Here is a 72,089-nt window from a genome sequence, read left to right as displayed (position 1 = left end):
TGTTTTTGCTCACTGTATAGAACTTCTCCATCTTTGGCTGCAAACAATATAATCAATCTGATTTCGGTATTGACCATCTGGTGATGTCCATGTGTAGTCTTCTCTTGTGTTGTTGGAAGAGAGTGTTTTATGACCAGGTCATTAGAGTCAGAGAAACCTATTGTAAATCTTTCCTCTACCACATATTTAACTGTGTGAGCTTGGGCAACTTTCTTAGCCAATCTGATCCTCAATATCCTGATCCTCAGGAATAACAATTGTACCTGTCTCTTAGAGTTGTGTGGAGAATTAAGTAAGTAAATAACTTTAATGCCTAGAACCATGCCTGGTATATTCTAAGTACTATATATTTTATCATCAAAAAAGTCTTGTGAGGATTAAATGTGATAATAACTTCAAAGTTCTTGACATAGTGTCTGACATATACTTAGTGCTCAGTAAATGATAGTTTGTATTAGATAGTTTGTGTCAGAAATAGTAGAAGCATTAAAGTTGGAATTTAATAATATTGGAATTGGTGTTGGCACCAGCATTAATAAAATATTAGGATTAGTAAGGGTATTTGTATTGGTTTGGATATCAATATTGGTATCAGTATATGATGTTATCCCAAAACAAACACCTACCAGGTTGTGGAGCCCCTCCTTAAGATGCTATTGTTCTGAGGAACTCCTTTCCTGTCTTGCATCAAAGAAGATGAGGGCTGGGACCAACCATCTTTCTTTGGGCATATTTTAGATATGGATTCCAAACCAACAATTCCACGGCTACATACAGCCATGGCCACAGACTCAGTGCCATTGCCTTTGGGTTCAGACAGTAGGGCCATGTAACACTAACAATACATCTCTCTCAATGAATCTTGCTGACAAAGAACTAAACATACCTGAGTCAGTCACTGCCTTTGGTCCCTACAGCCACAAGACCAGCTCCGAAAAGACTAGCTGTTTTTGTGCTCAAGCTGGGCTCATTAAGGAATGGTTCAACAGTTCAATGTTTTATTAATTTGTTAGTGGTGAAAAAAATTTTTCCATAAAATCCCATTATCTGGAATGACTTAGAAATAAGATCTTAAAGTTAGCTACATTTCCTGGACACAGAGATGATCCTAGACTCCATCCATAAATCATCAATCAACCATAACAAGGTACTGAGGAGTGTCCTAGTCTCCATGCCCACTTCAGGAACCCTGAGCTCTCTCTGTCATATTGGCCAAAAGAACTATGCCCATTTGAACACCAATCTCAGTCACCATTGACTAAATACTACATCCAGGGATTTTTCATAAAGTGCTCCTGCTTCTCAACAATCCTGTGTAGAGGCATTAATGTCTCCAACTTATGAGTAAAGAAAGTTCCAAATTTTGAATGATTTGCCCAAGGTCACAGGATTACCCAAAGCTAAGATCAAACCTAGGTCTTCCCAGTTCCCAAACCTACATTTACATCCCTCATTTAAAAGACTAGCCCAGGTCAACAAGATAAGCCATCACCTTCTTGGGCAAATCTCTCTTCTGATTCCAGGGTCAGCCAAGCTGAGCCAGTGCCTTCACACTGACAGCATTGCTAGTGGTGGCAGGAAAAGGGAGAATAAAGCAAGAACAGTAAAAATGACAGCCTGTGCAACAGGAGTCACAGCAAGTGGCCAGGATAGTAACATTAGCTGTGGGAAGCTAGAGTTGCCACCAGGCCCAAGTCTTGAAGTTCAGAGGGGACCCAGAGTGCAGAGCTAAAGTGAATACTCACCTCGGCTCTCCCCACGGCCCACTTAGTTACCTAAACACTGTCTGAGTGACCTGAATCAGGAAGCTAGGTCGATGCCTATGAATGAGCATAAGCGCCAACTCCACCCAAATAGCAAGGTACTGAAGAAGTGTCATTAGTGAGAGTCAGCTGCACTGCACCCAGGCACAGACAGAGAACATCCTCATTCGCTTTTGTAAGACATAGACTCACCCACTGCCCAAGAGCCATCCTGGGCTTGTCTCTGCAAAGATCTTTATACAAATCATCCCTGAGTGAGCAACTTGTATACCCCTCCAGGAATGATGTGTGTCAGGGACTCAACCAGATTTAAATATCAGATTTTTTAAATTTTTCCTTAGGAAGAGCAGAAAGAGGCAGAAGGGAGGGAAAGGAAGGTCGTAGAAAGAATCTTGTCTTTAGACTCTCCCTTCCTTCTCTGCACGTCAGCACGTCCCTGTTTCTCCGCACACTTTCTCTTTCATCCCTGCTGTCTGGTGCCCAAATTTTCCCTCGAGGGCCCCCAGTAAAGTCTTCTTTTCCCCTGAAACTCCCACTACTCAAAATGTACTTCTTGCTCATTCTCCCTCATTTCCCCCACTTTCCTCAGAAGTCCCTTCCCCTGGTTCAAGAATTCGAAAAGCATTTTAATTACACTCATGTATCCCAAGTGTAAATAATAGACATCCTGCTTCAGGGACTCCTCCAGATGAATGTCTGATAGCAAGCAGGGAAGCACTGTGGAGAAAAGAGCTTTGAGCCGAGGGCCTTTCCCTCGAGCACATCTGTGCGTGAGTCCTGACGGAGAGTAGAGACAGGGCGGTCTCACCCACACCTGGTGAGAGTAAGAGAAGAAGGAATTGGAGCACCTAGGGTTTTCTTCAAGAACCACGGGGGTAATTATGCAGCCAAGTCTCCCCACGTGGCCGAGGTGGGGGAGCGCTCCGTGGCCCACGTGTTCTTGGAGGTCCTCAGTATATCAGGGCAATGACTATGAAGTATTGGGAGTCCAGACACAGCGATAATAGAAAACAGGTTTTGCTAAAACAAAGCTTGTCCATCACTCCATGCTGAGTGTTGACTGACTCTACCAGGATTGGTTCTGGTAGTTGAACCTTTCAGATTCCAGCAAGAAACTGATGAGGAAAGAGGAGGAGCACACTGGCTGATTCCTCCATTGATACGGAAGTAGATGAGTGCTTATCATTCCTCCCAAGGGAAGAAGAAGTCAAGAGAGCTTCCTGTCCCTTCTCCTTCCAAAACCACCTCTCAGCCCTCTGCCTTTTGTCGGAAAACCACAGCTACCTAAGCCTCAGATTCACAAGTCTTCAAAAAGGCCCTCAGAGCAGTTTCCTGCTCTTCATTTTATTTTTCACTCTCTTGGCTTGGTGTACAAAATAAATACAATACTCTAAAATGAACTACTTACGATTTATGCTGTGTTATCATGTAGCACAATAATAATTATAGCTATCATTAAATATATGCCTAACTTTATTATAAATGTCCTTTGATTGGAATCCTAAACTGTTCAGAGATATTCATATTTGGTAATTTATTGCTCAAGTGGTATGATCATTCACTCAGAACTTTAAAAATATTAGGAGAACCATTAATTAAGAGGCCAGGTTCTAGTTCCAACTCTGATTATAATTAGCTGTGTGATTTGGGGCAATTCCCTTAGTCTCTTTGGGTCTTTATTTCCTCAAACATAAAACAACGTAATTGAACTATTAGTTGCTCAGTCGTGTCTGATTTTTTTCGACCCCATAGACTGTAGCCCGCCAGGCTCCTCTGTCCATGGGATTTTCTAGGCAAAAATACTGGAGTGGGTTGCCATTTCCTCCTCCAGGGGACCTTCCCAACTGTACATAAAGGAGACTTCATTAATGTGCATTAGAGGATACTCCAGGTTAACTGTTATAGAAAGCTGTCTCTTGAGCCTTTAAATTCTATACCAATTCTACACCTCTGGTTGGCCGACTGTTTGTTTCTTTACTTAGATTTTAAGGTGAATGACCTGGGGCTATTTGTTTCCATCAACCTGATTGCGAATCTAAAGGCGCAGTTGAAATGTCTATTTTTCTTGCCATCCTCAGAAGAGGATGAACTATAAAGCTAATTTACCATCCATTTCTAGAATTTCACAATGTTGTGATTTCACTAATATTGAGTATCCTTTAAGACTATTAAGACTTTTGAGACTCTTACACAATCTTGAAAAATTATTATAAAAGCTACATGTACTATCATGAGCTTTCCTGGTGGATGGTAAAGATGGTAAAGAATCCACCTGCAATGCAGGAGACTCAGGTTCGATCCCTGGGTCAGGAAGGTTCCCTGGAGAAGGGAATGGCTACCCACTCCAGTATTCTTGCCTTGAGAATTCCATGGACAGAGGAACCTGGTGGGCTACAGTCCATGTGGCCCCAAAGGTTTGGACATGACTGAGCAACAAACATGCTATGATAGCCTGACATCCACTGGACGTTATGTCTGTCATAGACACTATCCCTGATATTTCACAAAACGGTCTCATTTAATCTTCCCAACAAACCTATGAAGTATGTACTATTGCCCTGATTTTAGAGATAAGAAAACAGAGGCTGATGCTCCTGAAGTCAACTGAGCTGGAATTCAGTTAACTATATGGATTCTATATGGTTCCAAAGTCTATGTTCTTCAAGCCACATTGTGATGCCTTCAAAATAAGTTTGCAAAATGTAAATGAGGCAAGAGATTGGTTTGAATCTGTCCCAAGTTGGAAATATACCTTGGGTTTTTCATGTCTGGTGTGTGTGTATGCTTATGCGTGTTTCCTCCTCCTTCTCCTCCTCTCTTTTTTCCCTCTTCTTCAGATAAATTTCTCTGTAAACTGACTTTTTCGATCATCTGTTTCTTTCTTACAAAATAAAAGTTTAGACAGCCACAAATATTCCTGTAACTGGAATTAATTAGTTGTTGGAATGCCTGATAAATTCAAATTTATTAATTTATCCTAAAAGTAAAAAATCATATAGAAAATATCCTGTAATGAGTCACAGTCCATAAGCAGAGGGAGAAAGTGCAGTGAGATGCATAGGCTTTGGAACTAGATAGTTGAAGCACAAATACCAACTCAGAGCAAAGTTCTGAGACTTGGGGTCAGTTACTAGACTTCACTGGTTATGCATTTACTCATCTGTTAAATAGATGCAATAATGCCTGTCTCACAGAGTAATAATAAAAACCGAGGCTGTTAATGTAAGTGGAGATAGGTAGCTACAACAGTAAGAATGAATGTCGGTTAAGGACAGGTACTATGCTAAATATTGTACTGTATTATCTAATTACGGAGAAGGCAATGGCACCCCACTCCAGTACTCTTGCCTGGAAAATCCCATGGACCGAGGAGCCTGATAGGCTGCAGTCCATGGGGTCGCTAAGAGTCAGACACGACTGAGCGACTTCACTTTCACTTTTCACTTTCATGCATTGGAGAAAGAAATGGCAACCCACTCCAGTATTCTTGCCTAGAGAATCCCAGGGACAGAGGAGCCTAGCGGGCTGCCGTCTATGGGGTCGCACAGAGTCGGATACGACTGAAGAGACTGAGCAGCAGCAGTAGCAGCAGCATTATCTAATTAATGCTCACAACTACAACTGAACTATGTCCTGTCATTATCTCCATTTCACAGATAGCAAAATCAAGATATGTAAGATTAAGTAATTTGCCCAAGTCATGCAGGTGAGGGTGGTGGCACTTGGATTTCAATCTACAAAGTCTATCTTCAGGGGCCAGACCAGAGTAAGGTGCCTGACATAGAAGAGAAATTTGATAAAGACATATTTCTTTCACACCTATAAAAATTTTTAAAGATTTAGAGTAAGAAACTGATCAACACATTATTTGATGGGGTGAATTTAATTTCTAACCTTAAAACCCTTGGATTTTGTAGAGAATATTGTATCAGAATGTTGAAAAATATAGCATGACCTACATCGAGTAAAGAAGCCTTAAATAAGGTCTGTTTTAAATAGCACGCCCTAGAGTATTCACCACAAAAATTGCCAACCATTTATCAAGTGAGCTACCAGTGTATGTGTGTGTGTGTGTGTGTGTGAGAGAGAGAGAGGGCACCTCACCCACTACTTTATCCGCCAGACATTTGGTAAATAGACTTGTGATATCGTTTTTGTTTTGACACCAAATAATTTAGCCTGAATTTGACCCTTGAACTTGAATGCAATGTGAAGCAAGGTTAGTCACACTTAAGGGAAAGTATTAGATTATTGGAGACCCTTATTAGATTTCTAAGTTTTTGTTACTGGATTTTTATCAAATAATAGAAATCCCACAAAGGAAGGTAGGAAACAAGGGGAAAAAAGGAAGGAAGAAAGAGAAAGAGGGAAGGAGGGAGGGAGGAGCTTCAAGCTAAGGCAGAAGAATATAGCCACAGACCTCCAAATCAATAGGAGAGTATTTCAAAAATAAATTTGAAAGATAACGTCCATCAAATACTTCAAAAGCAAAATTAAATGAAACATACACACACAAATAAATAAATAAATAAATGAAACACTTAGTGAGACACAAACATACTGTTTGTGTATTTATCGTACACATTAAAATTCAGGTTTACATTCTGTAGCTTTGATGACAAAGGAACCAGTCTAGTGCTGTAAATGAGAAGAGGAAGTAAAGGTTTCATTGGCTATCAAATGCAGCTACTTAGTAGGAACTGGGAAAAGAGTCTGCAGGCTGTGGCTGTGGACAGTTGGACAAGCACTGTGACATGACATCTTATACAGTAGGGCAGACATGCCCTTTCTCATCAGAAATCACCAGTTCTGGGCTCTATTTCAGCCTTGCTATTTAAGTTACTATGTAGTTTACAGTAAATTGTTTAAACTCTTTGAATGCATTAGAAATGATGATACAACCACAATTAGGCTATGGAGTGCGTTTGAAACTCTTAATTTAGAAATAGTAGTCTGAAGGAAATATCAGCGACATTATTTCTTCCATTTCTGTTTGTTTTCAATGTATTTCAGGTGAGATTCAAATATGGCAATTTGCTTCATGTTTATGGCAAATAAGAAGAGGTGTATATAGTGAATTCTTACTAATGGGTCTCTTCTCTTGGGGTTACTCTTCATGTTCTAGGCGGGGGAAAAAGTGTAAAATTGAAGAAATATGAAGTCCATTAGATGAGAAGTATATTAATCAAGAATAAAAGTTCTAGCCTACATCCTCAATTTTGTTTTCTTGATTAAAGTTAGATTTTTTTTAAATGCTAATTATAGTGAAATTCAATAGCAGGGAGAAGGAATAAGTAACCAAACTGACCAAAATTTATTTTTCTTTAAGTCAGTTTGTTAATTGGGTTAGACTCCTACTGTTAAAAAAAAAAGAAGACTAGATAAGATTATTTTTAGCTTGTTGCTCTAAAATTCCTTAGTGCTTCTTTCTGCTTCATGTCAAAGAAGAATAAATGTCTAAAAGTGATAAAAGGTGAAAGTTTCTTTCACATTGGCAGCCTGGTTCTAATGACCAGACAGTGTGATTTAAAGACAGCAGACCTGTGTTCTGTTCGTTCTGTTCGTTACTAGTTCCCAACCTCTGGCTTATGTTGGTGGAAGTTTTACCATTCCCAGCATTAATGTATTGTGGTTGAGCGCTTTATCACTTTAAAACATACACCTGGAGAGGGTGTGGAGAAAAGGGAACCCTCTTACACTGTTGGTGGGAATGCAAACTAGTACAGCCACTATGGAGAACAGTGTGGAGATTCCTTAAAAAACTGGAAATACAACTACATTATGATCCAGCAATCCCACTGCTGGGCATACACACTGAGGAAACCAGAAGGGAAAGAGACACATGTACCCCAATGTTCATTGCAGCACTGTTTATAATAGCCAGGACATGGAAGCAACCTAGATGCCCATCAGCAGATGAATGGATAAGAAAGCTGTGGTACATATACACAATGGAGTATTACTCAGCCATTAAAAAGAATACATTTGAATCAGTTCTAATGAGGTGGATGAAACTGGAGCCTATTATACAGAGTGAAGTAAGCCAGAAAGAAAAACACCAATACAGTATACTAACGCATATATATGGAATTTAGAAAGATGGTAACAATAACCCTGTGTACAAGACAGCAAAAGAGACACTGATGTATAGAACAGTCTTATGGACTCTGTGGGAGAGGGAGAGGGTGGGAAGATTTGGGAGAATAGCATTGAAGCATGTATAATATCATGTATGAAACGAGTCGCCAGTCCAGGTTCGATGCACGATACTGGATGCTTGGGGCTGGTACATAGGGACGACCCAGAGGAATGGTATGGGGAGGGAGGAGGGAGGAGGGTTCAGGATGGGGAACACATGTATACCTGTGGTGGATTCATTTTGATATTTGGCAAAACTAACACAATATTGTAAAGTTTAAAAATAAAATAAAATAAAAAAAAGAAAAGAAAAGAAAAAAAAAAACACACATACACCACAGCCTTATATGTATTCATTTCAAACTATTTACCAGCTCACTGTTCTTTGTTTGTTTGTTTGTTTGTTTTAATTTTATTTTTAAACTTTACATAATTGTATCAGTTTTGCCAAATATCAAAATGAATCTGCCACAGGTATACATGTGTTCCCCATCCTGAACCCTCCTCCCTCCCCATACCCTTCCTCTGGGTCGTCCCAGTGCACTAGCCCCAAGCATCCAGTATCGTGCATCAAACCTGGACTGGCGACTCGTTTCATACATGATATTTTACATGTTTCAATGCCATTCTCCCAAATCTTCCCACCCTCTCCCTCTCCCACAGAGTCCATAAGACTGTTCTATACATCAGTGTCTCTTTTGCTGTCTCGTACACAGGGTTATTGTTAGCATCTTTCTAAATTCCATATATATGCGTTAGTATACTGTATTGGTTTTTTTTCTTCCATGAATAATGCATAAGAGAACAAGTGGAATCAGCCTTTTATTTCTCTACTATTAAAAATAAAAAAGAATAAAATCCTGTGACAACTCTTATTGAACACCTTTCCAACCTAAATCTTTACCACTGAACCACTGGGAAGCCCTTCTTATTCCATCTTGGATGACTCCCCAGGACCAACCTCCATGTCTTGCAGACAGTATATATTCAATGCATTTTGCTATTACTTTTCTTTTTATGAAAGGTATCATCTTTATAGAAAAGAAAATGAAGAAATAAAAAGACTTGCCGAGGGCTACAAACTGATTAAAAAAGAAAGTGCCAATTTTCAAGATAGCCTTAAGGTGTTTATCATTCTATTATTAAATGGGCCAAGAAAGTTATCCCCATCATTGAGTTGCTTTATCAGAGGACTTTAAAGGGACATTCCCAGATTTGCCTGGATGTGCTCACATGACTTCAGGCCATTCATGGTAAAACCACAAACCTCACCACCTCTGAGGTCTCTAAAAGCTTTATTTACTGGAATGATGGCCACATGGAGGTTAGACTGTTTACTCAGATTTGCCTCAAAGCACAGTGCTGTCAGTTGTCATAAGGTGGAAGGGGCTGGGCTCACTAACCAGTATTTAGTAAAAGGCTTCCCAAAAGTCCAGGTAAGGCAGGAAGTTGCAGGTGACTCACTGTTCAGAGCCCTCATCCTGAGTCATTCTCCACCAAACTTCTCAGGATAGTGTTAAGGAGAGACAGAGCCAGAGCATCATGACCCCAGGGAACTGTGAAATACGCCGCTCTTTTCTCTGATTTCCCACTCTTCTCTGTGCTGCCTTCCTGGCCATGACTGCCCCTCACGCTGCCACACCTTGTCACTGTCATTGTTGTCTTCCTCACTCAGATTCTTCAGAACCAGCAATTAGTTTCATAGCGAAGAAGCTCTTTTGGGCTAAATTGCCCCGGTTGTGTCCGACTCTTTACAACACCGTGGACTGTAGCCTGCCAGGCTCCTCTGTTCATAGGATTTTCCAGGCAAGAATACTGGAGTGGGTTGCCATTTCCCTCTCCAAATGAAGCTCTTACTCCTGGTCAAGGCAATCTCTTCCTTGCCAGGAAACACATTTTCATTCTACTATAACCTTTTAAAGTTCAGGCCACTGTTCTCATTCTCTAGTCCAAGGATGACAAGTAGGTTTCATCTCACTTGTTAATTCCAGCTGGTTGGTTAGTGGGGCCTGGGATGCTGGGCTTGTCGGGGTGCTCAGGACATACCTAGGCTCAGTGGTGGAGAGGACTGTGATACTGAGTCGGTGCTCTGGGAGTGGGCATGTCTGCCATGTGTTGGTCATCCCTGACCACAAGGAAGTACTTTCAATAGAGGGAATCTCCAGAGATGCAGGAGAAAAGGAACTATCATAGCAGTTCCATGTGACTGACGTATTTAACTAGATCAGACTCTATGGCTTTCTGCAGATTATCTCATTCAAGAAGCCTCAGACTTTACCATACGCAGAATCAGTTTAGACCAGAAATGCTATCCAGCAAATACAATGTTCTTATGAGGTTTTAACTAACATATTATCTGAAGCACTGTTCCATTTTTATATTTTTTTCTTATTGTTTCTTTCCAGAGTAAACGTTTGAACTCTACCTCTTGGTCCTAGTCATAAACTGGGTGATTATTTACTGTCTTTTTCTCTGGAGAGCCCTAACTGAACACATTATTTTTAATTTCCCTTTCTAAAAACAATGTTATATAACGACTTTGGGTAGCTACCTCATACCACTGAACTGAAAATGCTGCAAGAGTTGTAGAGTGATCTTGATTTACTACATATTCATGGAAATATGAAATATTTGAGAAATAAATAATTCTCATCACTACCTTCAGATCTAATACACTTACAAGTAAGTACAGAAGGCATATTTTCACTTAAAAATATCCTTACTTGCATTTGACTTCCATGTAATTTGCAGAGGTGCTGGAGGCCACAGCTACCACCCAAAGACCTCTTGTGGCCACCCCTAAGACTTCTGCACTCGTCATTAGCAAGCAGACTGCTTCAAAGCCTGTTCTTTCAAAGCCCATCAAAGTGACCACTGCCAATGCATAAAAAGCGTTACCAGCAACAGGGGTCTCCTTGCATTCACTATCAGAGGTGCTGCCTAATCACCAAGGCACCACAAATGCCACTTGTGCAGCCAATGAAGGAACCAAGACCAGCCCAAGAAAACCTGGAAAGTGGAAAAATGTCTTCATGCTGGCCTTTAGCTGTCATCCAAAAAAGACTTTAACCTCTGGGAGGGTGGAGACCATGTTTCTTACTCATTTTTGAAACTTTAGTAGCAGAGTGTATGATACACAGCTGAAACTCAAGAAATCATTATTGAATGTGTAGATGATGGATGGAAGGATGAATGAATGGGGGGAGGATGGATGGATGGATGGGAGGATGAATGAATGTTGTTCCCTTCCGGTCCTTTGTGTTAACATGTTGGCATTGGCATGAAATAAACAACAAACCCCCAGATGGCTGCAGAAACATTTGATAGTTTTAGTTTGACACAGGAAATAGCTATCAAGCAGATGATTTTTTTTTTTAGTATCAGGAGAAGCCTTTTTGATGTCGTACTCAATCTAAAAGTTGTTTTCTTCCTGTCATGGTTACTGCAGTATGACACATTGAAGAGACAGAAAAATTTCAGGGTATTCGCAGGCAACTGTAGAAATCAGCATTTTCCTTGGAGAATGATTTCTTATACCCCAGTAATACCTGAATTTGTACAATAGCAAATAAAAATGGGAATAGCTGCTGCTGCTGCTGCTGCTGCTGCTAAGTCGCTTCAGTCATGTCTGACTCTGTGCGACCCCATAGATGGCAGCCCACCAGGCTCCCCTGTCCCTGGGATTCTACAGGCAAGAGCACTGGAGTGGGTTGCCATTTCATTCTCCAATGCAGGAAAGTGAAAAGTGAAAGTGAAGTCGCTCAGTCGTGTCCGACCCTCAGCGACCCCATGAACTGCAGCCCACCAGGCTCCTCCGTCCATGGGATTTTCCAGGCAAGAGTACTGGAGTGGGGTGCCATTGCCTTCTCCGGGGAATAGCTAGAGCTATGTAAATATAGTTCTTAAAAGACTCCCTCCCTAAAGTTTCAATGCTTAGTGTCCAATGCTTAGACTCCATTGTCTATACATGACTTACCAGTCCTGATAAGAAAAATTCACTACACTAGGGTGGAGAAGGCAATGGCAGCCCACTCCAGTACTCTTGCCTGGAAAATCCCATGGACGGAGGAGCCTGGTGGGCTGCAATCCATGGGGTCGCTAGGAGTCGGACACGACTGAGCGACTTCACTTTATTTTCTCACTTTCATGCATTGGAGAAGGAAATGGCAACCCACTCCAGTGTTCTTGCCTGGAGAATCCCAGGGACTGGGGAGCCTGGTGGGCTGCCGTCTACGGGGTCACACAGAGTCAGACACGACTGAAGCGACTTAGCAGCAGCAGCAGCAGCAGCAGGGTGGATCAGTGAGGGGATGGAATGGGACTGAGCATAAAACATTATGAAGCCCAAACAAGGTTCAGCAAATGATGTTGGACTAAAATAGAGATTTCTTCTTTCTTAATTATTTTTACCTATAGGTTTTACTGGTAACTCAGTCAAAATGACTGAATAGAAGACAGAAAAAGCTTTATTGAGATATAACTTACATACCATAGAATTCACCCTTTAACTAGTATATGTTTCAATGATTTTGGTAAATCCATGCATTTGTACAACCATCACAGCAATCTAGCTTAAGAATATTTTCTATCACCTTCAAAATTTCTGTCATTCCCATTTGTAGTTAATCCCCACTCCCATGCCCAGCCCAGGCAATTACTGTTCTGTTTATATGTCTCTGTAGCTTTACCATTTCCAGAAATTTCATATAAATAGGATCATGCAATATATAATCTTTTGTGTCTTTCTTCTTTCACTTTGCATGGTGGTTTTGAGATTCACCTGTGTTGTGCATATATCAATAATATGTTTCTTCTTATTGCTAAATAGTATTATATAATAATACCACATTCAATTTAACCAGTCAATGGACATTCAGATTGTATCCATATTTTGCCAAGAGCCAATGCATGTGAGCATGCTAAGTCACTTTAGTTAAGTTCGACTCTTTGCAATCCTATGGACTGTAGCCCACCAGGCTCCTCTGTCCATAGGCTTCTCCAGGCAAGAATTCTGGAGTGGGTTGCCATTTCCTTCTCCAGGGGATCTTCCTGAGCCAAGGACTGAACCTGCATCACTTACGTCTCCTGAATTGTCAGGCAGGTTCTTTACCACTAGTGCACCTGATACATTTTTTAGCTACTATGAACAATGATTGTGTGAGCATTTTTAGACAAGTCTTTGTGTGAACACATGTTATTTATTTCGCTTAGGCATGTACCTAGGAAAGGCATGGCTGGGTCATATGCTAAATGTATGTTTTACTGTTTAAGACATTGCCAAACTATTTGCCAAAGTGGATGTATTGTTTTATATTCTCACCAGTACTGTGAATGCATTCCAGTTTCCCCACACCTCCTATACTTGATGAAGTCACTCTTCATCACCGTCATTCCGAAGAGTTTATATTGGTATCTCACTGTGATTTTTAATCTGCATTTCCCAAAACAAGGATGTCAAGCATCTCTTCATGTGTTTATCAGCCATTCAGATAGCTTCTGGTGAAATACCTTTCAAATCTTCTGCCCATTTTTCAATTAGTCAGTTTGTCTTATTATTTTTATCATTGAATTTTAAGTGCTCTTTTCTTTTGGACTCAAGTTCTTCATTAGATATATGATTTACAAATATTTTCTAGAAGTATTTGGCTTGTCCATTCTTTTAATGGCACCTTTTTTTTAAACCATTTTAGCCTATTTTCTATTTTTTCTTTTTTTAATTTATTTACTTCTTAATTGAAGGATAATTGCTTTACAGAATTGTGTTGGTTTCTGCCGTACATCATGAATCAGTTAATGGCACCTTTTAAAGAGCCTAAGTTTTTAATTTTGATGAAGCCCAATTTATTAATTCTTTTCTTTGTGGATTGTGCTTTTGATGTTGCACCCATATTTTTTCTTTTATTGTTTTTATTTTTGTTTTACTTCTTTTCTTGATATCTGATATTGTTGCATCTGTATTTATGCCTGAGTTCAGCCAAATAGGTATTTCATAATGAAGTGTTTATCTGATTGTGTTCCTCTTTCTTTCTTAAAGTTACATATTAAAAGAGCCCCACTGGGTATTTTTAAAGTGAGGAGAGCCCATTTGGTAATTTCAATGAATATTATGATGCCTCAAAAGCCAGATAATGATAGTGATTTATCCAGGGCTTCCTGTGTGCCAGGCACTGTTTTAAGCTCCTTGCTGGTACTAGCTCATTTAATCCTGATGTTCTCATGTAGTAAATACTATTACTATCATCACTCTAGAGAAAAGCACACAGACACACAGAATACGTAAGCGAGTTGCCCAGGAAGTGACGGTGCTGGTATTCAAGTTCAGGCAATGCAGCTCCAGAGCCAGTGCTCTTGACCACCTCACACTATTCTGTCCAAGCAACTCCCTATACAGAATGACTCCCTAGATAAAATCTGCATCTGTAGGAATGTGCGGTAGTTCTCTAATACAGTGTTAGCCCAGCCCCTCTTCTCTGGAAACTGCCCACGGGGAGGGTTCCTGTTTCTGTTGTGTGAACTTGTCACTGTATGGATCCCTGCCCCTTCCTGCCCCCACAGCCATTGGTGATCAAGTCAACTGTGAACAGTCACCTAAGCTGAACACAGTATTCTCACTCTAACTTGAGGCTTAAAATATACTGGAATCAGGAGCCAAGTAAAGTCACTGATTACTATAGGCTGGGACCTCTACCAACTACCACTGTCATCTCAGAACCTTCCTTGGTTCCTCTTTTCCTGAGATCTGTAATGGTTTAGCTGCTAAGTCGTCTCCGACTTTTTGCAACCCCATGGACCAGGCTCCTCTGTCCATGAGATTTTCCAGGCAAGGATACTAGAGTGGGTTGCCATGCCCTCCTCCAGGGGATCTTCCCAACCCAGGGATTGAACCTGGGTCTCCTGCATTACAGGCAAGATTCTTTACCATCTGAGCCACAAGGGAATTTCCTAAGACCTGGTTGCCCCATAATTCCAGGATTCCCGAGATACCTCCCTGTTCTTTTAATCTGCTCCCTTTCTGCTTAAGGTACCTCAGGCTAGTATCTGCTATTTACAACCAAGAGACCATCATTATCCCAGGCAGCCGTGACTGAGGCCCACACTGTCCCAGGTTCCACAGTCGGCCCCATCATTATGTGGGTTTCAGGATCCCTATCCAGACCTGCTGGGATCCTGGAGCACTGGTGACACTTGCTTGTCAAGTGTGTTTTCCCAGAAGTAGTCTTTCTAGGCTTTCCAGGAGACAACAAGCTTATGTCATAAACTGTGCTAATGAGAGAGAGCAAACACTGGAAGTTCCTGCTTCTGACTCCCAGGTATATACTCTAACTAGGGCTTTCTGAAGACAAGTGCCCTTTTGTTTTCCCAACTGAGTGGCTTTAATAGTGGCTATTTCAGGTCAAGAAAGAGGTGAAGAAATATTTCAGGATGAGGGGAGCTTTATTGTGCCCTCTGGTTCACCTCCTCTGAGTGGCAGCTTTCCACCTTAGCAGAGGATGGGTTGGCAAGCAGAGCCACCATCACAATCATCCAGGGACAGTGGCCATCTCCAGAAGATGATTTCAGAACCTAAGCAGCTAGTGACACTAACTCCAATAACAGTAACAAGCGGCAAGACATTCTGGCTTGGAGAGTGTGGTTTGAGAGAAAGAACACAGCATTGGAGCCAATCTGTATTTAAATTCCAGTTCACTGCTCACACAGGCAAGATTCGAGCCTGTTTCCTTGTCTTTAAAATGCAGTGATGGCAAAAAAAAAAAAAAAAAAAAAAGTGTTTTTTAATAAATAAATAAAACTTTTTAAAAAATTTTAAAAATGCAATGATGACAGTGGTCACATTGAAGGTTTGAGGATTTGTTTGCAAAAAGCATGGCACGCTTTGTCCTTTGTATTATTCAGGTTTACCCTTTGCCAAAAGCAGCAACTTCACAGCTTTTTCTACTGTTTCTTCTACACACACACACACACACACATAGATGAAAAATGATTCACAAAGAGATCATAATTCTGAGTGTAAAATTGAGACATTTCACAATTATAGTTCTGTAATTATTCAAGTTAGCAGATGAATCCTCAGTGCCAGCTTTCCAGAGAGGCATGATCCAGGCTGGAGGAAATTTCCCCATGGTTGCAACTTGGAGAGTATCTCTCAGATTATGCAGCAAATGCCATGAAACTATTGAAAAATGATCTCAAGTTTCAGATTATTCAAAAATCAACATTATTTTCCTTGCTACTTATTTCCTTGCTGAGAGAAAGTGGCTGAAAATTTCATTTCCCAAACATAAAGGGATACTTTTATCATGATTCCAATATCTTTGTTTTTTCCACCAAACTTTGCAAACTCATCAACATGTCATGCTGTTCATCAATATCTCTGGATTACCTTCGGAGCTGATCTAGATCCTGAATCACCTTCCTGGATCCACATAATTAAGAGATCTAAATCTGGAGTAAATTTCCAAAACCCATAGGAAAATCTACCCATCTAACTTGGGCTTTCCTTGTGGCTCAGCTGGTAAAGAATCCACCTGCAATGTGGGAGACCTTGGTTTGATCCCTGGGTTTAGGAAGATCCCCTGTAATAGGGAAAGGCTACCCACTACAGTATTCTGGCCTGGAGAATTCCATGGACTATATAGTCTATGGGGTCACAAAGAATTTGACACGACTGAGCGATGAAGTAATATAATCTTTAGAAGTGAGCTAAAGGTAAATAAATGGTCATAAAATTACAGTGTCTAACATTGATTGAGTGCTATGTGCAAAGCAACATATTAATATAAACGATATTAGAGAGACTTGTATTTAATTCTCACAAGCCTTTTGCTTGTTTGTTTAGGGAGGAAACAGGTTCAGTTAGGAATTGTTGCTCTCCCCATCATATATTTAAGTATGTACTCTTCTTAATCCAGGTGTTAGGTGAAGCAACTCAAACTTAGGATGTGGAAATAGTGTGGATTCTCAAAGCTAAGTGAAGTGAAGGAGTCATAATTTGAACACAGGTTTTCTGACCCAGAGTCCAGTTTCTTAACAGTTTTTTTTTTAATCATAGTAAAATTTGGGTAACCTAAAATCTACCATTTAACCACCTTTATGTGTGCAATTTCATGGCATTAAATACATTTACATTGCTCTGCACCCTTCACCACCATCCATCTCCAGAACAATTTCATCTTCCCAAATTAAAACTCTGTACCCATTAAACACTAACTCCCCATTACCCCCAGCCTCTGACAATCACCATTTTACTTTCTGTCCCTATGAATTTGACTACTCTAGGTACCTCATATAATTGGGCTTATGCAAATATGTCTTTTGATGGCTGCTTTATTTCCCTTTGCATAATACTGTCTTCAAGGTTCACCTATGATATAACATGTTTCAGAATTTCCTTTAAGGCTGAATAATATTCCATTGTATGTATACACCACGTTTTGTTTCTCCATCTATATGTCAGTGGACACTTCGGTTGCTTCCACCTTTTGGCTATTGTGATCTATTCTCCCTGACACTTCAGTTCTTTGGGAAATATACCCATTAACCAAGACACTGTAAATACTTTCCTTCTCTTGGCTATTGGTCAGTTATTCTTTGCTTTTTGTTTGTTGCTTGTGGATGTCTGTATTCATGAAGCAATTATAAATGTGTGATTTTTCAAGGCTTCTTGTGTCATCTTAAGCTAGTAGCATGGAAAACAGCAGGAGGAGGCCAGGCTGGCTCACAGCTGGAGTAAATGCAGGAACATGCAGGCACACTGGTGAAACAGACAGATTTTTTCAAGCCAAATATATTTTAAACATAATTTCTCTCCCTTGGCTAACATGCCTTCTTAAGCATTAAGGACATGACAAGCCACTGAAGAATTTAGATACAGACAGTTAGGAGGGGCAAGGGATCCTAGTGAAAAGAAGCTGTGGTTCTGAGGTCTACAGAAAAGCAGGAAGGAAATGTATAAGCATATTAATGATGTTAAAAGTCCATCTTAAAAAGGCAAAAGGATATAATTTAAACAGAAAAAAGAAATGGACAGAATCAGCTAGAGCAGGAAGGCATTGAGAGATAAATGTCCTTAGGAGGCTGTTTCTGTCACTGCTCAACTTTTATCAGACTTTTACCAATTTTCATTGGAATTACACTGAGTAGTTACTTTCTCATATACATTTACCTTATATCAAAATAATCTACTCCTGCTGATATACACTCAAGTAGGACTTGGACTCTTTTATATATATATTTTTTAAGCTGGGTGAAGGATCTACCAGAATTGTCTTTTGATAGTTTTTCCCTATTGAAACCACCTCTCATTGCTTTATTACTATAGCAGCGTGGCTGGATGGAGAGACCATGAGCCGCTGGGAAAGAGTCTGGGGCTTCGATTCTGACCCTGTTTCAGACTGACGCCATAGTCCCATATTTTTTACTTAGCCTCTCTCAATCTGTTTCTTAACCTGAAGACAGGGATAAAAATATCCAACTCAAAGGATTTTTTTAAAGGACCAAATGAGATAAGTTCTAGTATGGAGTATATTCACTTATCTGGATTTTGAGATAAATAAATAGTTTTTGATCCATCTTCCATATTTTTCGACATAATGTAAATACGTGAAAGGAAGATCCTTATTGTCTCAGTCTAGCATTTGTAGATAAATATGTGTGATATCAAAGCTATAGGATTTTTTCTAAAGCTATAGGATTTTGCCACAGTTATCTACCAAAAGTCATATTATTTTTACAGAAGTTGAAAGATGAAAAAAAAAAGGCACATCACAAAAGAAAAACACAAATGGTTATCCACTCAACAAAAGGAAGAGAGCTATTAGAGATTGAAAGAGATTTAAGAGAATATTCAACATTTAAGATAATATTCAATTAAATATTATGTTTGAACTTGCTTGGATGACAAATGGAACAAATCAACAGTAAGGAGCCATCGTCAATACAATCAGAAAATTTTAAATTTAGCCTGGGGATCATATTTTGTTAAGGAATCTTTTAAAAGTTTATTAGGTATGATAATAACATTGCGGTTATATTTTTTAAATGTTCCTATCTGTGGGAAATACATACTAAATTATTTATAGGATTTTCCTTAAACTACTCCAACCAGAAAAAAAAAAAAGAGGGGACAGATGAAACAAGAGTGGCAAAAATTAGGATAAATGTTGGAATTGAAGGATGTGTACATGGAGGCTCATTAATTCTTCTATGTGTAACTGAAATTTTCCATTATAAAAAGTTTTTTTTTTAATTAAGACCACTTTTAGTGAATGGATGGAAGGAAGGGCAAAAGTACATAACTGAACCAGACAATGAAAATGGAGAAAAGTGGTCATATTTTAGTGGTTTAGGAAGTACAGCTGATCCTTGAACAACATGGGTTTGAACTGTGCTGAGCCACTTATATATAGATATTTTTCCAAGAGTAAAAACAACAGCTCTGTAGTACCTAAGTTTGGGTGAATCTGCCCATGAGGAACTGAGAATCTAGAGGACCCTCCCAACTCATAAGGAGATCCAACTACAAATTACACTCAGATTTTGGACTGAGTGGAGGGTCAGTGGCTCTAACCCCCATATTATTCAAAGGTCAACTGTAAAATCAACAGGACTTGGTGAAGAATTTGATATGTGGAGTAAGGCAAAGGGAAGTGATAGTTCTCAGTTGTAGGGAGTTGATACCATTTGTTGATAGGGGGATTCCTGGAGGAAGAGAATGTTTGGGGAGGTCAGCCAAGGAAAGGTTTCCTGGAGGCAACTGGTTCTATGCATGTGGAGCTCAGCAAAGAAGTTTGAACTGCAGATATAGACCTATGAGCCACTGGCACTTAAGTGGCATACAAAGCCATAGGAAAGACTAGAAGTGCCCAGAAGAAAGTATCCAAGAAGAAAAGGCCCGGGATCAAGCCCTGGGGACTCCAACCCTTAAAGGTCAGGAGGAAGAAGGGATAGCAATAGCAAGAGGAAGATGAGAAAGCTGGAGAAAAAAAACCATGAGAATAAGGTGCCATGAAAATTAAGGGAAAAGTGTTATAAATGCTGATTAGTAGTAGTTGAAATAGTACTTTTGGAACTGTGTTTTTCAGTGTCAATGGATTAAAACAGGCTTTTTTTTTTTAACCTTTCCTAATAATCCAGTCATATTTTAAGGTAGCCACACTATAAACTTTATAGCACTGTTTCCATTCCATAAATATTTTCAAGTTACAAACTGTTGACGTTAAGAAAGTTTAGAACACAACCAATCCTTCACTGAGGACTGTCACATTGTTCAGTCACTAAGTCATGTCCGACTGTCATAAAAAAAGCAAAAGGAAAGTTTAACAAGCATTTGTTGAACTCTTACTATGTTTGTACAAAGTTTTATTGTGCCAGAGGATGCAGTATGAACCAACATTTATTGAGAATCTTTTCATGATGACGTAGCCAACATTTATAGAGTGCTTAGTTTGTGGTGGGTACTATTCTATTTGCACTGTTAACTCTTTTAATTCTCACAATAAAACCATAACATAGGTTCTATTGGTGTACTCCTTTTACAAATGAGAAAACAGGAACCAGAAATAAGTTCCCTAAGATGAATGGAGACTCCATTTGAACTTGTAATCTGATGCCAGCACCAATCCCCTTAATTGTTACTCTATATTACTTCCGTTTTTATATAGGATCCCTTATTTTAAAATATCAAAACTATATTTTAAATACTTTTATGTACATTTTAAAGATTACTAATAAGAAACTCTGAAAGGTTAAATAACTACCAGAGGTCACAAATCCACTTCGATCAGCTTGGAGAATCCAACCAAGATTGGCAAGATGTCCCCTCAAACTACATTTTTATTTCTAATATGTGATGCCAAGCAGTTTGGTAAGTACAAAGAAGTGTAAGATATGTTTGGGTTCTCAAAGATCTCAGGACGGAGAGAAGACAAAAGCAATTTAAGTAAGGCAATGTTTGAAAAGTACCAAATGAGTGTTAAAAACAATATTTATTAAGGAAATTCAAAGAAGCAAGAAACCACAAGGTCTTAAACGATGACTAAGATTTAGAAAATTACAAAAGAGACAGAAGAGATTTTCTGGCTGAAAGAACAGCCTTAATAAAGGAATAACAGGACAGTATGGTGCCAAATGAAGGTAGGTAAACTAAGATATACATTTCAACTCTACCCACATTTTTATATATAGCCTTGGTCACTTAGCCTTTCTAAGCTTTGGCCTTCTCATCTGTATAACGGATTATTTAAACCAACCTCCTGGAATTGGTCATCATTACTTAAGTCTGTGATTCATACACCGGACTTGGGAGTGATTGAGAATACAAGCCAGGACTGTCATAATGATAGTCTGAGAGGACACCTAACTATTGGACATCTTTGGCATACTTTTATTAGATGCTTGATTTGGAGAACACCCAGATTCTGAAAGTACTTTTATGTGGTTTTTGAAGATTTTCTTAATTTAAGCTTCTTTTGAAAGTTTCACGACAGGGGGAATTTTGTGAAGCTGGTTCTCCCAGTGGTTTTCTGCTTCAACATTCATTTACATGATGGCTCTGGGAATGTCATTTTCATTTGTATGGTTTTTCTCAGCTATAGCTTAAGAAAGGGGAAGAAATTGAAGTATAATCTGTTCCTTACACTATAGACATTATCAATGACAAAATTATAGAGCTGTTAAGAGTTATTTGACGTGGTGTAGGCAGACCTGGTGGTCGAGCCTACAACTACTGAAATAGAGTACAGACAGAATTTGAAACATATCTTGAGACAAATAAGCAGTTATAGCTATTACACAGAGTAGAAACCATGCCAAACTGCCTCATTTTTCTTATATATAAGTATGAGCTTTCCTCAAATCAGAAATCTTAGAGAAACACAAACTACCCTATGAGAGTATGAGTCCTAAGTTGTTTTCCTATAATAGCAATGGTCTAATATGCTTGCCTGTTCTCTCACATGATTAAATGCTAGAATTTCTAAAATAACTGCATAGAGTTTGAAACACAATCATGAACCAAGAAAACAGAACAAAACTAACCTGGGATTTAAGTCATTGTTTTTCCTCTATTGTATCAACAAACAGCCTTCTTATCCTTCTCAACCTCCAACTCCAGCTATGCAGGGTGTTGCAAAGAAACAGAACTACATTTATATAATCATATATTACACACACATACACACACACATGTACACACTTACACAATAGAAAAACTTATAACAAAGTGTCTTGAAAGGATCAGATTTTAATATTATCCATTTGTGAATGAAATAATATAATAATATTTAACATTAATGATTCTCAATGCTACTGATAACCATGCTTAATTGGAAGTTAAACAGCATGACTCTTGTTAATGCGAATAATCATTAATTGTTAATTAGGAAAGTTGTAAATGTGAAGGTTCTTTAAAATCTAATTTTGCATTTGCAATAAGACCTTTACTTATGTGGACCGTTGAAATGAAACTAATGAGGTATAAACGGTATTTGAAGTACAACATTTAAGAGAGCAAGTACATAGAAAATCAGAAATATAATATCAGGTTAAATACAGCAAGAATTATGGGTGAGCACACTATTAATACTGTTCATACTGTTCATGGGGTTCTCAAGGCAAGAATACTGAAGTGGTTTGCCATTCCCTTCTCCAGTGGACCACATTGTATCAGACCTTTCTCTCCACCATGACCCGCCCGTCTTGGGTGGCCCCACAGGGCATGGCTTAGTTTCACTGAGTTAGACAAGGCTGTGGTCCAATCACTGCAGATGGTGGCTGTGGTCCAATCACTGCAGCCATGAAATTAAAACACGCTTACTCCTTGGAAGGAAAGCTATGACCAACCTAGATAGCATATTGAAAAGCAGAGACATTACTTTGCCAACAAAGGTCCATCTAGTCAAGGCTATGGTTTTTCCAGTGGTCATGTATGGATGTGAGAGTTGGACTGTGAAGAAAGCTGAGCACCGAAGAATTGATGCTTTTGAACTGTGTTTTGGAGAAGACTCTTGAGATCCAAGGAGATCCAACCAGTCCATTCTAAAGGAGATCAGCCCTGGCTGTTCTTTGGAAGGAATGATGCTAAAGCTGAAACTCCAATACTTTGGCTACCTCATGTGAAGAGCTGACTCATTGGAAAAGACTCTGATGCTGGGAGGGATTGAGGGCAGGAGGAAAAGGGGACGACAGAGGATGAGATGGCTGGATGGCATCACCGACTCTATGGACGTGAGTTTGAGTGAACTCCGGGAGATGGTGATGGACAGGGAGGCCTGGCGTGCTGCTATTCACGGGGTCGCAAAGAGTCGGACACGACTGAGCGACTGAACTGAACTGAACTCACACTATTAATTCACTTACCCTAAAAAGGGGAAAACTAATTTTGAGCTTCTTCTTCTAGTCCCAGGAGCTAAGATATGGTTATTTTCTCTATCTTAAAACAGTTTTGTAAGGCAGAGGTTATATATCCCCATGTTGCAGATGAGAAAACTATGCCTTGATAGAATTAAGGAATTTGCCCAAGACTAGGCAGCTAATTTGGAGAAGGCAATGGCACCCCACTCCAGTACTCTTGCCTGGAAAATCCCATGGAAGGAGGAGCCTGGTAGGCTGCAGTCCATGGGGTCGTTAAGAGTCGGACACGACTGAGCGACTTCCCTTTCACTTTTCACTTTCATCCGTTGGAGAAGGAAATGGCAACCCACTCCAGTGTTTTTGCCTTGAGAATCCCAGGGACAGGGGAGCCTGGTGGGCTGCTGTCTCTGGGGTCGCACAGAGTCGGACATGACTGAGGCTACTTAGCAGCAGCAGCAGCATGCAGCTAATTGGCTTCCCAGATGGCACAGTGGTAAAGAATCTACCTGCCATAGCAAGAGATGCAAGAGATGTGGTTCAATCCCTGGGTTAGGAAGATCCCTTGGAGCAGGAAACGGTAACCAACTCCAGTATTCTTGCCTGGAAAATTCCATGGACAGAGAAGTCTGGCGGGCTATAGTCCATAGGGTCACAAAGATTCAGATATGACTGAAAGATTGAACACCACCATCACATGTAGCTAGTAAGGGGTGGAGCTGAACTCTGACTCTGGTGTTCTCCACTACTCCACAGTACTTAAGGAACAGAAAATCTAACACTGTCTATTAGAGGAAAACCACCATGCCAAACATGAGAAATATATATCCTTATCTTATAGACTATCTCCTAGTACCAGTAAGACCCACTAGATGATTTGAGGGACCTAGAGCAAAATAACAACTCAGACCTCTTTGTTCAAATATCATTAAAAATTTCAAGATGGTGACATCAGAGCTCACTGAAACAATTATGGGGACTTTCTAAGCATAGAGCCCTATCACATGCCCACAAAGCTGGCCCTGAGTACGGCCGGGCAAACAATGGCAGCCCACCGCCTGTTTTTGTTACAGCCATGAGCTAAGAATAATTTTCACATGTTTAATGATTCTTTTAAAAAGAAAAATATTTGAATTATATGAAATTCAAATTAGTATCCATAAATAAAGTTTTATTAGAAATAGTCACACTCATTCTTTATGTATCCTATGGCTGTTTGCACAACAAAGGCAGAGTTGAGTAGCTGTAAATCTGGCCCACAAAACCTTAAATATTTTCTATCTTGCTTTATATAAAAAGTTTGCAAGCCACTGCCCTAGTAGGAAGGTAGAAAATAAGTGACAAGAAAAGGGAGCAGTAGTGTTACGGGGATTCAGTAGAGAAGAGACCACATTAAATTGGAACTATCAGAAAAGATGCTCTTTCTTGGAGAAAGTGAATGGACCTTGAATGAAGGGCAGAGGTAGGAAGGGGCATTCCAGACAGAGGAAATCACCTCTGCACACCGGAGAGGTGGGGAAGCACTATGTCTGGGCAAGATGAGAAGTCTACTCTGACTGTAAGCCATTTTTAAGTGGAAGGGAAAAATAAGATACAAGGATTTTAATTTTAGTAGGGCAGGAGAGTAACTGAATACTCTTAGGAAGAGAGTGGCTTGCTTAGTAAGCTTTAAGGTAATATCTGGCAACAATGTGTAGAATGGATGACAGTAGGAACAGATACAAGGCCACAGGCAAGGTAGGAAGGTGCCCCCGAAGTCCAACAGTGGAGAAGAAATGCCAAGCCACACAGCACAGTCTCAGGAGAAATGAATTACTATCTGATAGACCTGCCAAGTGACTGATGGCTTCAGGAAAGGCAGAAAAAGGAGTATCAGGATTTAAGACTGATAATGTAGTCTAATTTAAATTAGACAATTTAGGGTAATTTAAAAGATGATATAATTAACAAAGAAGAAACTGGTTTGGTGACAAAGGTGATGAGTTCAGTTTGCACACATGACCTGTTAAAGTTGCCAGTGGAATATCGTGGTGAAGTTTTTAAGGTGACAGGAGCTTTCAAGAACTCAAACCCAAAAATGAATTCAGTGCTTAAAAGATCTTTGCCTGGAAAATCCCATGGACAGAGAAGCCTAGTGGACTACAGTCCATGGGGTCGCAAAGAGTCGGACACGACTGAAGTGACTGAGCATACATGCATGCTTAAAAGATGTACAGTCTGGCATTCTCCGCATAGAGATAATAGCCTAATACGAGTGGAATGATTTCCAGTTTAACAGAAGAAAACAAATGTTTTTCTTTTCTTACAAATATATTTTAATTAAACTAGTTTACATATTCTCTCAAACTCGAAATAATTCTAGTTCCAATCTTCTAAAACCTACTCTTTCTGAGGAAAAAAGAAAATCACTTGCCCAAAGGTCAAAGAGTTTAAAGAGAGAGAGAGAAAGGGAAAAACAGTATAGCCAAGCAACATTGCTCCCATGAACTCAGTTTCAGGAAAGGTCAATAAATTTAAGTTTATTGGAGATTCATTCATTCAGAATTTACAATAATTCCTACAGACTGCTCTGACACTTGCCTTTGAAATCTCCATTTTAAAAGGGTTTTCTAAGGAAACAAATTACCAAAATACGTAACATATTCAATCAACCTAAATCATGAAAAATCTAGAAAGCACTTACATACAAAAAAACTAAGGATAATTATAGGTCATTCTTATCTATTCCTTTAACTTAGTTTTCAATTACTAGTATTCTTAAAAAGAGTAAAAGTAATCATATTTTTGCTAATCTTCCAAATTTACAAAAATTCATAAAAATTTATTTCAAGAATGCTTTATAACAGGGTCCAGTTAAACTATGGACTAAGCAAAAATAAATCTTTAATGACCTCCCAATCCCAACTTTTCCCTGCACTTTGCTGTTTGAATACTTTTGTCCACCAAAACTCAATTTCATAAAAGCTAACATCTTGTATAAAGGGTAGTTGTATTTTAATCTTTTCTCTAATTGTGGTAAATTCCACTGTTAAGTCCCCACCCTTTTTGAAACAAGGCATTTTGGAACAGAAAGTGCTTTCTGTTGCCCAGTAGTCACATCACAAAGACCCCTATGGGTAATTCTTTAAGACTGCTAGAGTCATGCATTTAAATATACGCTTTATTTCACTCATATAGTTGATTTAGGTACAAAGTTGTTCGGGATTATGTATTGATTAACTGAGTTTGACGGGGTAATTTGGAAAGAACTGTAACAGATTAAGACACCCGACCTTTCAGGAGAAACCATTTCAAGAATGAAAAAGACTGTGCCCTGGCCTAGGTACCTTCGCGGGAGCTCTAGGTGTGGAAACAGCGCTGTTACTTCTCCGGCCACTTTCCCCAACACAAAGGAATACGCGAGCACCAACTGTTTGGTGGCGTCGTTGATTAAACTACAGTTTGCACTAAAGGCATCTTTTGAGTTTCGGACGGTTTCTAAGCTCTCGGCACCAGTGTAAACCCACTAAGGTCTCAGAAGTCAAGGCGAGATCGAAGGGGCTAGGTGGAGGAGGAAGAGAAACACCGCGGAGGAAACGCTGCGAAAGAGGCCCGGCATCGGCACAAGTGGCCCCGCCCCTCGACTCTCTCGCCCCGCCCTTCGGTGCCGCCCCTTCCCGGGCCGCGCACCCGCGCGCCCCGCCCGCGGACGGAAGCGAGAGCGAGGCTGAACGCCTGACGTCAAGGCGACACCGCCAAACCTCGCCCAGAGTCAGGCGTGTAAACCAGCCGGAGCGGCGGCGGCGGCGGCAGCAGCAGGGGTGGCGGCAGGACCGCCGTGGCGCCGGGAGCAGCGACTCGGAGGGAGCGTGAGGCGACGCTGGCTGCGGGCACCCGGTGACAGCGCGAGAGGTTCGCAGAGTGCGTGCGTGGCCACTGAGGGAGCGGCTGCGGCGGCCGCGCGGGGCGGGGGCCGGGCGCCTGCTGAGGGGAGCTGATGGGGTGCGGCGCGGGCCGGGCGGGGCGCGCGCGACGGTCAGGGGGCCAGGGCGGCGGCGGCGACGGCTGCCTCGCAGCGCGGCAGGTGGTGCTGGAGCTCGGCGCCGGTGCGGCGAGTGCGCTGCCTCCCAGGCCAGCGGGGACGAGCCGCCGCCGCGGGGGAACAGCGCGCTTTGCGGAAGGGGTCAAATGTCTGAAATATGGCGGAGGAAGTGAGAGCCCGAGGACCCCCCCCACCCGCCTGCTCTTTTCTGGCCGCGGCCGCCGCTGCTTCTCAGCTGCCCGCCGTCCCTCGCCGGAAGACTCATCTCCCCGCCCCGGAGCCCCCTTGCCGGCCGCCTCGGTTCCTTCCCGGGTGTGAGTGGAAGTTAGAACGGAAACCAGAAAGTTGTCTTTTGCGGAGACTCAGCTTCCCCTAGTCCCGAGCAGGGGCGGAGAGCTTTCGGGGGAAACCACTCCCCGGCGCCTTGCGGGCTCGAGCCTGACAGGGGAAAAGTTTGCCTGAAACCGGGCTGGTTTGCTCCATTTGTTGCGGGAAGTGGCAGGAGGAAGGCAGCGGAGGGAGCCCCACCTAATCTGGCAGCAGCCACCGCGAAGAGAAAAACTGTTAAAGGGGCCTTTCCCATCGTCAACAAGAGGAAATCTCTTTCTCTTAGAGAGGGAAAGAAAATCCAGGAAGTTTGTCCTCTTCTCTTTTTCGGACATCTCGGTCCGAAATCCGAGATGTCCTAACACTGACTGTCAGCACCATGAATATTATTTAAAACTACCCCCATTGAATCTAGCCATCCTAGTTTTTCTTCTGAAAACACCGATAGCTTTTGGAGAAAAGACTGTCCTTGCTGAGTTTTGTCCAAAGCTGACGATTTGCTTGCTCCCTCTTACTAGTTTAGAACATTTTTGCCCTGCAGCTCTTGTTCGGAGTGAAGATGAGCAGTTGTGTGTTACGGTAATGGGAAATCACGTTTTAACGGGGTAGAAAGTTGACACTGAATGAAGATTGTGATTTTAATATTTTAAAATTCAAGCTGATTGGGTTTTTGTTTTGCTAGTAGCATAGCATCTACTATATAAACATCTAAAATATAATTTATATTTCTTATAAAACTTAAAGGTTTCAACTCGAAAATTCATTTTTTTATCCTCTTATTTTGTAATTAGAGTGCTGTTTGGACTTGCTCAACAAAATTTTAGCAAGAGATAACATGAAAAGGGGAGACGTTCATTTAACTTAAAGCTGGTATCACTCGTGAAAGCTGAACCTTGAATAGTATTTGAGTCATAATGTAGTCATGGGACTTTTTAAGGGCCGGAAAGGGCTATTTAGATCATCCACTCCCACCCTCTGAATTTACGGTGGAGGAAACTGAGGCCTAGAAAAGATAAGATAACTAGTCAGTGGTCCTGCTGACTTGAAGGACAGTAAATGGCAACCCACTCCAGTGTTCTTGCCTGGAGAATCCCAGGGACGGCGGAGCCTGGTGGGCTGCTGTCTATGGGGTCGCATAGAGTCCGACATGACTGAAGCGACTTAGCAGCAGCAGCAGCAGTCTATCCATAGTAGGGAAGCTGGAGGAAAAAATACGAAGTTTTTATGGTGAATTATTACATTTTGTAGAGGATAGACGTCCCATCATACTCCAAAAATACAAGTACCTTAGTCAGTGTAGAAGAACCCTTTGGGTAGTTTCATTACCAGGTTTTAAGAGAGGAAGTTGATATTCAGAATGATTAAATAACTTTAAGGACACAGAGCCGTGAATGATAGTCTTATTTGAGCCCATCCGTACTTTTGGTCTCTGCATTATTGTGAAGGTGGTTTCACTTGCATTTTCTTTTTGTCATTCATAATAAATTGTGAGACTCCCTTATCTGAAGAAGCCAGAAAGTAAATCTTTGAAACACCTGTATCCAGTTTGGTTTTAATGTGCCAGGTATGGGAATACAACTGAAGAACCCAATAATAAACTGAGTTAATTTTAAAATGTGGTATGGGTTCATGACACTGTTGTTCCTTCTGCCCCCTAACACCCACCCTCCCCCACCCTATGAAAATCGTCTCTTCTATGACAAGTATCGCTTCCTGCAGTCTGTTATTTTACCTGTTTTTTGTTATCCCACTAAATTATAAACTCCATGTATTGTTTGTATGCCCTGAAACACAGGCATAGTATCTTAACATAGAGACAATACTGGTTTGTTAAATGTAAGTACCATGAGGGTAGGAACTTGATCCATTTTATTCTCTACTGTATCTTCATTCCTAGAACCTTGCCTATGCATGCAGTATTTAGCATTTATATTTGGTATTAACTAATGAATATTTAAAAGAGATGATATTTGAAGAGATCTTTGTATTCCTTCAAAAAGAAACTTTTCCACATTGGCTTTGGAGCCATTTTAACTTTACAGATTGATTTTTATCCTCAAAGCAATCTTGTACTGTGGCGTTTCAGTATTTCCTCTTAGCTGTATAAAGTGAAAGAGTCCCCATGGTAAGGAGCCACCATGTAAGGAGGGTGTTATCAAGTGTGTCCTCTGATATAATTCAATATTGGTAGAAGGCTGCTGGGGAGATTGATAACATAGCAACTAATTATACATGTTGTTTTAAATATAAAGTCTAAGCTTTGGATGAGAAATTATCCATGTTCAATTTTCTTTGACTTTTGTTGTAGGTATTTGATCAGTGTTTATTAAGGCAGTGAAATTAAATAGGGAATGGATCTCATACAAATAGAATTTGGTTAATTTTTCAAAGGTGTCATTTATTTTTCTTCCAAAAGTGTAAGTAGACAGTTTTATTATTGAATATCAGGATCTTATTGGTATGCATGTATCATTTTCCCAAAGACTTAATGTGTTTTTGGGTTGCTGCTGCTGCTGCTAAGTCGCTTCAGTCCTGTCCGACTCTGTGCAACCCCATAGACCAGGCTCCCCCGTCCCTGGGATTCTCCAGGCAAGAACACTGGAGTGGGTTGCCAGTTCCTTCATGTTTTGGGGTTATGTATTGGTAAAGAGGGAGTGGTTATTGATCTGTAGTGTTTAGATTTGACTGACACGGGGAGTAGTTTAGTATTTATGAACTGAATAGTCAAAAGCTGTCTTCTATTATGGCAATGATGTCACATGTTCAGTCTATAGAAAATCTTGATAAAGATTGGTTATAAACTTTGTAAGACCATATAAGGTTGTAACTAAATTTATGCCTTGATTTTTTTTTCTTCTCCTATCATTTTTGAAGACTCTTAATTTACCCTTTTCAAATTGGATTTCTTTTAGAAAAAGTTAAGAAACATATTTTGGCTTATGTAATGATTCATTGTAATATTAGACATCTGCAAATGACTTGCCCTTGTGCTGAGAAGCTAATGTTTTTCAGTGTTCTTAAAATATTTTGCAGTAGTACTAAAAGGTACTAATTATTACCTTTTGAGAACTTAAAAGTCATGAAAAGACTTTCAAGTCATTTATTAGTCCTTTGGAAATTTTATGAATACAATGGAAGCAGTAGGTACAAGGAATAGAATGAATTTATCTATTTGCAGTAAAGACTGGCTTGCTGTTTAATCTCGTAGTTTGTTTGAACCTATTTGGTCACTGGATTCTAAGACCAATCCTTTTAATCTTATATTTTATGTTTTATAGAAGAAAAGTTACCAGGAACTTTTTGCTGCCTTAAAAAAATTAAAATCACTTTTTAAAGTAGATCACTAACAAAAAGAAATATCAGTTCTCCATACTTCCTAATACTAGTGTGTTTATTACTGATATTAGTCAAATAAAGGCTACATAGCAACTGATTATTATTTCAGTAATGTCTTAAAAAAATTTTCATTGTATCAATAATGGATCAACATATTCAAACTTTTTTAAAGGAGCCAGCCTTAAAACTTATAAAAGAAGAAATGACAATTTGAGGAAATGTACCAGGGTTTTAAATAATATTTAAATTACTTATCAAAAGAAAAAATACTGGGGGAATTCCCTGGTGGTCCAGCGCTTAGAACTCCACACTTCAACTGCACAGGGCCTGGGTTCAATCCCTGGTCAGGAAACTAAGATCCCACAAGATACCCTGAGGCCAAAAAAAGAAAAAGGATGTATATTTGCCACATGAACTGAAGAATTTCCATCTGGAATTTACTATGTAGAACAATATTCTGGGATATTACTAAGTCTAAAATTGTATATGATGTGCTCAAGTACTAGAAATATGTTCACATTTAAATTAAGAATCTTAGTCTATTAAGAACTTACAGAATAATTATCTAGTGTTCTGATTTTGGATTTTATATTGGACTGGTTCCTAATGCTTAACATTTGTGCTTTTACTATTTTGTAATTTTGTAGTTGAGCGTGCACTAGGTGGTCTTGTCCAGTGGTGGATGGTGAGAGGTTTTAACTTGTACAGGTAGACTTAAAGATATTAAAGGAAGAGAGCATCCATTTAAAGCAGTTACACATAATTTTGACCACTACTGATTTCTTGAAATCATCACTTTTACTACATGATAGAGCTGCTTCTTGAGTTTTTCAGTAGTTGCTTTGAGTATTTATTTCAGTAAATCTGTACTTTTAATAAAATAGTTTTCTCTCCTGTATTTAAAACTTAGCATTTTGCTAAGTAACTTTATTTTGAAAGTATACAGTGGACTAATTGCTCTATTGGTGGATCACTTCTACCTGTTGCTTTCCTCTTCTTTGCCTTCTGGGAAAGAAACAAAGATGAAAGAAAATCTGTTTTGTCCATGTAATAGCAGTTTTTGGCAAAAGCTTCTAAAGAGGAAATGGAAAATGTTACTCAAAATTCTAATTATCTGTGTTTTCTATAATTTTTCCTTATTAGAATATATTTTTCAAGTCACTGTGTTCTAAAAAAAAATGGAGTTTCTAAAAGTTCTTAGATACTGGGAATAAGGACTATAAATAAAAGCTCTTTTTGTTTAATTAATAGTATGTTGGTGTCAAAGTGGTGTGCATATTGCATCCAGCTTTCACCTTGGGTTTTAAGGTTGTAGTGAGACTACATTATGCTAGCATAGTTAGGTCTGCTGCTTCTAAGATTTGTAGTTAAGCTCTTCAGTATCTATAGCAAAACTGAGGAATCCCTCAGGAATCTTGAATTCTGTACTGCACAGATAATAACAGAGGATGGTAATACGGTATATAAACATGTGCATTTATTATTGTGCTGCTCTTGAAATTGTTGAACTTGAGATATTACACAAAAGTGCTTTGAATACAGATAAGTATAATGAAGAAAATTAGTACCACTTGTAATTTTTACCAGTGCAGTGAATTTTAAGGCAAAATTTGTACTTCTTTTCTGAAGTTTTCCTAACCTCTTTGCTTCCTTGGTGGGAAAGATGGCATATACTACTTAGAGATGTTGAGGATTCAGTGCAGTATTATTCATAAATGTTTATAAAATACACTAACGGGTAGTATTTTTTGTTCTTTATGATAAAACTTCTCTTCACCTTTAGCATTGCTGGTGCCAAGTAAAGTTGATTAAGTTACTTAATTTTTAAGATTCCTACTAAGATGTGAATGAGAACTAAGGAAGAAAATTGTGATTGTGAACAAATAAATTCTCTAGCTCAGTGGTTTTCAAAGAATGGTCGAAGGAATCCTGAGGATTGCCTTGACATTTGCAGGGAATCTACAAGTAGAAAACTTTTTACAGTAATACTGAGATGTCTTTTGCGTTTTCACTGTATTGATAGCTGTACCAGAGCACAAAAGCAAAAGTCAATAAAGCTTGACATCTTAAATCAGGTCAGAGTACCACACCATATTAGCAGTCATTGTCTGTATTCTTCACTGCCATATACCCACACTTTAAAAAAGAAAACCTAAACACACTTGATGAAGAAGTTTAAAAAAAAAAATCAAACGTCAACTTTATACACATTATTTTAGAGTACTATAACTAAATAGAAAGTATGCTTAAAATATTTTTCTTTTTTTTTTTCGGTCCTTACTGAAGTATAATGGTTGTCTCTATGGAAAGCATTTGTGTGATTATTTGAGTTGCAAGCTGAATCAGCCACTTTTTTAATGAACTCTGTTTTTACTTAAAAGAATGCTTGACAGACTGAAGAAGTGTTTCAGACTTGGGTATTACATTTTCCCTAAAGTGAACCTGTTGCTTTAAAAGGAAAAGATTGACAGTATTTATGAGCAGTGGTTAAAGTTCTAATTTTCCAGTGAAACTTAGAATTTTGTAAAATTTGTGTTAGTAAGCAACTGTGCTCCTCACAGCTTCTTAATATCTTAAAAAAGTTTTCTGATGATATTGGTGATGTTAATGAACATGGTTTTTAAAATACTATGTAATAAAATACGTCAGTATTTGAAGATCAACATGATTCTATAAGCAAGTATTTTCCAAGTCACCAGTGCTTGAAAATCATGTGGGGATAAGAAATCCTTCCAAAGTTCTAGCTAGACCACTGAGTCGTAATGTAATAGAGAACACAAGGTTTCTTGATAAGGTTTATTGATTTATTGATACATTCCAGTATATTGCAGCTAATAGAGGTTGGTATAGCATCAAAAGAGAATATCAACATTTATTTGAAAGGCTGTTAAGATATTCCCATCTGTTCATCTGGTTATTACTTTTTTGTGTATATTACTTATTTTTCTGTGCTTTACAATATATTGAACAAATTTTTGTTGCGGGGGAAGAGAAGAATAGGAACCATAGATGAACACTGTGAGGCAAGTTTAGTTTCTTGGCAGTTTTTTTGTTCGTTTGTTTTTTCCTGTTGAACAGTCTATTCAACATTTGGGGGGTGGGGGTGGGCCACATCTCACTGCTTGCAGAGTTTTAGTTCCCTGGCCGGGCATTGAACTGCCAGGTTTCCTGGCAGTGAAAGCACCGAGTCCTAACTACTGGACCAACAGGGAATTCCTCCCATTCAATTTTTGATCACAGTAATAGATTATGTAATTTTTTAAGCCACTTTCTGGTTTTAATACTTGTTTTGTACATCTGATGATTTAACCATAGATAGGTTGCATATGCTGTATTCAGGTTTTCACATAACCTTGAATATATTTTTAATAGTTGTCTTTCACAATTTTAGGATATGTAGTAGCTTTCATCTGGTAATTCAGACAATAAATAAATAAATAAATAATCAATGTGGGAGACCTGGGTTTGACCCCTGGGTTGGAATGATCCCCTGAAGGAGGTATGGCCATCCACTCCAGTATTCTTGCCTGGAGAATCCCCAGAACAGAGGAGACTGGTGGGCTACAGTCCATGGAGTCAGAAAGAGTCGGACATGACTGAGCGACTGAGCAGAGCACAGTAGCTTTCATACAGTGAAGCTATGGATTTTTTCCCCTTTCGAGGTTAATGTCTCCTTGACCTGAGAATTTGACATGATAGTTCTCCAAAACAAATTATTTTTTTACCTTCTAGAAGAAAGTTGTTTCTTTTTTATGTTTGTTTAATAACAAACCTCATTAAACAACCATTTTTATAAAAGTCGTGTCTTAGGGTTATTCCAAATTTTAAAGGATTTTTAAGCTAACCTGCATGCAGTTCAAGTAATTTCAGATTATGAAAGAAGTAAGATACATAAATTATAGTCTGTAGTGTACCTAGTTTCTTGGAAATTTAGTGCCAGTTATTTCCCTGGAAATAATGGGTACGTTCTGTGAGGAAACAGAGTATTGAGTCTGAACATCACTACTTGAAAGAACAGGGTTTGTATCAGAGAGGATACGACATGGTTTAGAAAAGTGTGAAAAGGTAATAACTTCAGGATAGTTTCAGGGATTAAGTATTTAGAATTCCTGCTTCCATGAGCTAATCCTGCAGTAAGGTAGGGGAGTTTAATAGGAAGCTTTAGTGCTCCCTATATTAAATAATTAACTGGTCAGCCATTCTGGCTGTTCTGAATTAGAGAACGTACTGTGATCATATTTTATGTCCTGGACATGCAAACTAGTTACAAAGTTGCCACTTGCTATTGCTTATATAGTTTTATTTGCTAGCTAAAAAAATATTTGAAATTCCCTCTCTTTTAGGATTTTTTATACTTAAGCTTTTTTTTTTTTTGAGAGCTCTGTCTCGTATTTGGTCATCCTTCAACAAAGAAAGGGCTTCTCTCATAGTTCAGTTGGTAAATCATCTGCCTGCAATGCGGAGACCTGGGTTCGATTCCTGGGTCGGGAAGATCCCCTGGAGAAGGAAATGGCAACCCACTCCAGTATTCTTGCCTGGAGAATCCCATGGACAGAGGAGCCTGACAGGCTACAGTCCATGGGATCGCAAGAGTCGGACACGACTTGGCGACTAAACCACCACCACCACCAACAACAAAGAAAAGATTAGATTTGCAAGCTTTTAAATACAGAAGAGCATTTATAACACTTTGCTATTGTTTACATGAAAGTAATGATGGTAATGGGAGAAGGCAATGGCACCCCACTCCAGTACTCTTGCCTGGAAAATCCCATGGATGGAGGAGCCTGGTAGGCTGCAGTCCATGGGGTTGCACAGAGTCGGACACGACTGAAGCGACTTAGTAGTAGTAGTAGTAGTAGTAGTAGTAGTAATGATGGTAATAATAGGCAAGGAAGAGGTGAAAGGGCAGGAAGTAGAACAAAAAGAAAGAGAATGGTGATTAAGAAGTTCTTTTTCTAAGGAGCAGGGCTGCTATTGAGCAAAAGTGGTAAACTCCACTATGAAAAGCACTATGGTGCTTTAGTGACTGATATATCTTGTCCACCAGCGGGTCCTCTGTAGAGGATAAATCAATATTATCTATCAGTTAGAAATTATGGTTTTAGAGTAAAAGTTTGATCACTATGTGTATGAGGTGAGAGTACTTTGCTGTTTTTACTCTGTTTGTCCCCCCTCCTTCCCCTGCTGTGTCCAAAGTCTATTTTCTGTCTGTGTCTCTATTCCTGTCCTGCAAATAGGTTCATCAGTACCACATTTCTAGATTCCGTATCTATGCGTTCATATACGGCATTAGTTTTTCTCTTTCTGACTGCCTTCACTCTGTATAACAGGCTCTAGGTTCATTCACCTCACCAGAGCTGACTCAAATGCATTCCCTTTTACGGCTGAGTAATATTCCATTGTGTATATGGACCACAACTTCTTTATCTGTTCATCTGTCAGTGGACATCTAGGTTGCTTCCATATCCTAGCTATTATAAATAGTGCTGCAGTGAACATTGGGGTACATGTGTCTTTTTCAGTTATGGTTTTCTTAGGGTATATGCCCAGTATATGGGGTTGTTGGGTCATTTGGTAATTTTATTCCTAGTTTTTTAAGGAATCTCCATATTGTTCTCCATAGTGGCTGTATCAATTTACATTTCCACTAACTGTGCAATAGGGTTCCCTTTTCTCCACACCCTCTCCAACATTTATTGTTTGTAGATTTTTGATGATGGCTAGTCTGACAAATTGTATAATTTTAGTTGAGAGAATACAGTGTTCAATGGCTTGTTATCAATTCCCATCATAGGCTATTTCTTACACTGAATTTTTTTTAAGTGTTACATTTATTTCCAGCTATAATCCCTCATTATTTAGGGCATCTGTCTCTTGAGGACTCATTCATCTGACTGCTGTAATTGAGAGCTAGTTGATCTCAGTTACTGTATGTTATGATTAAATTGCGTTATTATGCACAAAAGATTCTTAGCAAAGACATGAAAATTTAATAATCACAAAATGTAAATGGAAGTTCCAAATAGTACCCAAATGAGTGATATAGATGAGTGCTTATAGAATTAAAGGAAGAAGTGAAAACTCTTAGACTTTAGTAGTCCAAGATGACCTTGAAAATGAGGTGAGAGTGTACATGATATTGAAGGGGTAAGTTTTAGACTAACAGTGAACTCCAGGTAGACAGCACAGAAATTAGAAAGGTGAAAAGTTGTTCAAGAGTATTTTGCTGTAGTAGATGTTTATGAAATGGATTATAGGTCCGTAATACTTTACCTATAACCCTTGGTGCCAGGTAATTAGGAATTCAGAACTTTGGGGAAAGATTTGTTTTGAATTTTAGTAAGAGTAATCAAGCACTTAATATTTCTAAAGTGAAGCATGAATAATTACAGTAAATGGGATAAACAAAAACTGTAAATAGCTTCACATCAGTGCTTAGGTGAAATCTGGCTGTATAAAAATGTTATATTAGGTCAGGTTTTGCCACTAAATTAAACTTCAGGTTTCAGAGATTTTCTGATTTCAGATTTTCTGAGAAATGGGTCTTAAATAGTTGGAAAGACTTTCTTCTTTATTACTTTGTGTCTTTGGTGAGGACATCAGGGTCTGAAAATGTTACTTTGAAGCAGTTAGTATAGAAACAGTCTCTGCCAAGGAGTTCATTTTGACACAGACTTAGGGTGGAAGGCACTGCTGAGGGTGTTAAGTCTTTAAAGGTATAGGAGAACCACCTAATTTGAGTCCAGTTAAATGTTTGAAAGTAGTAGAGGTTCATGAGTGTATATTAGTGCCTGGAAAGGAGTAGTGTTTTTTTTTTTTTTTTTAATGCTTGAGAGCTCATATTTTAGCTAAGGTTTCGTCTTTGATTTTGAAAGTCTTATACCCTGCAGTTTGTCTCCCAATTGATAGGTTTCTAAGAATTATATAATACATTTAATTGTGAGCTGAGAGCACAAGAGAAAATTAGAATAGGCATATGGTAGGACTAACATAATCTCTATTGTAACATCCTTGGTGGAATTACTTGGTATTGACAAGGGAAGAATTTTAAAAATCTGAAGATCCTTCTTTGAAACTCAGGATTGATCATAAGTACCTGCCCACTTTTTGTGTTTTCCACATATGCTCACCTCATTCTAGCAGCCTAATTACCTCTAACTTCAGTCCTCATTGCCTTTATCCATTCATTTGGTGTATGTTAATGTCCAAGAATGCAAACGTGTGTGCTATTTTTAGATATTGACTTGTATCCATAATTGCCAAGGCAGGCATGTTTCAAAGCTACTTTATTTTAAAAAGTGCTTATTGACCTAATAATTATACTCATAAGTGGAATAATGTATGACAAAGCCAAATGTAAGCATTGTTTATGGCTTCCAAAGTGTGGTATGCCTTTTATTTTTCTAAGTGGTCTTTATTTTACTGGGTACTAAGTGCATCTGTAAATAAACTGAGGAGGCTAGAGTGTAACAGGAAGAACTATTAAATTAGACAGCTAGCTACATAAACCAGTGTGGGCATTAAATAACATAAACTGTTGCTTAGATTAAGGTAATAACATTATTAGAGAAAACTATGTTAAGTACTTGTGTTTCCACTATCTTTTGTTAGTTGGTTAATTTTTCTCTTCTGAACTTGTGGCACATTTATTAGGAAATTTTCCATTAGGAGTGCCCTGCTCTTGAAATTTCACTTAGAATATAATGCAAATTATATAAACCCACAGTCTAAAATTATGGCATTCTTATTATGGTTTCAAATGCATTTGGGGACAGTCATATTAAGCTTTGTCATTAAAATCTCAGGAAGGGAACACTAAAATGAAATAAAAATTTGTGTAGTCATTTGTTCCTTTTCTCGTAGAAGACTAATTCGGTTTATTTCTGAATTCAGCCTTATATTGAAACAGACTGTAAAGTTCTATTTAAAAAGTGTTCCCCCATCCTTGTGGAGGGTAGTGTATTATAAAATCTGAATATCTGTTAAATGTTTGTGACATTTTTCCACTCATAGAAATGAATGTGATTTGTTCGGGAATCCTTACCCTTAACTTGAATTCTAATCTATCTGCTGGTAGTAAAGAGCTTCACTTCTGATTTCTTGAGATGCATGAAAACAAATACTTTTCCTAACTAATAAGGATATCTTTGTAATTGATATAATCATTTCATTCTGCAACCTGTTCAGCAAACAGTATTGAGCACCTTTGGTATAAGTGTTAAATTCTGGACTCACAAATTCAGGAGGCTTGGAGAAATGTGGCTTCACTAGGAACATAGTAAAATATCTGGTTAACCTTCTTACTCCCCCAAATAGTCATCCCTTTGGAGTGGTGGTGTCTCTTCTTTTGTGTGATGTGTGGAAGCTAAGCTGTTAAGAATGGATTATTTGAATGACTAAGGATTGTTTAAAATATTCTGGAGGCCTCGGGAACACAAAGACCTTTCTGTACTAAATTGGGAACACTTAATTGGAAGCAAAAAAAGGGGATATAGGTCTTAGGATCTTGAGGAAAGGAGGTTTTATCAGTACTTTAAAAACACACATATCTAATTCCTATGATATTGAGAGATGTTACTGATAACCACTGGTCTAATATCACTTAATTCTCCTAGACTTTGGGGGCTTTAAGATATAAATTTGATCTGACCTTGAGACATCCCGTCCAACCATTCCCATGGGTGCCTTGCCGCTTAAATATCGAATGCATGGTTCTTTACTTCCTAGCCTGCCAGGGTATGGCTAATACCCCGGCCAGGCTGCATCTAACAGAAACATCATATCTGACTATAAGTGTCGTATATGAACAGACAGATGTGGGTGTTCACATTTATCTTTAGAGAGACTCAGTGTCTGAAAACACGCAGACCTAAATGAGTCTTGGTGGATAATCTGAAAATGCCAAGTACTAGCTTTTGCAGACTCCCTTGGTAGCTGGGGCACAAGTACTTGACATAGGCCCAAGAAACAAAGAACTTTTTAAAATAATCTGAAAGAAAACTTTGCAGAGTCCTAGTGGCATGAATACTTTTAATGTTAGGCTGTTTATTATATTAACTACTTCCATAATCAAAGTGAGAAGATTTAATAAATCAAATTTAGCTTCACATGTAAAGAATATACTTTAACCAAGACACCCTTTCCTGTTTTATCTGTGAAACATGATGGAGTTTTGGGATATGTTGGAGTCTTACCTTAAGTTCTCCTAATAATACTTTTTTCATCCTCACAAATAAACACTCGAATCTGTGGACCAAGTGAATAAGGTGCCTCTTGAATGTTGTGAAATAGAGCAACATCAACCATGCCAGAACCAAAATTGTTGTTTGTGAGACAGTCCTAAGCGTTCACGTGGACCATTCTTTATTCCTTTTGGGGTTTTCTGTTGAGGTTTTTGCATATTATTTTGCAGCTAGTTCATCTTTATGAAACTATCAGACAACAATGCTAACTTTATAAAATATTCTACAGCAGAAGTTTTCAAAGGTTTTTTATTTACAATCCTGTTTCTGCTTTCCCTAAACCATAACAGACATTGATCATTGAGGACTGTACTCTTTTCCCTTTGTGTCCCGAATCATTAACAACTGTACTCCTGGTAGCCATTAATATTTTGAGTAGCTGTTTGAACTAAAGCCCTTTTGCAAAAAAAATAAAAAATCCCTTTTGCCACCAGTGAATTAATAGACAAGATCTATCCTTAACCTTAGCTCTTCCAGGACAGTATCAACAAACTTTCTGTAAAGGGCCAATTGGACCATATAGTCACAACCACTCAACTCTGCTGTTTTAGTATGAGTAACTGTAGACAGTACGCAATTGCATGGCTGTGTTCCAACAAAACATTATTTACCTAAGACAGACATGGTAAAATTTGGCCTGTGGGCTGGAGTTAGCCAACCTGTGCTCTAGGGCTGGAAACTGGTTTTGATTCATTCAACAAATAATTGCCTTTGTATTCCAGACACTGTGTTAAGTGTTGGTTATACGGCAATTAACATTATATGTAGATCTCTGGCCATGAGGTATTTAAGCCTTAACTGATTATTTTTTTAATGCTTTCTATGTGCTTAGTCACTCAGTCATATCCAACTCTTCTTGACCCCGCAGCTTGTAGCTCACCAGGCTGCTCTGTTCATGGGGATTCTCCAGGCAAGAATATTGGAGTGGGTGGCCATGCCCTCCTTCAGCAGAGCTTCCCAACCCAGGGATCAAACCCAGGTCTCTTGCATTGCAGGCAGATTCTTTACCATCTGAGCCACCAGGGAAGCCCTTTAATGCTTTAGGTATACTCAAAGCAGCTTGAGGAAAAATGTAAGAAATAAGTGTTAGTCTCTCAGTCATATCCGACTGTTTGCGACCCCATGAACTGTAGCCCTCCAGGCTTCTCTGTCTATGGGATTCTCTAAGCAAGAATACTGGAGTGGATTGCCATTCCCTTCTCCAGAGGAATCTTCCTGACCCAGGGATTGAACCCAGGTCTCCTGCATTGCAGGCAGATTCTTTACTGTTTGAGCTTCAGGAAAGTCCAAAAAATATGGCCTGCCCCATATATTTGCCTCATTTGTCAGTACAGATGAGATCTTAGGCAAGTACCCTAAAGTGCGGTGTTCTGTGGTAGTGTTACTAACAGTAATCTCAGGATGCTTTAGATACCAGATGGCGAGGTGTGAAAGTTAGCATCTTGTTATAAAAAGGAGGTGGGGGGCACCTAGGATGCCTGGGTCTAGTATCTGCTCTGTCTGAATGTAATAGCTGCTTCGTATTCATACGGTGTTGTGGGATAAAACTGAAATGACCAGTTGTTTTAACTGTCTTCTGTTAGTCTCCTGCAGTTTCTTTCCTCTATGCAGCATATTGCTTCTAACCTCTTCATTTTGATTTTCATCATATTTGTTAATAGATTTTATCTTACAAATCAATTCATGCATTTTAAAAGTAGGTCATATATTAATCATATTTAATAAAATGCTGAACTTTTCTATATGTATTATCCTGGTTTCTGTTAGAATTCCTTTTATTCATTTAAAAAGTACCTCATGTATTAACAACGCATATATATATATGGAATCTAGAAAAACAATACTGATGAGCCAATTTGCAGGGCAGCAGTCTAGACACAGACATAGAGAACAGACTCCCGGACCGTGGGGGCGGGAGGAGAGGGCGGAGCGCATGGAGAGAGCAGCATGGAGACATACACAACACTGCATGTAAACCAGATGGGGGACTCAGAGAACTCAAACCAGGGCTTTGTGACAACAGAGGGCTGGGATGGGGTGGGAGGTGAGAGGGAGCTTCAAGAGGGAGGGGATGTATGTATGGGACTTCCCTGGTGGCTTAGTGCTAAAGAAACTGCCTGCAATGCAGAAGATGCAGGAGACCTGGGTTCGATTGCTGGGTTGGGATGATCCCCTGGAGGAGGGCATGGCAACCCACTCCAGTATTCTTGCATGGAGAATCCCAGGGACAGAGGAGCCTGGCGGGCTACGGTCCATGGGGCCGCAAGGAGTTGGACACGACTGAAGTGACTGGGCGCACACACACGGCTGAATCACATTGAGGTATGGCAGACATCAACACCGTACTGTAAAGCGTAAAGCAACTATCCTTCAATTAAAAATTGATAGATTTTAAGAAGGGGAAGTGCCTTTAATTTTCTCCATATTGGTATAGTTTTCTTCAAAATATCCACTGTGGTTGATTACAAAATGAGTCAGATCTCTTGACCAGAACTCAGAGATCTTCATTTTATCTTAACTGTAGACTCTCTCGCTATTTTTACCGTCTTGTTCTTTTTTACCTTGAGGTCCACTCAGACCGTGCTTTCTCTTGTAGTCTAGTCATATTCCTACATTTTGCTGCCTTCTGTGCCTTTGCTTTCACTTTTCTCTGGTATGTTTTCCTTAACGCCTAAACTTTTAGTCATTTGCTATCTTCTTCATAAATCTGTTCCTGACCTTTTCCTCAATTTCCATAGTATTGTTGTGTTTCTCACAGTTTGCATGATTTTTGTCTCATCTTTCTTAAAAAATTGTAAGCTTCTTGAGAACAAGTATGTTTTGTTCATCTTTGTAACCCTCGTGATCATTTGCACTGAATACATATTCAGATACTAATTCGATGAAAACTGTGATTTCCTGCTTAAGCAAGGGACACTGTTCCTTCATGACAAATTCCTTGGATTTTTATCCAAATGAGAAAAGTCATGTCAAAATACATTGTAAATTGTAAAGGCTGTACAAATACTGTTTGGTACCATAAACACTCAAACTTGGCTCATACAAGTGCTGCTATGCACAGTTTGCTTTTTAATTTCCATGTTTTGTTTCAGAGAAAAAAATGATAGTGAAAAAAGATAAGCTTTGTAGTACGTTTGCAAGATTTTTTCTAAGCTTTCACAGTTTCACATGTTTAAAACTATGAAACATGAGAGGAAGAAAATTCCTATCAGTATGTGTTCCACCAAAGGTGACCCGCTACCTTGTTTTGCTTGGACTGGGAAGTTCCTGGGACACAAGACTTGGAATGCTAAAACCACGACTGTTGGTCACCCTACGTCCACTTTATGACGTAGCTGTCTTTTTTGCTTATAACTGTTTGTTGTTATTCAGTCGCTAAGTTGTGTCCAACTCTTTGCAACCCCATGGACTGTAGCCTGCCAGTCTCCTTCCATGGGATTTCCCAGACAAGGAGACTAGAGTGAGTTGCCGTTTCTTTCTCCAGGGGGCCTTCCTGACCCAGGGATCCAACCTGTGTCTCCTGCATTGTCAGGCAGGTTGTTTACCACTAAGCCTCCTCGAAAGCCCTATAACTGTTAGGACAGTTTAATAAATGCCTGGTAACTAGGTGATTGGCTTCAGAGGAGAGGAGTGTTGGGACACTTGGGCTTTTATTAAGTTTCTGAATATTACTTATTTTGGACAGACATTCTTTAATGTTCAAATAAAAATGCATTTGACTAATTATCTATTTGGAATATGTGTATTCCTTTATCAGAACGTAGTGGTACCTTTATCAGAACGTAGTGCTAAATTTTTTAACATCTGTCACATGATTAATGCTTTATTTAAATGTACTTTTTTATAAGATACAGCAAAATCCAAGGCAGCTTGAAATTTACCTCTTCAAGTGATTTAAGCTTGGACCATGGATTAACAGAGACTGTGTTTGTAAAGAAACATCTAGGGTAATGTGTGCATAGTCATTCCTGTGCAGGAATTAGCTTTTGTGTCTGTTCATGTTATGTAAATCAGAGTTTGGCTGAGAATATCTTTACTAGCAGGTGTATAACTTAAAGTGGCTACTAAAAATCCTTAGAAATTTTGTCAGCAGTTAAGCCATTGTGGGACAGAAACTATTCTGGGACATGCACTAAATAGTGTCCTTAATTTGAGGGCTAAAATAGGCTCTTTGGGGATAGTTTTTTTGGTTGTTATTCTTTTGTTATTTTTCTTGTTTTAAGAATGTGAATAGACTCCATTTGGTATTTTAGCTTTTTATGGTTCTTTTTGCCACCTTGTGAGACTTGAGGCTTATATCCTGGACCACATTGTTGTAGAAAAATTACTTGTTCCCTTAAAGCTAGTGTATCCAACATTAAGTCTTGTGTAGAAATGTAAAGAGGGATCTGGATGTTGAAAAAACGTGAGAAGACAAGAAAACAGGAACATTTACATTAAAGTTGAGAAGAGCTATATCCTTTTCACGTGAGAAAGAAATCTGCCCTTTTTTGCTTATAGTAGTTTTTATTGATTTTTAATAGATACATTTTATTTTTAGGCTAGACTTTCTTTTAAAAAATACGGAACAAACACTGGCAATAGTGTCACCATAGCAGTTGTATCTGTTCCTAGAGAAATCAGAAATAGGATGTAAGGTGCTTACTCTCCCATGTAAAAAGATAAAGAGGAAAAAGACAAAGTCGAAAGACACAGTGTAGGCAAATAATTTTTATATGTTATGGTTGGTTGTACAGTACAAGCTAGTCACTTGAGTGTTTTATACTGAGAAACTCATTAAGACTAGAAGGGTTTTTGGTTTTGTACAGCATTTTTTTCTGTTCCTATTTCTTTTTCTCATAAACAGGCAAAAGACTCCATCAGAGTTCATTTGATAAAGGTTGACAACTAAAATGATAAAACCTTAAAATTGAGATTTGTTGTTGTTAAGTCGCATCCGACTCTTTGTGACCCCATGGATTGCAGCACACCAGGCTTCCCTGTCCTTTACTGTTTGACAGAGTCCTTCCCTGTCTTGCAAACTCATGTCCTTTGAGTCAGTGATGCCTTCCAACCATCTCATTCTGTTGCCCCCTTCTCCTCCTGCCCTAGTCTTTCCCAGCATCAGGGTCTTTTCCAATGAGTTAGTTCTTTGCATCAGATGGCCAAATTATTAGAGCTTCAGCATCAGTCCTTCCAGTGAATATTCAGGGTTGATTTCCTTTAGGATTGACTAGTTTGATCTCCTTTAAGGGACTCTCAAGAGTCTTCTCCAGCATCACAGTTTGAAAGCATCAATTCTTCAGCACTTAGCCGCCTTTATGGTCCAAGTCTCATATCCATACATGACTACTGGAAAAACCATAGCTTTAACTGTATGGACCTTAGCTGGCAATGTGATGTCTCTGCTTTTTAGTATGCTGTCTAGGTTTGTCCTCCCAGGGAACAAGTATCTTTTAATTTCATGGCTGCAGTCACTCTCTGCTGTGACATTGGAGCCCAAGAAACTAAAGTCTCTCGCTGTTTGCATTTTTCACCATCTATTTGTCATGAAGTGATGGGACCAGATGCCATGATCTTGTTTTTTGAATGTTGAGTTCTAAGCCAGCTTTTTCACTCTCCTCTTTCACCTTCATCAAGAGGCTGTTTAGTTCCTCTATGTCCATTTGTTTGATCATGCTACATCTCATTTTCCTTTCCTCACCCATTCTAGTCTGTCCCCATGTTCTCTTGATTCTGACTTAGACATTTCCCAAGTATCCGTTCTCTTTATTCCTTCTATCACTGTCCTGACTTAAGTCGTGATCTTTTACCTGCACTAAACTATTTCCTAGAGTTCAGAAAACTAGTACTCTTCTTCTGTTTTCTTTTAAAACACACATGTTCATTTTCCAACTTGGCAACTCTTTTTTGTTTCTCAGTTTCTTACAGAATACAGGTCAGGAGTCCCCATCCTCTTTGACCTGCCACCCTTTCCCATGTACTCATGATGTAATGAATTCTCATGCTAATCTTTTTTTCCCAGAATGCCCTCATCTCCCCGTGAATCTGCCTATGGTCTGGATTAAATATCCATTTAGGGAAACCTTGCCTAGCCATATCCTTGGTGGTGGTTTAGTCTCTCAAGTCGTGACCGACTCTTATAACCCTATGGACTGTATTCCTCCAGGCTTCCCTGACTGTGGGATTTCCCAGGCAAGAAGACTGGAGTGGGTTGCCATCTGCTTTTCCAAGGATTGGAAGAAGTGGGGATCTTCCTAGCCCAGGAATTGAACTCAGGTCTCCTGCATTGCAAGTGGTCTCTCGCAGTGTGGAAGACGTGGGTTTGGTTCCTGGGACTGGAAGATACCCTGGAAAAGGGAATGGCTACCCACTCCAGTATTATTGCTTGGAGAATTCCTTGGACAAGGAGGTTCATGGGCTGCAGTCCATGGGGTCACAAAGTGTTGGACACGACTAAGCATGTCCTTCTAGGCAGTCAGTTCTCTTCTGTGTAGTAGTATTTTGTTCTATAAACTCTACTTGATTGTGAGCTAACACAGTACAAATGCTATAAACATTTTTAAAAGCTACTGAAATATAGCTGTCATATTTGTTTTTTCTCAAGTTTCTGGAATGCCCTGCCTCTTTATCTTTGCAATTAAGGCTAACATCTCTCATCTGGTCATGAACATTCAAGTGTGTAATAAATTAATGTTTTCCCTTCATATTTGCATCCTATATCCCACTTTTTCCACATGAGAAATAATGAGAGCCCTTATAAGGTAATGGACTGGAGAGAATGGAATTGATTTCAGAGACATCAAGGTAGAATGGATCAGACTTGGTAATGGGGTGAAAAAGAGAGACAAATGACAACTCCCTGGGGTGTACGGTTTCCTAGTATACTGTAGTGTGCTTTTGAAGCCTTTCAGGTGCTTCAGGTTTTAAGCGCTGTAGACAGCCTAGGTTAAAAAAATTTAAGTACCATTGTGTTAAGCATTTTGCGTGGAATTAGTTACTTTGTTTGAATTTTTTTTAGCTTAAAGAAGTACTATTTTTTCCCATTTTCAGATGAGGAAATGAGGCACAGAGAGATTAAATTACATGACCAAGATCATTTAGCTAATAATAGGTGTTAGAACCAGCATTCTAACCTGGGTGATCTAAAATCTGTGCTCTTTAACTGTTGTTATATTTTCCTATTTTACCTTTGGTTTTTTTCCAATTTAAAATATAGTTAACTAAGGCCTCTTAGTTATGTGTATGTATGGAATTCTAAGATATGTAGCAAATAATAAAGCCAGTGTCCACACTGCGTTGCCTAAATTCAGTTCGGCAAGCACAGCAAATCTTTGAGTCATTATGTATGCCTGTAGAATTTACAATTTACAGCTAGATCTGACAAGAGGTAAAAAGCTGACAGGTAATTTTTAGGACACGTCCGAGGACCTGGGGGACCAGGGGGGACACAAATCCAGCTGATAGAAACTAATAAGGTGATCTTGAGCCCCCATTAATTTATTCTTGCCTGCTTTTGAAACATTGTTGGGGTCTCCTTTTTTTGTGATTTTTTTTTTTTTTTTTTTTTGGTTCACTTAACTGCCCTGCTCATGTATTGACAAGAAATCTATTACGATTTCTTTATGTGGTTCTTCTGCAGTTGTCAGATTACTAATAGTTATACTCTAGTTAGTATATTCTCTCAGAGATGTCATCAGGTACTGAACTGAAAGGAAATGGAGTAAAAAGTTCAGTAATAAAACTGGAAACAGCTTAAATTGCACATCATAGTGTATGTTGAAATAAGCTTCATTTACAGACAATATTAATCCATGAAAAGTGTGAAAGGAAGAATTTTTTTCCTCTTGTGAAGTGTTATAAATACGGTCAGGCTAGAGAAAATGCTATGAACAGTTTGATGGTCTGCAAATTCTGTGCTTGAGTAGATTTAGAAATCTAGTTTACAAAAAAGGCCTTTTTCTTGGTGGAGTATAAAATTAGTAAGATTGCAAACATTTTCCATTTGTCCTCTCATATCAGTAGTATTTGTTTTTAAGTTACTGTTTATTTTGCAGTTCCCTGTTAGTAGTTGTTTGGTTTTGTTTGTTTGGGAGGGTGTTTTGTTTTTTGGCTGTGTTGTGAGATATGTAGGATCTTTGTTCCCCTACCAGGAATCGAACCGTGCCCCTGCACTGGGGGTGCAGAGTCTTAACCACTGGACCTTTCAGTTCCAGAAGCTCCAGACGTTTTATTTTTAAGAGACGGTATGAGTTAGTGGTTGGATATCTTAATTTTTCCTCCAAAAAGATAATTTTTTAATCTACTCAGAAGTTTTGTACTCTAACATTGTGTCTAAAAGATTAGTCCAGATTCTTTCAACATTTGAATTAGTTAATTTTATTTAAGAGTGAGAAGAGGGCACAGTAATCCTCTTTAGCTACTAAAATACTACTTTGGGAGTAGGAGGCAGAAAGGAGAAATCAAATATCTCTTCCAGAAAGTGTTCAGTGGGAGAGGTAGTGTCACTTGACTTTAGGAACCAGTAGTTAAGTGTTTTTACTTAGCCCTTTATAGTTTAAAATCACAGAATTTCAAATGGGAGTGGGGTAGGGGTATGAAGGGAGGGTTGTAGCTAAACAACTTGAGGATAGGAAAATCACTTGAATTACCAATGTTTTAGTAGACTTTTATTTATTTTTAATTGGAGGATAATTGGTTTACAATGTTGTGTTTGTTTCTGCCTTACATCAGCATGAATCAGCCACAGGTATATATATGTCCCCTCCCTCTTGAACTTCTGTCCCATCCTCTACCACCCTTCTTGGTTGTCACAGAACATTTGGTTGAGCTCCCTGTGTCACACAGCAATTTTGGGAGAATTTTAATTTGATTGTAGCTATTGGACACAACTGAGCAACTTCACCTTCTTTCTTTCACTTTCTTATAACCTACTTTCTACATTTATTAATGAGATTGATTTAAAGAACAAGATTATATAGAGTTGCTGCTGCTGCTAAGTCACTTCAGTCGTGTCCGACTCTGTGCGACCCCATAGAAGGCAGCCCACCAGGCTCCACTGGAGTGGGTTGCCATTTCCTTCTCCAATGCATGAAAGTGAAAAGTGAAAGTGAAAGTAAGAGTCTCTCAGTCGTGTCCAACTCTTAGCGACCCCATGGACTGCAGCCTACCAGGCTCCTCGTCCATGGGATTTTCCGGGCAAGAGCACTGGAGTGGGGTGCCATTGCCTTCTCCGATTATAGAGTTAAGAGCAGGCAAGTGTCTCTGGAACCCAAAAGTTGTTGGTTTTCGTACTGTTCCTGCTGTAGGGCATTTTGTTTTCAACTGAAGTTACAGTTCCTACCGGACAAGTATAAGAAACTAATTTTTTTTAATTGAATTTTTGAGATATATGCCCAGAGCATCTCATGTATGTATGTATGTATTTTTTTGGCTGCCCTGCATGGCATGCGGTATCTTGGTTCCCCAACCAGGGATTGAGCCTGTGTCCCCTGCAGTGGAAGTGCAGAGTGTTAACCACTGGACCACCAGGGAAGACCCTTAATTTGTGTTTAATGTCAGGATTTGTGTAATTCATTTTCCATTGGAATTCATGATAATCTGTCAACAACTAATGAACTTAAATGGCATTTTATCTAAAAATAGTTAACTTGTTGCTACTGCTGCTAAGTCACTTCAGTCATGTCCAACTCTGTGCGACCCCATAGGTGGCAGCCCACCAGGCTCCCCCGTCCCTGGGATTCTCCAGGCAAGAACACTGGAGTGGGTTACTATTTCCTTCTCCAGTGCATGAAAGTGAAAAGTGAAAGTGAAGTCGCTCAGTCGTGTCCGACTCGTAGCGACCCCATGGACTGCAGCCTACCAGGCTCCTCTGTCCATGGGATTTTCCAGGCAAGAGTACTGGAGTGGGGTGCCATTGCCTTCTCCGAGTTAACTTGTTAGTGGCCTTTAAAAATTGTTAAATATTTCTTTCCTTTGCTGAAATGAATTATTAGTCTTTAAGTCATTCTTTTGACAAACATTTCTGAACCAAATAGGGAACACCAAAATAAATACGGTAATGACTAAACATTTAAGGCTTTTATAGACAATATGTGTTCTTATTTAACCTGCCCATTAACTCTGTGAAAATTGGAATCACTGTTTTACAGGTAAAACACAAGCCTAGAAATCAGTGAAAACTCACTGGTAAATTGAATAAATAGCCAGTTTTCTAGATCTTCTTATTTCTGGAATCCATGTTTTACAACCCTGGACTGCAAAGGTAGTATAGTTTTTACTTTTATGGTATAAGGAGAAGTTAACTTTGGTCCTCAAACTTAGCTAAATGACTTCCTTATTGATAACTGAATTGGCCATAGTTGACTAAGGAAAGTTGCTAAAAATGTCAGTTGAGTATTTGTTTGGTTTCATCTTCTTAAAATATAGGATTGTTTTATTAAAACATAGGTCCATCATTAAAAAAAAAAAAAGAATATGTGTTTGCTTTTTAAGATAATCTTGATTTCAAGCATTTTCATGGTAACTTTATGGATACAATTTTGTTACTGGATTAATATAAACAAAGTTTACCAAGTTCCTTTGGTTTGATGGTGTATTGTATTTTATCTGGAATAGAAGTAAAGCAGTCTTTAATTAAAATCCATTATTCAGTGTTTTATCGGTCACCCTGGTGACATTTGGTCCCCACTCCACATTTTTGCATATTTTATATGTAAACTTTCCTCTTGCAATGACCTTTTGCTTCTTTTTATATTTTACTTCCCAGTCTTAATCCTTGTAATCAATATGTATAATCCTGTACAACCAATCTCTTCATTTGGGTTGATAGTTGAAGTATATTTCCTGAGGGAGAACCTCATGCCTAGGCCCTAATCTTAAATTAGTTTGAAAGAACCCTTGATTGACCTCACAAAACATTTTGGACTAGCATGCCAGAAGGAAGAAGAAAATGTATCTTGCCTTGGTGCCCAGTAGTATTGATAGATAGGACAGCAAATGAACAGGAAGATTGTCCTTATTGTTTCGAGCCTTTTTATTTAGCTTTATCTGTATTGTATTTGAAAGATAATTCTAAAATGTCTATAATTTTAAGCCTCCATTATGTAGTTAGGAAAAAAATATTTACATTATCATTAAATTTTATTACCAAAACAGAATTTCACAGTTGGCCCTTGAATAGCGTGAAGGTTTGGCAGACAAAAATTCAAGTATAACTTTACAGTCAGCCCTCAGCATCCAAGGAGTCAGCCCACCTCCAGTTGTGTGATACAGATTTATTTTCTTAAATAAGTGGATCCACATGGTTCAAACCCATGTTGTTCAATGGACAGTGATATATCATTTTATACTAATTAAGAAGGAGTATAACAGTAGGATACTGTAAAAAAAAATTATTTCTCTTTATAATTCTTCAAAACTTGATGTAACAATACATTTTGGAATTGAAAGGGACCTTAGAGTTCATTTTGTCCAGAAGTAAAAAAAAATACTGGTGACCCAGAGTCCAGATCTCCATAATTTTAAGTGTGTTGGTTTTCACAATATTCACAATTTTTAGATTTGGAATGACTTTAGCTGTATAAGTGTTCACTTTATTTGGCCATAATCCACACTATTCGCTAATAGTAACACCTTGCTCCTGGAGGCGTTTACATGCCTACAACTTTTAAAATAGAGCCACGCCTCTTAAATCAAAAGATAATATTGCTTTCTACAACCTTTTGTTTCCTCTTAGAAAGCAAAACAAGAGAGTGTATAATCAAGTTCTACAGTATTTGATGCAGCCTGTCAGAAAGAGGAGCAGTCACTATGGGCTGAGATGGTGTGAAAATACTTCAGATGTTTCTGACGTTACCCTCCTAAGGACTGCATCCCAAGTATTTGTGAGTCAGGAACATTCTGTCCTGGTCCATGTGTTATTTTTTCCTACAGTGAAGGATAACAATGAATATTCTCCTATATAGAGTTAGCAAAGAAAATCACCAAGGGGCATTTTGTGCATATTGAATAATGCTACCTCATAAGACCAACTGTGTTTGAAAAGTGACAGTGAAGTCGCTCAGTCATGTCCAACTCTTTGCGACCCCAGGGACGGTAGCCTACCAGGCTCTGCCGTCCATGGGATTTTCCAGGCAAGAGTCCTGGAGTGGGATGCCATTGCCTTCTCCAGGGGACCTTCCCAACCCAGGCATCGAACCTGGGTCTCCTGCATTGCAGACAGATGCTTTACCGTCTGAGCCACCAGAAATCCCATTTATACCCCAAATAGCAAAGGAAGGAAGGACATTGAAGTCTTGAGCTCTCTTGTGGATCCTAAACAAATGTCTATAACTATCTCAAATCCAAATTTAAGTTCAGCCACAAATTAATTGAACATCACCCCACCAAAGATGTTGATTTAAAAATACTGAGCAGAACAAAGCCTGATTGATAGTCTTTTGTTGAAAAATAGGATTTAATATCAATTTGTTGAAATGATTGAGTACTGAGCTAAATAGTACTTTGACTTTAAGTCCTTCATTACCACCCTGATTAAAATAATCTCTCCATTCCTTGCTATCTCCCTTAATTAGTTCTATAGTTTTTTCTCCATAGTACTTGTCAAATTACCATGTTTTATATTGATTTTATTTGTCTCAAACCACCACCCCCCCAGCTGTAAATTTTGGGGGCAGGGTATTTTATTCACTGCTTTATTCTGTTTGCCTGGAACAAAGCCTAACATGTAGAAGGTACTCATATATGCATGTTGAATATTGAGTGCTATAATACAGTAATCTTGATAGAAGGTGTTATTTCTTAGATTTTCTTTTTTAATTCTCAGGTTTTAGCACAATTCTCTGTTCTGAGTAGGTCTTCAGTATATGTCAACATGAACTAAAGAGCCAAGAGGTTTTTTACTGCATCTGTTTTTCATTTTGTAATGGTGTTTAAAGTTTCCTCGGTGTTTTTTGTTTGTTTGCTTGTTTGACTGCATCAGGTCTCAGTTGTGGCACATGGGATCTTGATTGTGTCATGTGTGATCTTTTGTTGGGGCACGCGGACTCTAGTTGTGGTGCATGGGCTCAGTAGTTTCTGCAGGTGGGCTCTCTAGTTGTGGCATGTAGGCTTAGTTGCTCCATGGCATCTGGGATCTTAGTTCCCCCACCAGGAGTCAAACCCATGTTCCCTGCACTGCAAGGCAGACTCTAACCACTGGACCACCAGGGAAGTCCCTCCCCAATGATTTTTAGATTTATAATCTTGTAGATCTTAATTAGGGGCAATAATATCTGACCTTGGGTGTGCCCTGAGTCTTATTAATGAAGAATATTATATGCAACGTGTGTGTGTATGCACACGTATGTGTGCAGTCTCAGTCATGTCTGACTCTGTGACCCCATGGACTGTAATTCACCAGGCTCCTCTGTCCATAGAATTTTCCAGGCAAGAATAGTGAAGTGGGTTGACATTTCCTACTCCAGGGTATCTTCCTGACCCAGGGATCAAACCAATATCTCTTGCGTCTCCTGCATTGATAGGTAGGTGGGTTCTTTACCACTGCACCATGTGGGAAGCCCATTATATGTAATACAGAATAGTAAATATTTTTATCAATATTTTATGATTATTATTCATTGTGAGTTGAGTGATTGGCTAAACTTGGCATTTGTGAGTTTATATTGGCCACCTTTTTTCCCCTGGTTTTATTGGGATAAAATTGGTGTACAGCACTGTAAAAGTTTCAGGTGTTCAGCATAATGAATTGACTTAGATACACTGTGAAATGATTACCACAAGTTAGTGAACATCCATTGTCTCATATACATAGAAAATTAAAGTGTTTTTCCTTGTAATGAGATCTCTTACGATTTACTCTGTTAAGAACTTTTATATAACATAAGCAGTGTTAGTTTTATTTATACTACCTTTATACCTTCTGACTGCCTTCGTGTACTCCCCCCCCTTTTTTTAATTCCAACAGATTTCACCATTTTTAAGTTATAATAACATGCTACAATTACAAGACAACTCCATGACTCCTTTTTCGCCTTCTGGCTTTCATTTTCATTTGTGTATTATAAATTTACTGTTTATTAGTAATAAAACTGTCAGAAGAAAAACTACATCTTAAAATGATTCAAAATACTGATAGATTAGTGTATATTAATATATATATATATATATAACATTTTGTATTGACAGCGAGAGTTTCCTGTAAGATACATTCCAGTTTCAGAGATGTTAAAATATATTTTAAAAATGCCTCTTAGATTTTAGTAGAATATAGTAAGTATAGCGAAATTTATAATATAGTTCAGTTAGTTTTTAACATAACGTATTCCAAACTGGTTGTAGTAATAGGAGGACTAAATTATGGATGGAAACCCACATATGATTGGAAAATAGTTTTAGCCTATGCATTGTATCTTTTTGCCTACCTAGAAGAAACTTTCTATTAATAAACTAGACAAAAACTGAATAGCAGTGCTCCTCCTACTTTCTTAGTGTTTTATTAAACTAGTAGGTAAAAGGGTAGAGCAGTGATTCTCAGATGAGGGAACATCAGTTCTGCTACACTGTATCGAGCAGTAGCCCAGACCATTGCTATTACAATTATTTTTAAAGCTATCTTTTACTGATTATTACTATGTGCAAGGACTCTTGAGGGAAATTACCACATTTCATATGCCAGTCATTGTTTGAGGTTCTGGGGATATAATAAAAGACAAACATTGTCATTTTTGTGGAGTTTACGTTCTTGTATATCCATCTCACAACCTTACCGAATAGGCATTACTGTCTCCATTTTCCCTGTAAGGAAAGTGAAGCTCTAAAAGGTTTCATGACTTGCCAAAGATTATACAAAATCAGGATTTAAAATGTAGATGCTATGAACCACTGTTCATAGCATGACAGCTATGCTGTCAAAATTGTCCTTCTTTGGGGTTCAGTGAATGAGAACAATTGTTTTCAGTGACTCAAACAACAATTATCATAACCCCTTTGAAATTCTGATATAACTCTACCCATCTTAAAATTATGCATGAAATTTTGAAAACTGAACTAATGGCCATTGCCAACCAGTCGGATTTGGCATTCATAATGAAATCCTCTTTTTATCTTTGGCTTAGAATCTGTAAACAGTTTTTCAAAGCTGGTGTAGTATAAGGCACAGATTTGAAAAATAGGTATTAGTTCCAGTCTTGGCTTTTTTATTTTATTTTTTTTAAGGAAAATACTATCCGAAGAGTTGGTACTTAGTAGGATTTAAATAAAAATATTTTGCTTTTTTGTCCATATAAGGAAACATTGGCAAAAAAATTAATGAAAGAGGATGACTTAACTTCATTTGTGGTTCCTTCTTATCAGTGTTCTTGTTAGAAAGCTGCTTATTAGTAAGTTAAATGTGTTTTGTCACTGTGTTTTTGTATTTGAAAGTCTGTTGATAATTTTCATATTTCCTACTTGAAAATTTGAAAAGTTTTCAATTTCTTGTGAACTTAGGGCTCTGCAGTTAAAATTCTTGTTTGTGTTACTAAAATTAAATTGATAAGTGTTATTTATAATTTCCACAAGCTGGAAACAAACCAAATATCCATGAGCTGGTGAATGGATAAAGATAATATGATCTATATCCATACTATGCTTTTTATCAATAATAAATAGAAGGAACAAATTACTAATAAAGCAGTAATGTGGGTGAACCTGTCTCATTCTAGCAATAAGTAATACTATGGATAAATGAAGCAACTAGGAAGAAAGAAGGACCCTAGTCATCTCATTAAGAAATGTAATTCCCAGAAATGTTTACTTTTTATAGTATGTACAAGTGTCCTCTTTCACAGCTTCCCATTTCTTAGAAAACAAAAACCTTTTGGTTTAGTTTTTCTTTCTAGCTTGTTTACTTTGTGAGGATCTCTGAAAATGCTCAACTACTGTAGAGTTGCCAGTTTTTCATTTTCAGTTTCCTGTTCAGGTCTTTAGACCATTTACAGAAAGAAAGAACATGTTTCTCTTTCAAATTTCCTGAAGTTAATTTTTTAATTTTGTTTCCTGTGTTCATTTTGTTTATAGTTTTAAATGTTGACCAATCTACCCCTGAAATAGTATATTTCCTAAATAGATTTTTCTTCTCTCGAGGCCAGTTTTTTTTAATGTGCTGGACTGTTTGAATCTGGTCTTTACTGTCCTGCTCTTAATCTCTTTCTTCTATGATAAAATTAAGTACTTAGTAATTCAGTTGGGATTCTACAACAAATTTCTGTTTGTCTACCTGAGATTTAGAAAAATCTTTAAACATTACTCCAACTAAACTCTAGACCAGTTTTTAAATTCAGTTTCTACAGCTCTGACTTCTTTCTACTCCAGCAATTTAAGACATTTCTTTGCTAAAAAACTGTCAAGAAAGGTAGTGCATTTCAGTGGTATGGTCAAGGAGTAAGTGGAATAGAAAGGCATTTTGGGAAGTATAAAAAGACAATTGTTCAGAGAGGGTAGGTTTCCAAAGGTTTGAGCAGGGGAGTAAAGGAAGGCTGTCTTAGTCATCTTATTTTGACTCTTTGGAATACCAATTAGAGGAGTTGATTATTGAATGTTATTTTTTCTCATAATTTTTGTGTGTTTATAATTCCTTTGAAAGTGTTAATTTTTACATTTTAAAAGTTGGCCGTAAGTCCTGTTGTTACGCTGTATGTAGTTGTCAAAGTCCCCATTTTTGTAATTTACCGATGTAAGTGCAAGAGTCAAAAGATTATATTGGAAGTTTATAAAAGACACAGAAGTTTTTCCTAGAAAAGGTATGGCCTTGACAAATAAGAAAGAGATCACTAGAGTCAAAAAAAAAGGGTGTTGGGGTAATTAACTGGAAAGAGATACATTGGGAACTGTTTGGATAATGGAAGTGTTTTAAATGTTAATGAGAGATGTGTTTGAGGTTGGAGGGTATTGTCATATGCCAAAATTCATTTAACTGTATGCTTAAGATCTACTTGTTTACTGGATGTAAGTTATTCCTCAATATGATATAAAGTGAAAATGAAAGTAAGTGAAAGTAAAGGTCGCTCAGTTGTGTCTGACTCTTTGCGACACAGTCCATGGAATTCTCCAGTCCAGAATACTGGAGTGGGTAGCCTTTCCCTTCTCCAAGGGATCTTCCCAACCCAGGGATCGAACCCAGGTCTCCTGCATTGCAGGTGGATTCTTTACCAGCTGAGCCATAAGGGAAGCCCAAGAATACTGGAGTGGGTAGCCTATCCCTTCTCCAGGGTATCTTCCCAACCCAGGAATCAAACCGAGGTTTCCTGCATTGCAGGCGGATCTTTACCAACTGAGCTATGAGGGAATATGATATGATATAAGTGTGCTTTTAATTTTTTTTTTCCGTTGAGGCGTTTTATTTTCATATTTGTATTATCCCTAGAAAAAGAATCCCAGGAATTTCTCTCCTGTGTTTTTATCTTGCTTCTTCATGGTCCGTGATGCCAGCTGAAGTTGTCAGTTCAGTGAAACCATACTGACAGGTTAGGAGCATATTATTCTGCCATTTTTCTAGATCTTTTAGTGGCACCTCAAATCTAGGGGCTGATCACTCCACACTTGTTTGACCTGCCTGTGAGGTTCACAACAGTTTTCTCAACTCTGCAATCATTGATTTCAAATTCACTAGTGTAATCATCGGAGAAGGTGATGGCACCCGACTCCAGTACTCTTGCCTGGAAAATCCATGGACGGAGGAGCCTGGTAGGCTGCAGTCTATGGGGTCCCTAAAAGTCGGACACGACTGAGCAACTTCACTTCCACTTTTCACTTTCATGCATTGGAGAAGGAAATGGCAACCCACTCCAGTGTTCTTGCCTGGAGTATCCCAGGGACGGCGGAGCCTGGTGGGCTGCCGTCTATGGGGTCGCACAGAGTCAGACACGACTGACGCGACTTAGCAGCAGCAGCAGTGTAATCATGCTTCATTATCATATTAGCACAGACACCTACTGGAGCAAGCCTAGTAAGAAGCTGGCACTTGCCTCTCCTTTCAGCATTATTGATGCTCTTGAGAACATCAACTGGGACTTTCGTGTGCACCATTATAGCAGCACAGAAAGAGTTTAAAAAATTCTTTTTAACAAATGTGTTCTTACAAACAGATCTTCAGGTCTCTTGACCAAGCAGAAGTTAGGAAGGTGCCCCATAATTAGCCCCACAGTTCATGACCCTGTAATGCTGTCATGAAAGTGAGTGACCCACGGTGAAGTTTGGCCCATCACTCACCTTTGCCTAAATTGGTCACTGATTGTACTCATCTTCAACCTTTAGTGCTTGGGGCCAGTTTGAATTTCACTGGAGGCTTTTCAGACCTACGTGTCCATCCATTCCAAACAGCTCTCCTTTATACAGTGAATGTAAACAAAACAGTTCAGGACAAAACAGAACATGAGACAAAATTTTGCACAAGTAGACTAACAAAAAACAAAGCAAGTAGCTGAAGAATTATGAACTAATGGCAAAAATATGTATTAAATAGTACACTCCAGGCCAAAATCAAAAGCCTAAATTGCCTTATACAAAAACCTACTTGGTATAAATCCTAGAATAACAGATTTAACAGTGTGAGTTCAAGGGACTGATTGGAGCTCCCATCATTGTCGTTACTGACTCATGTGATAGCAAAATCTAAGAACAAACAAGTTGAACACAGGCAGCCCATTCAGTACGCTTGTTTGTCTGAGGGCATCATTTGGAATGATGCCAGCTGAGGATCTTAAGTGGACTATCAAAGAATGAGCAACACCATTCAATAGCTGAAGTTATTGATTACTTAAGGAAAAGCTACCCTGGTCTGATATTGCCTGCCCTGAACAGAGCAGACTACTAGTCTTACAGAGTCTTTAGGGAATTTCAAAGTCCAAAGATCCACAAACTTTCAAAGGCAGGAATGAATTAATTACCAACTGTAAAAGCAGTGTCAGTCAAGTGAGACAGTTGCTGATTGTTGGCATTTTGCTGGGTGTTCACTGAAGTCTCTCTTTTTTTTTTAAGTTATAACAATTGCAAAGAAGTGAATCAAAAAGTGGCACAGCCCAGCTACCTAAAGGATAAAAGATGCAGGGAAATAAGTCTGTTTGTGTTAAAGTTAATTGATTTGCTCTTTGGGATGCTGTTTAGTAAATAATTGACCCCAAAGTTACCATGTTCCCTCTAGCTGGGTTAAGAAACACAAATTTGAAGGTGTCTTTCATTAGAGTCCTAAGTTTATTCTTAAATATTTCTCAAATATTAATGTAGGTCTGTGTGGTTGGATAATGTCTACATGGAACTGAATAGAATTACCACCTAAGTAATCCTATTTTTAAATGACTTTAAAATAAATAAATCTGACTTCAGCTACACATTTACAGAAAACAACTTGTCATAAATTAAATGCACACTACCATGTGGGATATTCTTGAAACTGAAAGGTGGTTCAACTTTTATTTAATATCTTTTTTCATGAAATATCTGGTAAGAACTGTGCAGTTCACAAAAATTAAGGAGACAGTGTTCCAGGACTGGAGAGAAGTGTTTAGGAATGATAAGTTCACTAAGTTTAGAAATAAAATATAGCAACTAGTAAGTGGGAAAGTTAGCAACTGACTTTTTTGGTATTTTTTTAATTTGGTCTCTTCCAGCTCCCCCAATCCCCACCCCCCAATTAAGGAATGGAGAAAAATATAGTACGTGATCTATGTATTTAAAGGCACAAGTGAAGGAGAAATTTTTGAAAAGTCGTCCTTGGTATTAAACACGGCATCCTAAGGAGAAATAAAAGGATGGCATGTAGTAGTAGTGTTCGTTGCTCAGTCGTGTCCTACCCTTTGGCAACCCCATGGACTGTAGCCCTGTTCGAGGCTCCTCTGTCCATGGAATTCTCCAGGCAAGAATACTGAAGTGGATTGCCACTTCCTTCTCTGGGGGATCTTCCCAACCTAGGGATCGAACCTAGGGATTGAACCCAGGTCTCCTGGGTCTTCTGCGTTGCTGGGAGATTGTTTTACCATCTGAGCTACCAGATAGATAAAGCACAGGATTTCTTCCAAGAGTATGGACCAGAAGGAAAGAACATATAAAGAGGTTTAATACAAAGAAATATGTCAAAGTGAGCCCATTCTTAATTGACTGACGTTCAGAAGTAAGAGGCTATCAATAATAGGCTGATCACAGAAGCATATTCACTAAAGTAAATGGTTATTGGTGGGTTAAATGTGTTCAGACCAGTCCTGGTATTGTGTTACTATAAGTAAAGAACTGTCATCTCTTGATTGAAGAGGATTTAAAGCCTGGTCTGGTGGCTACTTTTGTACCATAGCCACTGGCAAATTATTATTTTTTTCCCTAGAAATGTGGGAGCTTTGTATTCTCATGTTATTCCCCATCCTGGAAACTTTCAGGAGCTTCTTTCTCTCTCAATAGTAAGCTGAAATTTTAAAATGATGAGCCTTGCTATGGATTGTTTCTTTTAGGTTTTATGTTTATTTGATTTCCCCTGTTTCATCATACCGAACACTCAGTAGACTTTTATCGGTCTGGACACTCATGTTCTTGAGATTTACTTTTGATTCTCTGTGCCACCCCAACCACACACCACCCTCAACCTTCTCTCACACACACACGCACACAAACTTCAGTAATAGATATTTGGTCAACTTTCTCTGCTAACTCATTTACCATTTATGTATCTCAGAGGCCAGCAAGTTTTTTCTGTGAATGCTTCATATTAATAGTAAATATTTTAGACTCTGTGGACCAGATAGCTTCTGTTAAAAGGACTTAACTCTGCCATTACAAGACAGCAGCCACAGACAATACACAAATGAATGGATGTGGCTGTATTTCAATAAAGCTTTATGTACAAAAACAGGGGGTTGGATTTGTTTGCAAATCCCTCGTCTGTCCTGTTCATCTTTACCAGAAAGTTAGCTCAGTTGAGGGCAGGAATTTTATTTGCTGTTCATTGGGGATATCCTTGTACTTAGTAGACCTCAAGTACTTGTGATTCAGGATTACAGGTGGTTCAGAAAAGAGATAACATGTCTATCACTGCCATCTTTTAGCCAACAGAATGCCCCTTAATTCAGTTTTTCAGTGCCCCCCCTTTTTTCTTGATAGAGTATTTTATAGTAACTGAATATAGGATAGGACTAAGAATCACGTCTAGAATTCTGCAATTTCTTTCTTGTGATGTTTTATAAAGAGCCCTACCAGTAGCATCTTTTAGTAAGTTTGTTTATGAAATGCTCCATCTTGGTATGGTATAGTAGTCATTTTAAATAAATGCTTGAATGTTTTGTTTATATAAGAGGCACATGAATGCAAAGATATTACTTAAGAATTCTTTTTTTTTTTTTTCTTAATAAGGTACTAGCTTTTATAAGTTTGCACCATGCGTGAGTATAAGCTAGTCGTTCTTGGCTCTGGAGGCGTTGGAAAATCTGCTCTGGTAAGACATTCTCACTGTACCCAAGCTATTCACTCTTAAGACATGTTCTTTTTCTGTTGAGTGTTAGGGTTTGCTTATTTTTTTTGTTAAGGTGAAATCTCATTGATTTTAGAAGTAATATATTTTTCTTATAATTTAGTCAACTTTTAGTTGTATCTGAGTAGATCATATTCTCTCTTCAACATGGGCTCCAGACCAGAATACAATTTGGACTTAAGCCCAGTTTGGGCTTCAGCACATACAAGCCTATGTCTGTCTGCATTTCAGAGCAAGATAGAAATAAATTTTGGTCCATTTCATTGTGAGTCGGCTTAAAATATAAATTTTATGTTATAAAAATTGAATAACTATATTTTAAAAACTTTTTTCAAAGTTTACCTTTGACTGTCCCACAGTGTTTTTTATATCAAGAAATAGTAAAGTAAGAAGGAAGACACAACTTGACAATGGTAGGTAGGAAGGGGAGAAACTTAGGGGAAGAAACTTGGTGAATAGTTCAGAGTTCAGCAAAGCCCCACCTCAAGATAGACTGACCATCTTACTTTGCCATTTATTTGTCACATAAACACCCAGCACAGAATTTGACTTGCTTGGATCAAACTGAGAAGTGTGTACAATGGAGTATGAACTGTGTTTTCATTTGTAAATATATCCAAAGTGATGGGGAGGCATTGTGAGTGTGCACGTATGTGTGTTCACCAAATAATTAGCCACTTTCTAACTAAAATTCACATTTAGGCCCTAAAACTGAAATAGGAACCATTTAACAATTTTTAAATATATGAGCTCTAAATTTAGACCTACCCATAACAGAATGTTATGATTATTAATTTTTTAAAAAAGCTTTCTGAAGTAATTTTCCCACCAAATATTTATGTTCAAAGGTAGTTGTGGTTATTTTTTTTTTTTATCAGTGGTATAACTACTTAAGTGAAATTAATATTTTTGAATGTGCAGACTTGGATTTGTTCTTTTTGAGGGAGTATAATGGTATGTTAATTTTTTTCAGACTGTACAGTTTGTTCAAGGAATTTTTGTTGAAAAATATGATCCTACGATAGAAGATTCTTATAGAAAGGTATGTTACTTTAGAAGGCCTTTGCTTTCAACTTTACTGTAAACATAAATTATTGTTTTTAGCTTAATAAATATTAAATGTTGTCTATAGAGTATAGGATGAGGAACAGAGTTAATTTATAAAATTAGTGGGTAGAACTCACATCTGACTATTTCCTGGCATTGCATGTTTACCAAGAATCTTAATCACTCTTGCTTTATCTCTCTTTCTTGCTCACAAAGAATTTTAGGTTTACACTGACCCCCAAGTTGTAATTTGTTGCTATTTGACTTTAGAGTGGAGACATCCACTTCAGGTGGTAGTTCCATGTTTCTCCCCTCTTTCTGCCCACCAAAGACTTGAATGACTCTCAGGCTCCCTGCTTTTTATATAAAGATGTAAGTACAAAAGTCTCCCTAACCTTCCTATTTACAATTCCTTGAGAAAGTTCCACTGCTCATAATAGTAGAAAAGTTTATTTCTAAGTTCATTTATATAACACGTGACAATAAAACTTAATATGCAGACATTTTTAATTTAGAAGGGAGAGAATTACCCGCCACCTTAAAGCAGCCAGCCTGGCCCCTGCTGCGGTGCAGACACTGTGTTTCCATTCCTCTTCTGTGTCCACAGTCTGCTAAAACTAGAAACCCTTTCTGGACCCCAGCTCTGAGGCAGCATTACTCTTTTTTCTGCATCTGTATCTTTTTTTCCTAGGAAATGTTAGGTTTAAAGGGTAACAGGGATATATAGATATATAATTTATTTGATAGCTGTCCTTCCTTGCTACCAAAAACTTTGTTCCAATATAGTGAAGGGGATGTAGTTATAAGCAAAAGGAAAGTATATCTAAAGCGTGGCAGAATTTATATAGATAGTTACTTCTGACATTATTGGAACTATTACTGCATTAAATAAAAATTTTTTGAGCTGATTTGAAATTATTTCCTCTCCAGAGTTAACTGCTGAGTAATTCACATTGAGGTTGGAGCTTGTATATCTTGTAGATATCCTTATATTAAATTGAGAACTCATGGTTTTTCCACTTAATGCAGTTTGAGGGTCAGTAGACTTTAGTTATCCAGCTATTTTTTTCTCCTGTTTCATTAAAGTATGTATTACTTGAGATTAGTATCAAAGTTGCTATAATCTGTGTCTGTTTTAAATATCGTATTAATATTATACATATTAAAGTAGTCTTATATACAGGAAAAAAAATGAAGATCTACCTTAATTTCCTCCCTAGCAAGTTGAAGTAGATGCACAGCAGTGTATGCTTGAAATCTTGGATACTGCAGGAACGGTATGTAAAACAATACCAAAGTATATGCATAACTTGTGCAGTATTGACCTTATAAATGCTAGCATTCTTATAGACAAACATTATTTAAAAGTAAGGCTTGCATTAAATCTTAAAGCTGTCTTATCCTCTTGAATTCTTTTCTTGTGTGCATGGGTCATTTACTGAAGAAATAAGTAGAAAATTTGTATGAAAATTTTCATACCTTCACTACTACTTTTAATGTAAGTTAGACTATATTTCCATATATTGAGTAATGTGGAAAATGCCTGAGATTCCTCAGTGACTGTGAAGTATTTTGAATAGTATCTTTCATCCTTCAGTATATTTACAGAACAGCTAGATCTGATGGTATCTGAAAGTGAAGGGAAGATTTACTCTGGATGTGTGGTATTCGTTCATCTAATGTTTGAGTACCTGATACATGTCGTGGCTTGTATTCTTACACTCAAAAGCTTACAGTCTAGCGAAAGAGGAAGTGTGGGAAAATGGCACCATATAGGTAACTTGCTGGCGGACCTCGGATAACTGGAGCATTGTGAGCTAGCTGTGAGTAATGGTGATTCGATTTGGGTGCCTTCCATATGGTGTCTTGAAAAGCTGCTTTCAAGCAGCATTTGAAGATGGGACATTTCCACTTGAGTGCATTTACTGCACATAAATCTGCCCTGGTGTATTATTTTTAAATAAAACACTTATTTCTTGAAATACCAATTTTTCAAATAGCCACAGACTACAGTTTTAAGAGATGTTACATAACACTACTACATTCTTTGAGCTCTAATTATAGACTTTGAAAATTGTCAAATTAACTGTCAAAACATTATTTTTTTAAAATGATTCTTTTCTTTCGACTGTAGGAACAATTCACAGCAATGAGGGATTTGTACATGAAAAATGGACAAGGCTTTGCGTTAGTTTATTCCATCACAGCACAGTCCACATTTAATGATTTACAAGATCTGAGAGAACAGATACTTCGAGTTAAAGACACGGATGATGTAAGATGGCTTCATAATAAATATATTTTCTTTCAAACACTTATTGTAGTGATATCCGATTTAAAAGTTTGAATTTAAATCCAATTTAAACTTCATCTATTTTGAGGAGTTTGTTTTTCAAAAGCTTTTTCTTTGAAAGGGAAAAACGTACCTTTAACGCCTATATATAGTGTAAAAAGTGAGAAATACCTTCCTCTTGTGTAAAATAAAATCTATATCCTTCCTATTTTTTTCCCTTCATATTTTTAAATCTTGCATTTGGTGGAGAAGGGGGAGAGGTGTCAGTGGCAAATATTACTAATAGAGCAGATGACGTTCTGGTAGATTTAAGAGCCTTTTTAATAGGAATCAGAACAACATGTGAACACATCTCAAACAACTATGACAGAAGCAGCAAGAAAGCCAATAAATATATTCAATTCTAATGTTAAGTAACATGCCCCTTCCGAGTACACCATAATGGAGTTTAACCCTGTAGGAAACTACAAAAGATTTTTTTAAATTACTCTTCACGCTATGTATATAAATTCATCTTGCATCAGAATCACCTGTAGAGCTAGTTAAAACAGATTGTCAGGTCCCACTCCCAGAGTTTCTGATTCAGTAGGTCTGGAATAGGGCTCAGAAATTTGCATTTCTAACGTATTTCCAGGTGGTATTGGTGCTACCGGTCTGGGCATCACACTTTTAAGAACCACTGTACTAGGTATAGTTTAATTATAGCAAATATTTCTAGAGCTTGGGAGCACCTATTAGAAATATCCTAATTTCCTGGACTTCTGAAGCAGGAGGACTTTGGGGGGGGGACCTTAACATACTTAGGGCTTCCCTGGTGGCTCAGACAGTAAAGCATTTATCTACAATGCAGGAAACCTGGGTTCGATCCCTGGGTCGGGAAGATTCCCTAGAGAAGGAAATGGCAACCCACTCCAGTACTGTTGCCTGGAAAATCCCGTGGACAGAGGAGCTTGTTGCAGGCTATTGTCCATGGGGTCGCAAACAGTTGGGCACGACTGAGAGACTTCACTTTCTTTCTTTTCCTTCTTTAACATACTTAAAGCAGCTTTAGTTGGTAAAGCTGTTTCACCAGTGTCTCTGGTGACTACTATAGTTTTCTATCAGTTACATTAAACAGGTATTTATTAGTATAATACTAGGTATCTGTTCCTTAAAAAGCCACAAATCTTGATTTTCTAGTTTGGATTTTTTCCAAAACTAGAGAGCCAATCTCTAAAGGATTAATAGGAGTTTTACAGAATAAGGATTATTTTTCCCTGTAGTGTCCAAAAACATGATTAATATGGTCTATATTTTTAGTAAGTTAAGGTGATTTTAATTTTTGGCTTTTCATTTAGACTATATGAAAAGCTAAAAATTCTACCTTGAATTTTATCTACCTTCTAAATTTCTCCTTTTTTGTGTTATGAAATTGAGAATGAGTTATTTGATAAATACTTGTTAAGAAACCAAAAAATCTGAAATTGATTTATGTCCCTTGGAGAAACACTTTAAAATTTTGGAATATATTGACTTTTTATGATATTTCCTTTTTAAAAGGCTTTGTGTTTTCTTACTATAATTAGTTTGTTGTGAGGAACTTCCCTGGCAGTCCAGTGATTAAGTCTGTGCTTCCACTGCAAGAGCATGGCTTCAGTCCCTGATCAGGGAGCTAAGATCCTGCGTGCTGCACAGGGTGCCTAAAATAAAAGTCTGTTTTGATAACAATTTTCAGGTTTTTCTTCCCTCTTTTATAAGTAGATCATAGCTAGTTTTCTAAAAAACCCTTATGTGACAAGTTCTTAAGTTAATTGTTAATGCTTTTATATTTAACTATCAGTTTTAGTACACCTTATTAATTTAGTGTTTTTCTCTGGCATAAAATAAAATCTAATCCTTATGGTTGACTCTTAGAATTTTGACTTGAATTTATGTAGCATATTTGTTTACTTATTTGTTTTTACCCGTTTAGGTTCCAATGATTCTGGTTGGTAATAAGTGTGACTTGGAAGATGAAAGAGTTGTAGGAAAGGAACAAGGTCAAAATCTAGCAAGACAGTGGAACAACTGTGCATTCTTAGAATCCTCTGCAAAATCAAAAATAAATGTTAATGAGGTATGGTGTAATAGAACTCTTGATTTGGAATTTAGCATTCAGAATTAATGGAAAATAATGAGTGTATATTAACACAACCCCAAGTTAATTAAATATGTTAATTAGCATGCTAACAAGCAATACTACTATTTGAGCCTCTTTATTAAACACTGGTGGTACAGTAGAATTTACCATAAAATGAGGTAAGATTAGATGGAAAAGAATAGGGGTGGGGAAGACAGATTTAATCTTCAGATGTATGAACAATGTTACGTAAAAGATGAAGACAAATTCAAGAAGGCATGAATGGCTCTTGCCTTAAAGGAACTTAAAATTATGTTGTAGAATAAGAATACATAGAGTCAAAGAAGAGTAAAGGATTGTTCTCTTGGATGATGGTAAATGTTCTGACTAAACTAAGGTTTCTGCAGCTACTCAGTATTTACTTTAAGGAGAATGATGTTAGCCCTCCCAAAAAATAAACAGAAAAGCACTTGACAATTACAGGAATACCTGGCTTTACTCTGATTCCTTAAATGAACAGAATATTTGCTTTCTGGAGAAGAGTTATGGAAAGTTCAATTTTTTTCATTGTACTCTCTCACTTGTAGTTTTGGGTGGGGGGGTTTTCCCTGCAAATCAAAATAAAAAATTAATAAATGTTTGCAGATCTTTTATGACCTAGTGCGACAAATTAACAGAAAAACTCCAGTGCCTGGGAAGGCCCGCAAAAAGTCGTCATGTCAGCTGCTTTAATATACTAAATGCATTGTAGCTCTGAGCCAGGTATGTTAATTTATCTTTTCTTCTGTTTTGTTTGTTTCCTCTAATTTTTAACCTCAACTTTATTAAAGGTCCAAAAAGCAAGTATAGAATTTTCTGTTGTAGAAAACAAATGGTTACTTCTTATGAGTTAATATGATATCCTAGTAATTGAAATAATTATTTCACCTATATATGATCATGAGAAGTAAGTTATTCCACATAAGTATTCTAAATGAGTTTATCCAGTATATATTCACGTCTCAGTGGGTCACTGGTTTGTGCTGACAACATAGTGATGATCAAAACCAATCTTCTCTGCTCTCTTTGTTGCCTTAAGCTAATTAAGGTCTAGTGTAAAAGTCAGACAAATCATTGCAAAATATTATAAATGCTGTTGGCGGAATAAATGCAGCATGTTACCGATAATTAAAACCCCTGACATCATGTAGCAGACAAAGTACTGCCTACATGTTACTTGAATTCTCACAATTCTGTGTGGCAGAATTATTATAATTCCCATATTACAGATGAGTGAACTGAGGCACAGAAACATTGTTCAAGCCCTATAGTTAGTGAATAGCAGAGTCAGAATTGAATCTAATGATCTGAGTACATGGCTCAGAATTTGAACTGATTCCCAAAGTCCATAATTAGTCACTATGCTATTATGGGTACTATCAAGAGTATTTAATTGGGGTACCAAACCAGTCAGATGTGAACTATGGATTCAGGGAAAATCTCATAGTGAAAGCATCCAAGTTGAAATCAGATGGAAAAGTAGAAATTAGAGGGTGAAGAGTTCCTGGGCAGAGAGAACCATGGATACAACCTTGAGATGAGACAGCAAAGGAAAATTGAGCAAACATCACTATAACATAGTCTTTGAAAACAGTTATATCAAATGAGTTAATACTTTCAAAGCAGTTAGTTCAGTACCTGGCACCATGGTAAACCCTCATCTGTTAGCTGCTGTTTGCCAAGTATCATTAAGCCATATATTTTTTTTTTTACTGTATTCTTACCCTTGGGAGTTTCGGGTGTTACTAGCTCTGCTTCTTCCCATGTTAAATGACCCTGTACAACCATAGTACTCTGATTCTGTAGTTTTCTAGAGTTTTGTCCCTACTCTCCACTTACGGTTTTCTGCTTAGAGATACAACTTTTCATTTTTTATATCCTCTCCTTTCCAACCACTTGCCCTTTCTTAACAGCACACTTATGCCTGAGCTCACATTGCCATCTGTCCTTTACAACTTGCTCCATTCGATCTGCTAAGATTTAGAAAACTTAGGAAACTCATTCAGTCTCTAAACGAGGGCTTAAAGTTCAAAGCATTTGTGGAAATTATTTCATCAGCCACATCTATATTAACATTCTGGAGCAAGTCTGATTCCCAGAAAACCAATATAAAAAGGAAGGATTTTTTTAGCCCAGGCATATGTACAGAAAATCATCCAAAGTAAATAAATAAATGACAGACTGATGAATGCTGATTTTACCCTTTTAAGTTTAGTTAGATAAGATTTTAGTGTAATAACAGCCTTTTCTGACATCTCTCTTTAAGTAGGATCTGTTTTATAGAATTAATATATATATAACTGTCAACTGTAGAGAGCCTTCATGAAATAAATTTATTTTATTGACTTCTCTACACCAGCTTTTTAGCCACTTACTGGAAGAGTAGGGAAGAAAAGTCTTGGAAAGCTTGGTTAGATGTGCATTCTGTACTCATGATGTCATTCTAGGATTATAAACACTCTTACAGACCAGCCATTTTGTTAGTATTGCTGTCTGTTTGATTCTAGTCAAGTCGACTTGATGTAAAATTTTAATATGGGGTTTTGTTTTTGTTTTTAGTTTTCCTGCTTTTAATCTTTGAGAGGTAATACAAAGAAATTTGTATTTAAGTACATTCAACTTCCACTTGAGTGGCATTTAAGAAGGCAGCAGAATATATCTATCCGTGCTTTGCTGTGAATCATAGTACATGGTCATAATGTAATGATGAGGATAGGAAGCTGTATTATATTTATTTCTGACACTTTGGCACTGTTGTCTTAATACGTCCTTTTGATCTTTAGTGTGCTATTTACAACCTGTGTTTTCAATTAATTTTCTCCTTTTGACAGGTCTGAAGAACTGTTGCCCAATTCAACAGTGCCAGCATTCCAACTTTGTTAAACCTACCAACATCTTAAATGGACTTTCTGTGGTGGTACCCTTTAAGAGGCGGATGAAAACTACTACATCAGTTTGCACATTCTAATCACTTTCCAGTATCACAGAGAGATTTTTACTTATATAATAGTCCTAGAGTATGCAGCTGGTAAAACCAGAGGCTACAATCCAGTATTACTGCTAAGAGACATTTTTCATCCACCAATGTTGTACATGTATGAAAATGGTGTACTGTATACTTTAACACACCCCATACTTTGTATTGGAGAGTACAATAATGTAAATCCTAAAAGCACCACTATTTTAGCATAATAAAAGAAAGTCCAAAGAGCTCCTATATAGACTACTCCAGATAACTTTGCTTCTTTGATACTTGTAGCTTATTGTAATTTTTTTTTAAGAAATTCAAGGTCATTATCATTGTATTGTACAAATAAGCGCTTTGATTAACACAGCTATATAGTTTTTTTAATTTTTAAAAAACCTGTGGAGACAGTGATCTTGTCTTTAAAATATGATAGTCCTTTCAGTATAATGTCTTAGATTAAAGACGTTGCCTTTAATATCTGTTGGGAAGGAAATGTCCAGACTTTTCAAATCTTTTATTATATGTTTCCTTTTTTGTTTACATAGGGAACAATGTTTATAGTTGTGTGTACAGTGGGGGTCTACAACAAGAAGTGTATATTTTCAAACAATTTTTTAATGATTTAACAATTTTTGTAAATCATTTTCAGGCTTCTGCAGCTGTAGATTCTCACTGTGAATCCCCTGCTTGCTCATGCATAAGTGTATTTGCAATACCAAATATACAGGTTTAGTATTTTTGCCTGTTAGTGATTGTTTCCCATGTGTAACGTTTTGGTTGAGATGTTAAATGGTGGAAGAGTACTGTGGATGTGAATGTGGGAAGTAATTTTAATCATGTGTAATTGGTCACAAGGCCTAAGTTGCAGTAACTATTGCTGTTTTATTTAACAATGCCTTGTTGCTTTGTATGCATTAATGTTTGGGTGTAAAGATTGTGTGTCTATCCAACAGGGAGCCACAGTATTTAAATTGACCAACCTAATGTTACAACTACTTTTGAGGTGGCCAAATGTAAACTAAAAGCCTTAATTAAAGTGGTGCAATTTTGTATAACTTAGCATCAGTAGTTCAATAAATTTGGATTGCCATGCAAGGGCTTGCATTATAATTACTTGCCACTTGAATGTGTTTTGTGTAATATTTAACAGTGCTAGTTAAATAAATATGGGTTTAACTTCTTTTTAAATGTGATAGGTGCATTTTGCATAGTGTGGTTTCATAATTTAATGTTTGGGCAAGCCAGATTCATTTATTAATTACAGAAATGATGAGAGAGAAATGTCAGGTATTTTTCTTAGTATTGTTTGAATATCCACATAACCATGTTTTGAATTTTTCCTTTGGAAAGAGTTCTGTAAATCAAGCAATATTACTTACAAACGTATGCCTTCTGGGTAGTGTTCAGTAGCTCTTTGAGGTATAGGAGAAAGAATTGAAAATACTTCAGCAGGTGTTACACTTACAGATTTTTTTAAACTAGAGGATGCAATTACACTTATGGTCATAAAAATCTTTTAATGAAGTGGACTCAAGTACTACTTTTTATATAATGGGTTTTTGTCTCAGATGTGCTGTAATTCCATTTTTTTTGAAATCTGTAAATGAATCTTAAACTTTCTCAAAATATTTTCCAGCCACCGGAGAATATCAGCAGTTAATTAGTAATACCATCTAATTTAGGGATGTCTGTTAATCCCTTAGATACATTTCGAAGCTTTTATTTTAAAAAGAAATCTTATTCCTTACATATTTAACTCACAGAGTTCCATGTATTTAAAGGTTCAGTGTATCTAAAGAAAAAACTGTTGTTCTCTCAGAAATCCCACTTAACCCACTTGTTTTGGCAGGATTGTTTTTATTTATAGTCATTGGGAGAAAATTAAATCTGAAAAAAGTGGCATTGTGGAGCATTGAAATCACTTCAATTTGTTATGTCCTGTTATATCTCTGGTCCTTTTGGGGGGCACCACCATTAATTCAGGTACTTTAATAAATGTT

The 72,089-nt window shown here is 38.0% G+C and overlaps 1 protein-coding gene across 5 annotated transcripts; it reads left to right on the top strand.

Moving 5' to 3' along the window:
* The first annotated feature begins 26,993 nt into the window (after nt 1-26,993).
* Nucleotides 26,994-71,282, top strand: RAP1B (RAP1B, member of RAS oncogene family). 5 transcript variants are annotated; one of them, XM_086400089.1, is made up of 9 exons: nt 26,994-27,137; nt 57,559-57,658; nt 61,527-61,608; nt 62,618-62,686; nt 63,912-63,968; nt 64,826-64,966; nt 66,936-67,079; nt 67,728-67,844; nt 69,953-71,282. In XM_086400089.1, the coding sequence occupies exons 3-8, from the start codon at nt 61,552-61,554 to the stop codon at nt 67,812-67,814; spliced, it is 555 nt and encodes a 184-aa protein (XP_086256215.1). In that variant the 5' UTR covers nt 26,994-27,137; nt 57,559-57,658; nt 61,527-61,551; the 3' UTR covers nt 67,815-67,844; nt 69,953-71,282. The 5 variants fall into 5 exon arrangements, with proteins under 5 accessions (XP_086256215.1, XP_086256213.1, XP_086256214.1 ...); XM_086400087.1 differs by lacking the exon at nt 57,559-57,658; XM_086400088.1 differs by lacking the exon at nt 57,559-57,658 and having other exon boundaries at nt 26,994-27,146.
* The last annotated feature ends 807 nt before the right edge of the window (nt 71,283-72,089 follow it).

The sequence above is a fragment of the Bos grunniens genome, chromosome 5 (assembly GCF_055505025.1).
Source record: "Bos grunniens cultivar Pamir isolate PY7600 chromosome 5, Bosgru_T2T1.0, whole genome shotgun sequence".
Classification (NCBI taxonomy): domain Eukaryota; kingdom Metazoa; phylum Chordata; class Mammalia; order Artiodactyla; family Bovidae; genus Bos; species Bos grunniens.
Note: the sequence above shows the minus strand (reverse complement) of the source record. Positions and strands in the feature narration are given on the sequence as shown.

What these genes read in the sequence shown, in the direction of transcription:
- RAP1B (XM_086400087.1), top strand. Translation starts at nt 61,552, where the DNA reads ATGCGTGAGTATAAGCTAGTCGTTCTTGGCTCTGGAGGCGTTGGAAAA. An exon ending in GCGTTGGAAAATCTGCTCTG is followed by an intron (nt 61,609 to 62,617) that starts GTAAGACATTCT and finishes AATTTTTTTCAG; the next exon opens with ACTGTACAGTTTGTTCAAGG. An exon ending in TAGAAGATTCTTATAGAAAG is followed by an intron (nt 62,687 to 63,911) that starts GTATGTTACTTT and finishes TTTCCTCCCTAG; the next exon opens with CAAGTTGAAGTAGATGCACA.